Source organism: Rosa chinensis, chromosome 4, assembly GCF_002994745.2.
Source record: "Rosa chinensis cultivar Old Blush chromosome 4, RchiOBHm-V2, whole genome shotgun sequence".
NCBI lineage: Eukaryota > Viridiplantae > Streptophyta > Magnoliopsida > Rosales > Rosaceae > Rosa > Rosa chinensis.
This window is the reverse complement of record NC_037091.1, coordinates 55527365-55598223: the sequence shown is the minus strand read 5'-3', so window position 1 is coordinate 55598223 and position 70859 is coordinate 55527365. Positions and strand designations below refer to the sequence as shown.

The window sequence follows — 70859 nt, the reverse complement described above, 5'->3', positions numbered from 1 at the left end:
CCTGCATCAGCAAAACCCATCAAGACATCATTGTCGTTTTGGTGGAGGGAAGTAGAGGGACGCCAGCCACCATGAGTGGCGGCGGCGGCGGCGGCAACGGCAACATGGAAGGCGGTGTTTTGCCTCTTGGGGTCCGATCCCAAATTTCCGTCATTCCTTTTCTCTCTGTAGGGATAGAATAGGCCCATATCAATCATACCTCTTAGGTATCGAAATATTGTTTTTACACCAATCCAATGGCGGTGTGTTGGCGCAGAGCTATGTCGAGCTAACAAGTTCACTGCAAATGAGATATCCGGTCTTGTGCATTGAGCTAAGTACAATAATGCGCCTATTGCACTTAAATAGGGCACTTCAGCCTCTAATGATTCTTCGTCCTCATCCTTTGGACGAAACGGATCTTTTTCGGGCTCAAGACTACGGCAGATCATGGGAGTACTCACAGGCTTTGCTTTATCTTCATTAAAGCGCCTTAGAAGTTTCTGAGTATATGCATACTGATGGATCAAAATCCCATCACTACTACGGTGCTTGAGTTCTAAACCAAGACAAAACCGTGTTTTCCTAAGATCTTTCATCTCAAATTCAAATTTCAAATAATTAGCAATTTCCTTTAACTCATGTAGAGTTCCAATTAGGTACATGTCATCGACATAAACTGCTACGATTGCAAATCCGGAACTTGTTCTTTTAATGAACAAGCATGGGCATATTTCATTGTTAATATATCCCTTCTCAATCAGGTAGTCACTTAGACGGTTATACCACATCCGTCCGGATTCTTTTAATCTATATAGCGAGCGTTTTAATCTTATTGAAAACACGCTCCGTGGTTTAGAGCCACTTGATTTGGGTAATTGAAGTCCATCTGGGACCTTCATGTATATCTCTGAATCTAGATCCCCATAGAGATATGCTGTAACCACATCCATAAGCTGCATGTCAAGTTTTTCAGAAACTACCAAACTGACAAGGTAGCGGAACGTTATAACGTCCATTACGAGAGAATATGTCTCCTCGTAGTCAATTCCAGGGTGTTATGAGAAACCTTGCGCCACAAGGCAGGCTTTATATCTTACCACCTCATTTTTCTCATTACGTTTTCTAACAAAGACCCATTTATGGCCAACAGGTTTTACATTAGGGGGTGTCTGAGTTATAGGCCCAAATACCTGTCTCTTTGTTAGTGAATCCAATTTAGCCTGGATCGCAACTTTCCATTTAGGCCAATCCGCTCTTCGTTGACATTCTTCGACAGAGCGAGGTTCGATATCATCATATTCTATAATCCCTTTTGCAATATGATATGCAAATGCATCATCAATAGCCATAGAATTTATATCCATCATCTCATGTACACTAGTGTAATTCATGGAGATCTCTCTATTCTCTGGAGTTGGTTCTGACATTAAAGTATCCCCCAATGATATCTCTTGGACATAACCATAATCCGGAATATTCTCATGAGATGGATTATTTACATCGATGATTAATGGATTATTTTGTGCCAAACTCGCTTTCTTTCTTGAGCAAGAATCTATCGAACCTATGGGCCTCCCGCGCTTTCTGGCAGGAGCCATGGGCCTACCCAGAACGTCACCATCACTATGCATGCAATAATGCATAGCCCCAAGCAGAAATAGGGAGATTGGTGCGCATCACCAATACTCGAGCAACCATTTGTAGTCGTTTAATGGCGGCTTCTGCGAGACCATTTTGGGTGTGAACATCAGGAACAGGATGTTTAACATCAATCCCAATGGACATGCAATAATCATCAAAAGTCTTTGATATAAACTCCCCAGCATTGTTTAATCTTATAGACTTAATAGGATGATCAGGGTCGTGAGCCCGTAACTTAATTATTTGTGCTAGAAGTTTAGCAAATGCAGCGTTCCTTGTGGACAATAGCATGACATGTGACCAGCGTGTCGATGCATCAACAAACACCATAAAATATCGAAATGGTCTGCATGATGATTGAACAGGTCCACAAATATCACCTTGGATTCTCTATAACAATGGTATATTTTCTTTAGTGTCCTTTGCATAGGATGTTCTTGATCCTAGTTTTGCTAAAGAGCATGCTTTGCAGAACGAATGATGGGCTTTAGAAACAACCAATGAGGATTTTGGTTGAGCCACGAAGTCACAAAAGACTTGAGAAGTGAAAGTTGGAGACGAAAGAGCATTGGTGGCATCAAAGCCACCCTTGGGCCACAGGGGGACGGCGGCGCCGGCCAAGGATGGCCGGTTTTGGGGTTGAACAGCGCCGTGAGGCGCAGGGGCTCTTTCAGAGTCCAAAATTCGATTCTTACTTCCTTTCGTTCAGAAAAATGGATGTCCATGTGAAGTCTTTAATATACGGATCATCATATCACGACCTGGGTGTCCCAAACGGTCGTGCCAAAGTCTATATGTGTCAGAATCCCACAAATCATCTCTCATAACATGATTGGATTCAATTATTCAAATAGTGGTTGCATACAACCCACTAGATAGACACATAAGTTGCTCTACGACTCGTTTACGTCCGTAGTCATTAGAGGTGATGCAAAGGAACTCTTGTCCATTCTCACTATGTGTTTCCACATGAAAACCATTGGCTCTTATATCTTTGAAGCTCAATAGGGTTCTTCCTGCCCTAGGTGCATAAAGAGCTTCGGTGACATTCAAAGTTGTGCAATTTGGCAACATAAATTGAGCTGGTCCCCGACCATGAATCAATTGAGATGATCCAGCCATCGTAGTCACAGAAGATCGAGTAGGCGCCATCCATAGGAATAGCTGCCTATTTCGAAGGATGGTATGTGTAGTTGCACTATCCACGAGGCATTCTAGCTCTCCGGGAAACATACTAAAAAATAATAAAGTTCAAAATTAAAATATGTCCAAGACATTGAATAAAATAAGTCGATACTTTATTAATAATATCCAATGATTACATCAAAGTTTATTGACCAAAATCTAATCCAACATAAAAATCAAACAGTAGACAAATCGTAGTCACTTAATCCGTTCGGTAATTTGAATTTGATTGTGACCAGGTAAGGTAAGGCGAGATTTTGGTGGAGCGTTGCTCACTTTTAAAACCGTTCTCTCAGTTCAAACCTTTCCTAGACATCACAATTACTCTTCAGTATGCCTAGTGAGAAAAATTTAATACAATAAGTCATTTTATTGATTAAGGCATAATTGCCATTACATAATTCTTGGAAAAATAAATGACTAAACTAATCAAAATCTGCAGCATCCTTGTGCAATTCGTTGTCAGATTTGAAGTCCGCTATGGTGAGATTGACGTTGGCATCATCACCATCTTCTTCTACATCTTCGGCAAGATAGGCTTCATGCTCTCTAAAGTCTCTATATGCCTTGTAACTCGTAGCAAGTTGATTTCTTGCATTGCATTGCTTGAACCAATACTCACTTGATCCACATCGATGACACATGTCATTATGATTTCCTCCCCTTAATTGAGGTGCATTGTTTGCACTTGGGTGGCGTCCCCTAGAGGAGTTGGCGCCATTCCCAAAGCCTTGGGCAGCTCCTCCACGTCCTGGAGCCCCACGGCCTCCTCTCCCACATTGTCATGTGTTGCCACGTGTTCGTCCTTCATTCTGACGATTACCTTCCTTTGTAGTGCTGTTATATAGACTAAAACGTCCGTTGTGTCCCTTATTTTTAGGGTTCCGCTCCTTGCGCCCTCCTTTGGGTGCATTATTATAATTCGTCTCATGAACGCTCTTAGTTCTGATAGGCCTTCAATTATAATTCCTCACAAGGATATTATCATGTTTTTCAGCTACAGACATCACATTAATTAGCTGATGAAACCTCGTGATCCGTCCAGTATCGTATTCAGTTTGATATTACTTTGATAGCAAAATTGCTGAGACGGGGAAGGTGGAGAGAGTTTTCTTAATTAGTTCTTTCTCTGTGACGGGTTGTCCACAGAACCCCAACATGGTTTTGAGGCGTAGAACTTCTGAATTATATTCAGCTACAGACTTAAAGTCGGCGAATCTTAGATTGCCCCATTGAACTTTCAAGTTAGGGAGGAGGGTATCCTTGACATTACCAAATCGCTCTTCTAGAGCAACCCATAATTCTCTAGCATCCTTGATTGCCATGTACTCCAATCGGAGTGATTTATCCATGTGGCGCCTCATCAAGATGAGGGCGGTGGCATTATTTGTAGCCGTACGCTCAAATAGGAGAGCAGGATTAGGTGCCTGAATTACGGGTATGATCCCTTTTGAAGTGAGGTGGTTCTCAACATCCGTGACCCAACTATGATATTCCGAACCAGTTGAGTTAAGTATAGGAAAGTCAAGTTTTGACATCCTAAAATAAAAAGAAGAAATATATTAGTTTCGGAGTTAAAACTACCACGACAACTAAATAATAAGATTTCCGAGCTATGCTACCAAGAAACCGATTTCCAAGAAAGATTGGATTAGACCGAAACAATGATGTTTATATGGTCATAAATCGATGCTTGCGAACGCTCTTAGTCCGAAGTCTTACGAACAGTCTTAGTTCGTTAATAGTGTGAATCCTCACAATTCCGCTTTGAATTAAACCCATGTTCTATGAAAGGTGGGATGAAGAAGAAGGGAGGTTTTCAAGTCCCCGAGAAAAGAAGAAGAAAGTAAATTGCAGAGAGCAAGAACTTTAATCTTAAATACTTACTTGATGATTTGGGGTTTGAATCACGCACATGTTGGTGCAGGCGTGATGGAACAGAGTTTGTAGCGATGTCAGATACGCGGGGCTGCAGGGACTGCAGTGGCAGCGGGTATGCAAGACAGCAGCAATGTGAGGCAGCAGGGTAGTAGGTGCGGGGCAGCAGCAGCGTGCGCGTGAAGCAGGCAGGTCGGTTGCTGGGCAGACGGTGCGGCGGAGAGCATGCTGCAGGGCTGTGAATTGCAGGAGAGTAGACGCTAGTGTGGGCTAGCATGTAGTGTGCAGGGGCTGTGGGGGAAGCAGGCACGCAGGCGGGGAGCAAAGAGCGCAGGTGCGCGTAGTAGCTGCGAGGGCAGCAGGCATGGGGCTATAGAGCTGGGTGGATAGCTCGGCTAGGGCTTGCGGCAGTGAGAATTTTTTCTGGTTTTTGTTTTAGGGTTTTGGCTTTTAGGGCTAGGGTTAGGGCTCGTGCTGATAACGAGTTTAAGTAAATATGATTCAAGAGAGATTGATGAGAGAAGTGTGTTTCATTATTGAGAATAGGAGCCCTATATATAGGGATTACAAAGTACATGTTCTAATGAAATAAGGAATACTATTCTGAATAGGACTAGGAATTCTAGATCATTCTCTTCTATTACTACTCCTAGTTTGATTAGGCACACAAACCTGATTTTCCTTCAACATTCTATAACTTTTGTGAGCTTATCAATGTTATACCCTTAAAATAAACACAAAGATTTGTCCCGCCCTCTCAACTAGATTCACAGCAGAAAATGAATTTCCCTTATCTTTAAGTTCCCAGAAAACTGTTGACTAAGGTGATCTTTATGACAATGCTATTCCTAGAAATGTAGCTTGGAGATCAACCTGTGTTCTTTTGGTTCAATTTCACACTTCTCCAATCCTGGGAAATTTATTAATAACTATATCATGTTGATTTTTTGCAGAAATTAGGAGACAATGCTAGCATCAGGGGTAATTTCGTTGCTGGAGGAAATCATCTCCTATCCCGGTTCTTATGGACATGCGACAGCCCTTTATCTGAATCTCTCCTGCCTTGAAGAAGCCAATATAGAATTTAGGTATATTACATACCAGTATGGAATTTAGTATGTATAGAATTCAGGAAGCAAAGAAACCTGCAGTATTGCGCTAGGCCTCTAGTTCTCTATTTAAAAGCGCCAGCACCTTATGAACAATAACCAGCCGGGTGTTTCTAAATGTACCCAGCAAACTTCTCAGTATACCCAGCAAATTTATTTGTTTTTAAATGTATCTAATTAAACCAATTACTTTCCCAAACTGCCTTATCTTGTACCTAACAAAAAAACACAACACAACAATGAAACTTCAAAGCGGAGGTACTGTGGCTGTGTTTGGTACAAGTACAACAGATTGGATTTGATTACAAATCCAATTCTGATCAAGCCAGACTAGATAGGAGTGCGAGAGGAGGTTTATACTTAATGTGTCATATAACTAACGATATCCATTTTTGAAATTGAGTTCCGTATATGACTAGATTTGGGAGTTAATGTAGTTTGATGGTGTTGAAACTTGAAAGTAAGATAGTGAGAGGGACAAAGAGATGGACAGAGAGATCTCATGATTATAGTCTTGGCTTTGATTAGAAGAAAGAAGGGGTAGAGAACCCTTTATTCCATCTTTCCATACCATTCCATGCTTTGTGTAGTTGTTCTCTTTCAAGATCCAAGAAGTGTTCTTATTACCTCCGAATTGCCGAGAAATGTCTTCCCTTTTTGTTATTCCTTGATGATTATTCACATAACCACAATCCATATGAGGAAGAGTGAAACCCCACATAACACATCCAGTTATCCAGATGATTTTCAGTTTCCCGTGCTTTGGTAAAGCTCATCGCTGCCAGTTCTTTGGAGACAACCGGCCAATTCCAATTGCAGGAATTGTTCCCTTCTTTATAAATTAGCATATATCCCACAAATTCAATATATGCGGACATGAAATGAGAGGTCCAAGAGTCATGATCAAAGGATCACAAGACCTACCTCTGGGAAGTTTTCGTCCCTGTGTTTCTTTTGCTCGGTGCAAGATAAGGTTAGTTTGGGAAATTTGGTGGTTTAGTTAGCAATATTTTTAAACAAATAAATTTGCTGGGTGTACTAAGAACTTTGCTGCGTACATTTAGAAATACCCTAACCAGCCTTATAAACAGCAACTCGTTTATGAACAGTTTCCTTACGGATATATATTTATATATAAGATGATGATACAAAGATGACTTTAAATGAATGGTTCAGGTTATACGAATAACAGTTTCAAATAGAGACGTGGGAATACCAAAACAATGCAAACAATTCATGTCATATTTTTTCTTTATAAGCTACGAAACCCAATTAAAGGCCTGAAACCAATATATATAGATTTACATGTCAAGTCTATATATGTGATGAAACCCAATTAAACGCCTCCACCAACACCAAAAATCAGAGCTTTGCAATTCAGATTTTATGTTTATAAATCATACTGCATCACGAATATCTATGAGCAAAACCAGCTTAGCTTTTTACCAAACTTACATATCACCCATAACTCATCATATCAGACCAACAGTTCTCATGTTAGTCAAAACTCAAAAGAAATTTAAATCAAACTAATCATTCTCTCCAATGCAATGAATCAAAGTTAAGGCAAAGCGATACCTTGCAACCTTTCCAATCAAAATAATCATTCTCTCCACAATAATAAAGCAGCAAGAAACATCAAAACCATACCTTGCAACCTTTCCAATCAATCACCAAGATCCCAAAGCAGAAGATAACCAAACCCAATCCTCACTGTCGCCAAACCCACCAAGACCACGAATTGGGTGATTATCGAAACCAAGTCCTCTTCTTTCAAATCATCTCTTTTACATGATGAACAAAAACATTACCATCTTTATTTTCTTTTTCATTATTCTTGTTCATGTCCCAATGTCAGAGGCTTCGTGTGAAACAGAAGTTAAAGATTATGACGATATTGTTGTCGCTGTAAAGTACAAAATAGGAGCAATGTTTTCAATATTATTCTTCGGAACGATAGGAGTATGTGTCCCGATACTTGGTAGAAATATTGCGGCTTTGCATCCAGAATCCAATTTCTTTAAGCTGCAACATTCAGGATGCAAAAAAAATTGAATTCTGGTTGCAAAGCCGCAATATTTCTACCAAGTATCGGGACACTCCTATCGCTCCGAAGAATAATATTGAAAATATTGCTCCTATTTTGTACTTTACAACAATATCGTCATGATCTTTAACTTCCGTTTCACACAAAGCCTCTGACATTAGGACATGAACAAGAATAATGAAAAAGAAGATAAAGATGGTAATGTTTTTGTTCATCTTGTATAAGAGATGATTTGAGATTGAAAAGCAGAGAGAAAATTAGAGATTGAAGGCAAAGAAAATTAGGTATTGTGAGAGATTGAAACGCAAAGGCACTATGAGATTTCAAAAGGGGTTGCACCACTTATATAGTAGAGGTATTTTAACGTAGTTGTGTCCTACTATGATATGATTTGGAGTTGGAATAAAGTTTGTTGCAGTATATCGTGTTCTACTAGAAGTCTGTAATGAAAGCAATGAACGCAAAACAAATGAAGACCCAAGGAATTAGTATCTATATTAGTGTAGGTTACACAGCACCATCAGCAGTCAAAGAAGTTTCAGCAATGTTTGCGGCGACAATAAATCCGCCTACAAATAGGAGGTGGGGGACTAAATACGAGGCTTCGTGTGAAAAGGACATGAAAAGATCATGATCTTTAACTTTTGTATTATAAATTGTATTTATAAAACTGTTGTGAACATTAAAAGAGTGTGAGTGTGTTTGTTAAATTTTGTGTAAAAGTATTGTGGTTGTTTACAATGACCAAGATGGACATGATGTTTATAGATCCCTCGACCAAGATGGTAATCTGTGATACTGCACAGTGCTCATGGTCCAATATGAGGCGCATAGGAAAAAATTATAAGATCAATGTCTCTGGCATGAAGGGATTCAAAATTATACTACATGTGGAAATACTGCAAGCTATTATTGCATTCTGTAATTGAGCAGAGGTTTTAAGAGAAAATTTGCAGTTCCCATATAAGCAAATACTGAACCCAATTTTCTTCTATAAAAAACTTATCAACTTAAAGAGCTAAACCTTAATCGGAGACAGAGCCTCTCTCTCTCTAAAAACTAGAGAGAGAAACCCGATCTGAAATTTCAAATCCCCCCCCCCCCCCCCCAACTCTCTCACCCAAATCTTGATCCTTCCGGATCTAGATCGATGGTTGAAGAGCTGGGGGAGGCCACAATAGCAAAGACTTCGACTGGTTTTTCCTTCCATCTACATTGTTCATCGTCTTCCTCAAGCTTTTTCAGCTTTCTCTCACCCTTGTGGTGATTTTGTACCCTCTGTGGTGTATTACCTAGCTATGTCTAGCACGGGAGGACCTTGTTCCTCGTTTTTTCTCTTTTTTTCTTATCACTGTCAGACGATCCCTCACGTTTCCAGATCAAAAATCAACCAACCACACAACATATCGCTTCTCTCCATCATTAACCTCCAAAAGGATTCTTATGGCTACAATTACAAAGTGCTAGTCACTTACCTAGCCAAATTATGGGTGCTCACGCATGGGTTTTTCACCCCCCATTCTCCATTGTTACTGCTCTTGTTCTAGTTCTATGCTTTGGATCTCTGATCCTGTTCGGCAGCCATGGCTTCTTCTTCGTCTTGCTGGTAGAGGAAATGATGTTGTTGTGAGGGATTTCATCCCTTTGGTTGTTGTTTATCTTTTGATTTGTGTATTGGGACTTGGATGGCATCGGTTCACCATTACCAAATTTCTGGTTGCTTTGTTTACGGCGTTACTTCGGCGAAGGTTCGTGGCTAGCGGCGGCACGGTTTGGACGGCAGTAGCTAGGGTTTCAGTAGTGGGTTGGGTCTCTTATTGGGCCTATGCTTTAGTTATTATTGTTTTAAGGATTAATTTCCTAATACTGGCTCCTTTGGAGCCCAGGAGGGAATTAATTTTCCTTGTTAGTTTCCTGTCTGTTTGGGCATGTCCAACAGACTGGTTGTGTGTTTCTATTTTCAGCCCATTGGACTAGCTTTAGGGCAGCTTAGTTGATCCTCTTTTCCAAAAAAAGAAAACCTTAATCGGAGAAAACCAATTAATTAAAACCAAAAACTACCCAGGAAATTAACATTAGCATTAGTTTTTTTTTTTTTTTTTTTTTTTTCTTTCTAAAAGTTTTCTTAAGAGAACATCAGATTAGATGAAGTGCGAAAAAGACAAACCTACTAATGTTCTCTAGGCAATCAATTAAAACTATTAATTGAACCCTAAACGGGGATCGGTAAGAGAAACTAGACACTACAAATAGGGAAATTAAGAACTATCTAAAATTAAAAGAGGAATATGACGATGAACAGGAGTGCTGATGAATTGGATGATTTGGATCACATAAAAACTTCATCTATGATGATGATACGAGGAAAATAGAGAAGTAGAACCCAAATAAGCTTGAGAAGGAAGAAGGATTGAATAATCATACAACGGCCAAAGAGCCAAAGAGAAAGGTGAAAAAGAAAGAGGAGTTGGGTGATAGCGAGGTTGATTTCTTTGATGGAGGACAAATGTCATACTTCTGAATAAACAGTGAGGATATTATTGGAATTCAAAAGGTTTTATTAAAGTTTGCACGGCTCCGCATGCGGTGAAAAAAAATGAGTTTTGATAAAGCAGCCTTGTAGCTGCTTCCTAAAATCAAAGATATAAAACCGCAACTTTTTTAAAACACAATTTTTATTTGTTTACCAAACGCGACTTTCATTAAATATTTCGAGGAAACGTGGTTTTAGAATATCCAATGAAATCAAACACATCTGTAGAAACATAAACACATTATAAAAGCTAGTGCTCTAACCAAAAATGTAAAATGCACAAGCTTGGTTCAAAATTGGATATTCTTGAGTAGAAGCTCGTTTTTTAATCAAGCTTGTGCATTTTACATTTCTCAACAAATTGGTACTCTAACCACGGCTGTTTGTTATATACAAATTACAAAAGTGGTTACCACCATGCAAAATAGCCTACATTTTTAGTCTGAATCAATTATTCTGCAAGAGGTCTCTAGATGTGTCATCAGCTGCTTCGTCTACTGTTGACGACTGTTTTGGTCAGTAGTTCGTTTGTCCTTGGATGTGATGGGCTGCCACTGATATATTTGAATCAAGAACGTAAGTGGAGGAAAATGAGGCTAGGTGATGAATCAACAGGTTATAACCTAATTCATGTATTTTTACCAACAGGATATGAATCAAATTAAGGGTTCTCCCCACTGGGTGAGGGAATCGAAGAGGGGCTCATAAACTGGAAGGGCGGGCTTTTGGGCACACAGAAAAGGGGAAGTAGACGGAGGAGGGTGCTTCTCAGGGGTCGCTATAGTGGCTAGGGCGAGTCTTCCTACACGGCTTGACGCCCGGCTCTAGACGAAGCCGCGGGGTTACCACCACATCCTCTCCCGATGTTTATTCTGGTAACCATGACTTATTAAATAATCTTATAAATAGAATGGTACCTTTGTCTCTTTGGCCTTTACGATATGACCCTCTCTACATTGATCATGGCTTCCATAATCTATAGTGCCCTTAGACATTGACATTAAATAGTGAATAGTGAAGAAATAACTCCTGTCATTTTCAATGTTGGTCACTACTTAAAATTTGTATCATTGGCCAATAAAATGCATAGGTATATACTTCTCTAATTAGTATAATATCTTCAACTTGATAAAATTTTCCTTATCTTCAGTTGTGATTTCCCTTTCAACTTATATTGTTTAAGGGTCATAATTTACATTGATAATCAATGTGGAGCCACAGCATTCAGAAGTGAATTATTAGGGATATGACCTCATTAGTTTTCATCCTATACATACATGTTTCATTGTTAGGTATGCAACTTTGGATCTTTAGCATCAAACAATAGCAGTCATGACAAGCATGGAAGTTGAAATAATATCCAGAGAAACCATCAAACCTTCCACTCCAACCCTACCACATCACAGAACATACGAACTTTCTTTCCTTGAACAGATAAATCCTCGTACCTATACACGCAGTTGTTTACTTCTACCCCAAGGAAGAATCTGATTCTGATCATAATCCCAATTTTGGTGATAAATCCAATCAGCTCAAGAAATCTCTATCAGAAACACTAGCCAAATACAACCCATTTTCCGGTAGGATCAGAGATAGAGTCTCCATTGATTGTAATGATGAAGGACTCATATTTGTAGAAGCAAGAATCAAAGTCGAGCTCTCTGAAATTCTCGAGCACCCGAAAGATGTGCTGGACCTGTTATTCACAGACAATTTACGGTGGAACGATGACGTACTCCAATTTAACTGTCATCTTGGCTGTTCAAGTAAGCTTCTTCGACTGTGGTGGAATGGCAATTGCTATCTGTATGTCACACAAAGTAGCTGACACTTCCACCCTGATCAACTTCATCAACGACTGGGCAGCCATAACCCGTGATCACAAAGCTGATCAATATGTGTCTCCTGAGTTTATTGCAGCAACTGTATTCCCCCAAGCTGAGATTCCACTGCTACCGCAATCTGTGATTGAGAAAGGGGATTATGTTTCCAAGAGATTCGTGTTTGCTGCCCCGAAAGTTGCTGCCCTCAAAGCCATGGTGTGTGACAAAGTGCAAAACCCCTCAAAAGTTGAAGTTGTGACTGCTTTTATTCATAAATGTGCCATATCTGCATTGAAATCCAATTCTGGGTCCTTGTTGAATCCTAGTACCCTTTTGATCCAAACGGTGAATTTGCGTGGTAGAATGGTTCCTCCATTGCCGAAAAGCTCAGTAGGTAGCATGGTTTGGTTCTATGCAGTGCCCACAGCGGAGGATGAGAGTGTGATAGAGTTGCATGACCTGGTGACTCAAATGAAGGAGAGGATGGCCCATTTCTGTGTTACATATGCCGAGAAATTTGGAAAAGAATGGCCTTTGATATTTATGGAGTGTATGAAAGATTCAAGGAAACTGTTTCAAAAACAAAACCTGGTTGTGTATAGATGTAGCAGTTGGTGTAGAATCCCAGTTTATGAAGCAGAATTTGGTTGGGGAAAGCCAATTTGGGTCACTATTGCTAGCTGTGTGATGAAAAATAGTATCTTTCTGATTGATACTAGGAATGGAGAAGGGATTGAAGCATATGTGAATTTGGAAAAGCAACACATGGATGTGTTTGAGCGGGATGCAGAGCTTCTTGCATTTGCTTCTCTGAATCCAAGTGCTAATATAGACTACAATACGTGATCTTTAGAACATAATTGAAGTTGGTGCTTGTTTTCAAAGGATCTTTGTAATCCCATGTTTTCAGTACGAGTTTTTCGATCATTTTAAGAATAAGAATGTCTGAATCTTTCGATTGACATTGATCAAGTAAATATACCTGGATAACTAGCCCAGATAGAGCTTGTTGAACTCTGTTTTGGTACAGTAATCTTTCAGATGAACCTTAACAACGTATAACAAGCAATATAACCATGAAGGTCAAATTAAGAGAATAAGTTAATAATCACAGATCGATCAGCTTTGCCGTTATATCAGAACCCAAGCCTCCGCTCTGGTCGAAACTTGTTTTAGTCTCAACTACAATTCGTCCAAACCCTTCTTGTTTAGACCAAAACCTGTTACCCGTTCACCGTTATCCGTTGGCCGTTGGTCATTATCCCTTTTCCGTTGGCCGTTATCCTAAACCCCAAAACTCTAAGCCTTAGCTCCGGTCGAAACTTGTTTTGGTCTCTACTCCAATTGGTCTCCCTTCTTGTTTAGACCAAAGCCCATTACCCGTTACTCGTTACCCATTACCTGTTCGTCAGTATCCGTTGATCGTTACCCATTCGCCATTACCCGTTGGTCGTTACCCGTTCGCCATTATCCGTTACCCGTGCCATTGCCGTTACCAGCAGTTAGCCTTACCCTAAATCCCATCCCACAAACTTTGTATGCATTCCCAAACTCGTCCAACATTTACATCATTCTTAATTTGCATGATGATGAGTAATTCCTCGTTCCATTTGTGAGAAGAACATTTTCAGCAAGTTTCGGTTAAGAGGTGACCAGTGTGGCTGTTGCCGTAATGCAAGTTCCTGTGGGATGAGATGAGAGAATGCCAAGAACTTGCATACGAACTTGAAGCGCGTAAGAGACTTGGCCGGTAGCCTGGGAAGTATTAGAAGTGTATGATTTCCCTTGGGAGCTCTGTATTAATATCAACTTCCATCGACAGTGCTGCTGAAGAAAAAGAATAAAAGAAATTAGGAAAATAGAAAGCTAGTGACACATTATGGAGCATTATCCCTTGCAACAATCGGCAAGAAATTTCACACGATCACAGCCCATTACATTTACAATGCATCTTTATCCCAAGGTAAACGAGAGTCGACTAGGCTCTTCCACCATCGAGAAAGTAGCAAAATGAAGATTCAAAGCAGCCTTAACCACAATGGTTGGCTTTATTAGAATTCATAGGCACAAGGTATCAACATATACAAACAAAATCAACCGAGTAGCCTCTACTTCCACATATGACTCCACTTGTCCTTTAGATAAACCTGAACACAAGATCCTCAACGGTCTTAAAAACGATACAGAATTACAGATGCTTAAAGTTGAACACTATAGATGAACAAAAAACCTTTTTACATGTAAGTTAATGGACGCGGCTAACAGCCATTCCAAATACTGCAAAAAGTAGGTGATAAAGGAAAGAATCAATCAAGAGATTCAATCCCATCAAATCAGACAATAGAATCAATCAGATAGCAGTAAATATGTATTGTAGCTAGAGTTTAGCCAACAATAGAGGATCTAGACTATAGTTAATCTGTATATATCTTGTACAACAGTTCTTTGCAAAATCAAGAAAGTTAATTCTTCTTCTCAAATTTCGTCTATGGTATCAGAGCAATAAGCTCTTGGTGACCTAACATCCTAAACCAAACAACCATGCCAGGCGGTGAAGATTCGAAACCCGGAAAAGGTAGTTCAGAATCGGGTTCAGCAAGAACACCAGAAGCATGGGAAAACCCCAATCATCCTCTATACCTCCATCACTCGGATCAGCCTGGTGCAATACTTGTATCACAATCCTTGGAGGAGAACAATTACATGGCTTGGATCCAGTCCATGAGCATGGCCCTAACCATCAAAAATAAGAAAGGGTTTGTTGATGGATCAATTCCAAGGCCAACCAACAGAGTTGAAGAAGCATTGCAGTGGCAGCGCTGTGACACCTTGGTCAAAACTTGGCTGCTGGGTTCGATGTCTAAAGAGATCTCCGGGAGCGTAATTCATTGCAAGACTGCCAGGAATATGTGGCTGGAGTTGTAGGAGCGATTCTCTTATACAAACACTGTGTAGTTTTTCAATATTGAGAATGCAATTCACGACACTGAACAAGGTAATGGAACGGTGACATCCTACTTCACCAAACTCAAAAGCCTTTGGGACGAGAGGGATGCGATCTGTGAAATTCCAGCTAGTAGTTGTGAGGCGGCCCAGGAGATCAAGGCATATATGGAAAACCAGAAGACTATGAAGTTTCTCATGGGGCTTAATGAGAGCTATGCTGCCATTTGAAGTACCATCGTAGCAATTGATCCATTACCAACAGTGAATAAAGCCTATTCAATGGCTTTATGACATGAAAAACAAGCTGAAGTGTCAAATGGAAAGGCTCCACCTCAACCAGAGGGTGCTGTCTTCGCTGTGAAGAAATGGGGGCGCAGTTTCGATTCAGGTGAAGGTGGATTGAAGAGTGAGAAATGCCACAGGGATAATCACAGCACCGAAAATTGTAGAGCCCGTTTAAAGTACGTGCACTTACTGTGGTTACAAGCGCCACACATATGAGACTTGTAGGAGAAGAAAAGCTGTGGAAGAACAAGGACGATCAAAGGGAAATCATGTTACCACATTGAGTGACAAAGAAGGAGACACAATCAACTTTCCCTTCTCACAACAAGAATGCCGAGAGCTGGTAGAATTGTTGAGCAAGAACAAGGCAGCCAAGACTGCTACGGCCAATCAAGTTGGTAACATTCCCAATTATGAAGAACTTTCAGGTAAAGCCTTTTGTTTTTCACAAAATGGCAAAACAAATGTTTGGATCCTGGATAGTGGTGCTAGTGATCATATAGTATGTAATCCTGCTCTTCTCACCTCCTTAACAATCGCCCATAATCGTTTTGTGAGGTTACCAGATGGTAACACGGTCGTTAGCCATATTGGCACAGTAGTCTTCTCTTCTCAATTTGTTCTTCATAATGTTCTCTGTGTGCCACTTTTCTACCTGAATTTGATATCTGTCAGTAAGTTGGCCTTTGATTCCTTTTATATCACCATATTTCTCAAACAGCTTTGTGTCATACAGGACCTACGATGGGGGAAGATGCTTGGGATGGGAACTGGGAGAGAAGGACTATACTGCCTCAACCAAGCACAGAAAGGAACATGCAATTCTGTTGGTAGCCGTACATCACATCCTTGGCATCAACATCTTGGTCACCCTTCCAGCAAAGTTACTTTATTATTTCCATTTTCTGCAAATAAAGCTTGTAATCCGAGCAACTGCTCCATTTGTCCTTTAGCCAAACAAACCAGAAAGTCTTTTCCATTGAGTACAATAACAAGTGAGTCTCCTTTCAAATTGATTCATGTTGACATATGGGGTGGATACCATGTCCCTTCATTAACTGGTGCACAATATTTTCTTACTATTGTTGATGATCACACTAGGTGCACTTGGATTTCTTGATGAAACATAAGTCGGATACCCGAAAACTCCTAGTTAATTTCATTCATCTAGTTGAGAATCAATTTGATAAGCGGGTTAAGGTTGTGCGTAGTGATAATGGACCCGAATTTAAGCTTGAAAGTTTTTATTCTTCGAAAGGGATAACTCACCAAACCAGTTGCGTCAACACACCCCAACAAAATGGTGTCGTTGAACACAAACATAGGCATTTGCTTAATGTTGCTAGAGCTTTATTTTTCCAAGCCCATTTGCCAAAACATTTTTGGGGGGATGCTATACTCACCGCTGCTTATCTCATCAATAGGACTTCTACACCACTTCTTGAAGGCAAAACACCTTTTGAGAAACTGTTTCATAAAGCCCCAAGTTACGATCACTTGCGAGTTTTTGGTTGCTTGTGTTTCGCATCCACTCACCCTTACAAACCTAACAAGTTTGACCCTTGGGCTACACAGTGCATCTTCTTAGGTTATCCTAATGGTCAAAAGGGTTATAGGGTTTGTGACGTAGAAGAACATACGGTCTTTGTGTCGAGAGATGTGGTGTTCTTTGAGGACACATTTCCTTTCAAGCTCAATTCAGAGCCCAAAACTCAACCCCAAAAGTCCATCTTACAGTCATCCCTAATCTCACACTCCTTTGATACAAACTCAACAGTTTTCACTCCTTCAAACTCTAGAGTTTCACAACCTGCGGATGTCACACTCTCACCAACTCCACCTTCTCCTTCACCAACTCCTCCTCCTTCTCAACTTCTTGAGAATCTAATTGAGATTGCTACACCCACACCAATTACAAATTCATCCCAACCACCTGCTACTATTGAACAACCCACCACGGAGGCTACGCCACATCCACCTCCACGCCAATCGTCACGCCCTACCAAGGCACCAACATTTTGCAGGACTTTCATATTGAGGCAGCCCTACCCTCAAGGCCCGCACCACCGTCTTCACCGAACAGAGGTACTGAACATTCTCTCTCACATGTGTTATCGTATGATCACCTTTCTCCTAAACACAGAGCTTTCACCACTACTCTAACCATCCAGAAAGAACCCACCTCTTTCTCACAGGCTGTCCAGGTTCCAGAATGGCGTGAGGCTATGCGCCGAGAAATCCAAGCCTTAAAAGCCAATCACACTTGGAGTTTAGTGTCGCTGCCTCCCAACAAGCATCCCATTGGGTGCAAATGGGTATACAAGATCAAGCTTAACCCTGATGGGACAGTTGAAAGATACAAAGCACGGCTCGTTGCTAAAAGGTATAGCCAGATTGAAGGTGTTGACTATAGAGAGACCTTTGCACCAGTCGCCAAGCTAACCACAGTTCGTGTTCTTCTTAGCCTTGCAGCCTTACAAGATTGGCATCTACACCAATTGGACGTCAGCAATGCATTCTTGAACGGAGATCTTTATAAAGAAGTCTATATGAAACTTCCTCCTGGGTTCAGACGAAAGGGGGAGAATAGGGTATGTAAGTTGCACAAGTCCCTTTACGGCTTGAAACAAGCCTCCCGGCAGTGGTTCATCAAGTTGTCAACTGCACTGAAGTCAACAGGTTTCCATCAATCCTGGTCTGACTACTCATTGTTCGTCCGAACACATTCAGGAAGGTTTACTGCATTGTTGGTGTATGTGGATGATATTATTTTGGCAGGAAATAGCTTGAAAGACATCACTGACACTAAAGAGTTTCTCTCGAGTCAATTCAAGCTAAGGGATATGGGGCAGCTTAAATACTTTTTGGGTATAGAGGTAGCCAGGTCAATGCAAGGAATTGCACTTTGCCAAAGGAAATACGCTCTAGAGATTCTTGAAGACACATGCTTCCTTGGTGCAAAGCCATCAAGATTCCCAATTGAGCAGAATTTGTCACTCACACAAATGGATGGTGCTTTACTTGAAGATCCATCGCAATACTGGAGGCTCGTGGGTCGATTGATATACTTAAAAATTACCAGGCCGAACCTTGTCTACATTGTCCATATACTGAGTCAATTTATGGATAAGCCTAGGCAACCCCATCTTGAGGCAGCACACAAAGTGTTGCTTTACATAAAGCAAGCGTCTGGTCAAGGAATCCTCTTACCTGCTAATGGAACACTAGAGTTGCGAGCGTTTTGTGATGCAGATTGGGCCCGCTGCAATGACACGAGAAGATCTCTAACTGGATATTGCATTTATCTTGGATATGCACCTATTTCCTGGAAAACGAAGAAACAGAGCACAGTTGCGCGTTCAAGTGAAGAAGCGGAATACCGCTCTATGGCCACAAAGTGTTGCGAGGTGACCTGGTTGCGCAATATATTGAGATACCTGAATGTAAGTCAAACACAACCAGTTAAACTCTTTTTCGATAATCAGGCTGCTATACACATTGCCTCGAACCCAGTTTTCCATGAGAGCACAAAACACATTGAGATTGACTGTTTATGTTGTGCGTGAAAAGATGCATAGAGGAGTGGTTAGACCAGCACATGTTCGAACTAAGGATCAACCTGCAGACTTGTTCACAAAGCCTTTGAGTTCAACACAGTTCGAAACCTTACTTGGCAAGTTGAGTGTTATTAAGATACACTCCAACTTGAGGGGGAGTGATAAATGAAAGAATCAATCAAGAGATTCAATCCCACCAAATCAGACAATAGAATCAATCAGATAGTAGTAAGTATGTATTGTAGCTAGAGTTTAGCCAACGATAGAGGATCTAGACTATAGTTAATCTGTATATATCTTGTACAACAGTTCTTTGCAAAATCAAAAAAGTTAATTCTTCTTCTCAAATTTCGTTTAGTAGGCACCTCATTTCTCTCTTAAAATACATCTCGGTATGTATTTAAGATAAACTTCCAATTGCCTTTGCCATACCTGCATTAGAAAGGGATACATTGATGAGAATTTATAAATTGCTTAAAACTAATCATGATTGCTACTTACTCAGCCAATAGAAGCATGATTGCCAGTAAGTACTAAGGACATAAAATTCTGATAATCTATTCAGAGATGAGAATTATGAAGCAACCAAATATTCCGGCTAATGAGCTTGATAGGATTGAAAATAAATACAAAACCATTACCAATAATCTGCTAAGACCTACACAATGACCGTCTAACCCCAACCTAATAAAACTAAAATAGGAAGGTCCCTTTCACAACAAGAAGCTGGAAAAATAGATGCAGAAAGTATAAAAACAAATACATACTTCTGCACACCAGTCCTTAACGTGGCTTCTTCATGTAAGCTCCATCTCTTAACTTTTCTCCTCTTAGAAAATCTTTTATCTTCATACTTCTTCAGTGGAGAAACAGCATTCCTTTTTGGCCTACGTAGGTGAAGCCTCCCCTCACTATTTGTTCGTTCAGGTGCCATACCTAGCGAGTCATCCCACTGCGAAAACAATACTCATTTAATACAAATCTATAAACAAACAGAACCACGTACCACAAATTTTACAACCAGAGCAACTCATAGATCTTCAACCAAATAAAGAGCAACTCACAAATCCAACATAGAATCTACTGAAATCCTTAGTGTGACTATCCATGAAGGTAGGGTCTAAATTCTTATGCTCTCTCCACTCAAATTAGTACTTCCAATCAACCAATCAAGAACGGAACCATTCATCTTTCTCCTTGGCTATATAGAAACATCTCCTTTAGTGATCAACAAATTGTAGTAGTGAAGTACTTTATAAGGATCAAAGGATTGGCAAACTCTTCGGATTGAAGTGATCTCGGCTTTCAGTACCTTTGATGGGTGAGAGTTTTGCCTTCCATTTCCTCAAGAAGAAAAGAAAAAAGGGAAGAAAACAAATCTCTCTCTCTCTCTCTCTCTCTCTCTCTCTCTCTCTATATATATATATATATATATATATATATATAGATATATACAGGGTTCTTGGATGCGGACGTCCGTACCTAAGAATTAGGTACGGATTTCTCATTTTTCCCCACTTTCCGATCATAGTTTCACATCTTAACCGTTTAGTTTTTAGATCCTAATATATAGATCACTTATGCAAATTTTCAGCCAATTTGGTGATCGTTAAGGCATTAAAAACTGCAATTTACAACAATGAATACGAACGGTTTCAAATCTGTCAAACAGGAACCGTTCGTATTCATTGTTGTAAATTGCAGTTTTGAATGCCTTAACGATAACCAATTTGGCTAAAATTTTGTAGAGATGATCTATACATTAGGACCTAAAAACTGAACGGTTAAGATGTAAATATGTGATCAGAAAGTGAGGAAAAATGGGAAATCCGTACCTAATCCTTAGGTACGGATGTCCGCACCCAAGAAATGTTGTGTGTGTCTATAAATAAATAAATAAATATAAATATATATATATATATATATATATATATATATATATTGTTCAAGGAAAACCTAATTTGTGTTTAGCCCAAACTCTAGGTTACTTGACCTAGTGGTAATAGGATTTAATTAGAAGGATCTAGAATCCTAATCAATGTAGAATTACTTTCCTTGTATGATTGAGATTCTATGCATTGTAATCCTCTATATAAAGAGGCCCCTATTATCAATGAGAACACACAGCAAATTCCTCTCAAATTCAGTTTCTCTAAAACACGTTATCAGCACGAAGCTCTAACCCTGAAATCCTAAATTCGTAGCCTTCAAATCCCAGAAACCACCGCCGCCCACCTTGAAGATCCTAACTCCAGGAGTCCAGAACCGGCTGCCTCACCCCCAGAACCGGCCGGCAAACCACCGAACCGGCCACCGGAAAAAGCAAAGGTTTCCCTGCCCGGTTCAAAGCTTTTCTCACCACCTCCTGCAGCCATACTCGACCACCTGCAGCGTCTCCACCCCAGAAACCCGGAACCGGAAATTTCATCACCGGAACCGGCCAAAATTCCACCGAACCGGCCACCGGAATCCTCCTAACCTGAACCGGCAGAAAAAGAAAAAAAAAAAAAAAGGGACCTGTGCAGCCCACCTGCTGCAGGCCCAAACCCACAGGTTGAGCCCACGTGCAGCAGGCCCCAACCCAAGCTGCCAAGCTGCCAAGCCAAGCCACCTAGCCGCCAAGCCTTCTGCCACGTCAGCACTGAACCTGCCACGTCAGCGCGCGGACCTGCCACGTCAGCACCCAGTCAACGACCGGTCAACCCTCCGTTCAACGACCGGTCAACGCCGGTCAACACTTTCCGGCGACTTTTCCGACCACTTTTCGGAGACTTTTCCAGCCACTTTCCGGCGACTTTTTCCGGTCAGCTACAGTGATTTTTCCGGCAGCTACAGTAACTTTTCCGGCGACATTTTTTCCTGCCATCTTTTTAAGGTAAACTTTTCTAAAAGTTCCCGTTTTTGAAGTTTTTTATATTTATTTCTTCTTCTTTTCTCGGGGACTTCCAACATCCCTTCTTCTACCCCCCTTTCTTCTTCATAGGGGAGACCAATAGCCGAACTGTGGGGGTTCGTGCTCACTCCAAGCTTGGAGCTTGTAGAGTCCTCCAAACTTAGAGTTTGTTGAGAAGAAAACGATCGACCACATACATCGTTGTTTCGATCTAATCCAAAAACCCCTCTTGGAATCGGATTTTCTTAGAAGCGACTACGCTCAGAAAATCTCTAATTTCTTGGAAGCGACTACGCTCAGAAATTTAATAGTTTTTCGTGGTAGCCCTTTCGCTCCGAAACTAACCATAATCTTGTGTTGTTTTTCAGGATGAGTAACCTGAACAAGTTGAACTTCGTTCCACTAGAAACAACTGGCGCAGGATACCATAGGTGGGTCCGAGATGTGCGCCAACATCTTAAGGCTGATGGACTTCTGGGAGCCATCCAAGAGCCTGGTCAGAACGTGCTCTCCATTGAGCAAGCTACTGCTTTTGAAGCAAAACAAGCTAAGGCCATAATTCTCATGACAAGGCACATGAATGACGCGCTCCAAAGTGAATACCTCAATGAGGAAGACCCAAGAAAGCTATGGGTAGAACTAGAGCAGCGATTTGGCAACGTTCGTGACTCCCTGCTTCCTGATTTAGAAGTGCGATGGCATAGCCTCCGCTTTTGTGATTTCAAGTCTGTGCTTGATTATAACTCGGAAGCTCTTCGTATCAAGTCTCTGATGGAGTTTTGTGGCCAAGCCATAACTGATACGATGTTGATCGAGAAGACTCTCTCTACCTTCCCCGTCTCTGCACTGATGATTTCAAAGAATTATCGGATTGATGTAAATGCAGGACGTATCACAAGGTTTCATGAGCTCATTGGCGCCATGAACGTAGCTGAAAAGCACGACAATATCCTTGTGAAGAACTATAATGCTAGACCCGTGGGAACTAAGCCTATTCCGGAGTCTAACTATAGTCGCGCCCCTAATGGAGGACGTAAGGAGCGAAACCCTAAGGATAGGGACAATTCTGGACGTTCAGGTCCATATATTCGCCCTAAAGAGGAAGGAAATCGCCAAGAGAGGCGTGCACGGAACCGTAGAGGTCAACGTGTGAAGAGAGAGAGAGGCAGAGTCTCCAACCATGGTAGTAACGCCACCAAGAGGATAGGTCGTTCAAATTGCGCCCCAATGGCGCCTCGATCAAGGGAGCCTGACCATGATGATGTTTGTTTTCGATGTGGATCAACTGAACATTGGGCCAAATCATGTACCGCACCCCAGAATGTTGCAAACGCATACAAGACATATCGTGAAGCAAGGGAAGCGAATTACATGGCACAAGAAGATCAAGATGGCGATCTAGATCTAAGGGTGGAAGACTACAAGGATCAAGACCCAGAAACTGGCGATTTTGATTAAGTCTTTTTATTTTCCAAGAGTTGTAGGCGATTGCCATATTACTTTTTATTGGATTAGATTTTCTTTGATCATAGAAACAATGATGTATTCCGTTGGCTTATGAATAAAATTTCGAGTTCTTTTCATTATGACTCAATTTTGATTCTGAGCATATGACTTTGTGACTACGATGGCTGGGCCATCAGTATTAATTCAAGGACATGGAATAGCCCAAGTTCCACTTGCCAAATGGCACCTTGATTACAGTTGTCACAGAAACTCTCTACGCTCTTGGGGCAAATAATACCCTATGAATAGCCAACGAATTCCATGCAAAAATGCATGTAGAGAACGGAAATGAGTTCCTTTGCATTACCTCTAATGATTGCGAACAAAGACGCATCTTAGAGAAGTTTATGTGTCGCTCTAGTGGACTTTATGTCACTATTCGAGCTATTAAATCCAATAAAGTTATGAGAGAAGATCTCTTGGACTTAGACACATATTGGCTTTGTGACGACAGGATAGGTCATCCTGGTCATGATATGATGATCCGTCTACAAAAAGACTTCACACGGACATCTTTTACTAAGCCTGTTCCTTAGGGAAATTAGGACTGAGACCGTCCTATGCAAAGGATATGACATTACTCATTCTGTTCTTACAAAGAATCCGTAGGGATTTTGTGGATTGATTCAACCAACTTGCGGACGTTTAAATATCTCATGATGTTGGTTGACACGCAAACACACTGGTCACGTGTTGTGCCATTGTCCACTTGTAATGCTGCTTATGCTACACTCCTAGCACATATCATACAACAACGGGCTCACTCCCCGAATCATCCTATTTAGTCAATTGGATTTGACTATGCTAGAGAGTTTACATCGAAAAACTTTCGATGGATATTGCAATGGGCTTGATGTTGGACATCACATTCCCATGAACACACCCAAATGGTCTGACGGAAATGACTACGATGGTAGTCTGAACATTGGTAATGCGCACCAATCTTCTTACATCCGCTTGGGGTGATGCAATATCGCATGCAGCTATGCTAATTCGTCTACGACCTAATGCCACTCAATGTACCTCTGCGTTACAGCTAGTGACTGGGTACACGTCTTTTGTACTTACGCACATTTGAGTGAGCCATTTTTGTGCCAATTGCGCCGCCACAGCGCTCTAGGATGGGTCTTTACAGATGAATGGGCAACTACGTTGGATTTGAGACTCCCAACAATCGTCCGCCACTTAAATGCCCTTGCTAGGCGATCTCCTTACCACTAGATTTGCGGATGTCACTTTGATGAGACAGTCTTCCCGTCGTTAGGGGGAGATAAGAACACGAATGTTCAACAGGAACGACAGGAATTGTCGTAGTCTGTCCCCACTATGTCTCATCTTGTTCCCTATTAAAGTGACAAGATCACACAAATATGCTGCAAACATGCCTGCAAGGAAGGACGTCCCTACGAGAGGACGTAGCGCCACCCTATACGGAGGTAGGCAAGGCGCCAACGCCAAAGAGAGTGGCACTCTGGCGTTACAGGCCATGGCCCCAGCTAGGATGCGTGGGAGGCACGTGGGTTCGAAGGATACTTTGGCACATTCCAATCCTTTGATCATCAAGACTCAAAATCCGTCTCATGAGTATCTTCCTGGTTATGGTTATCGTTGGGGGACGCCTCAACGTTAGAACCTATTCCTGAGAATATAGAGCTCTATGAAACTTACACTAGTGTACATGAGATGTGGGATAGAAACTCCATCATAATTGGTGATGTAGTTGCGTATTTTGTTGCGCATGAGTTTGTTGAGTCAGATGATATCGAACCACGCTCCGTTGATGAATGAATGCCAACGTAGAGAAATTTGGCCTAAATGGAAAGATGCGATCCAGGTTAAGATGGATTCTCTAACGAAGAGGAAGGTTTTCGAGCTAGAGATGCCAGCACCTCCTAATATAAAAACCTGTTGACTAATGGGTCTTCGTTAGAAAGCGTGATGAGAAAAATAGATGGTAATCTCGCCTTATGGTGCAAGGCTTCTCACAAAACGCCCTGGAATCGACTACGATGAGACATATTCTCTCGTAATGGATGTCATTGCACTCCACTACCCTGTCAGTTTGGTAGTTTCCGAATAACTGAACATGCAGCTTACAAATATGGTCACTACGTATCTCTATAGGGATCTAGATACGGAATATACATGAAGGTTCATGGTGAACTTCATTTACCCAAGTAAAGTGGCTCTAGACCATGGAGCGCGTTTACAAAGAGGTTGAAACGCTCACTAAAGTGACTACTTGATTGGGAAGGGATATGCCCACGCGTTTCTATAACAAGTTTCGGATTCCATCGCGGTTCATGTTGGACATGATCTTCATTAGAAGCCCTTCAAGAGTTAAGGGAAACCGCTAAACACTTGAAATCTGAGTTTGAGATGAAGGATTTTGGGAGAACACGATTATGTCTCGGTTTGGAACTTGAGCATCGTGTCGATGGATGTTTAGGCATTTTGACAAGGTCAAGCCTTCAAGCACCCCCATGATCGTCCATAGTCTTGATCCTGAAAATGATCCTCTTCGTCGAAAGGATGATGACGAAGATGTGCTAGAGGCAAAAGTGCCTTACTTAGTACAATAGGCGCATTATTGTACTTATCTCAATGCACAAGACCGGACATCTCATATGTTGTGAACTTGTTAGCTAGATATAGCTCTGCTCCAACGCGACGCCATTGGATTGGTGTAAAAGATATCTTTCGATACTTGAGATGTACGATTGATATGGGCTTGTTCTATCCCTACAAAGAGATGATGGATTCGGACCCATCACACACCATAAACGCCGCCAACGCTGGCCTGCGTTCTCTATCCCCATCCCAAAACGACATGTGTTTTGGAAGGTTTTGTTGATGTTGGGTATCTCTCTGACCCACACAATGGTCATTCCCAATCCGGTTAAGTGTTCACCATGGGAAAAGACCGTGACATCTTGGAGGTCTACAGAACAGACCGTAGTCGCTATACCTTCGAACAATGCAGAGATCATTGCTCTTCACGAAGTGGTTCGTGAATGTATATGGATTAGATCCATAATTACGCATGTTCGAACAATTGTGGTTTGAAGTCTACCACAGATGAGCCTACGAGCATTTAGGATAATGCTACTTGTTTTGAACAAATGAGGCAAGGCTACATCAATAGCGATAACACCAAGCATAATCAGCAACAACAGACACTCCTCGAGATCAAAGTGAACTAGGTTCGATCTGAGGACAGTGAGGCAGACTTGTTTACTAAGTCATTGCCCAATACCACGTTCGAGAAACATGTGGCAAGAATTGGCTTGCGGAAATTATCTGAACTCCCATGATCGTAGTCATCAGGGGGAGGTGCAGACATCAGAGGGAGATGTCTACACGTTCGTCTCGAATCGTGAAGGGTGTGTTGTGCTCTTTTTCCCCTTCGACCGAGGTTATTTTTGTCCCACTGGGTTTTTGTTACTCGGCAAGGTTTTTAACGAGGCAACGAGAGAAGCACCGCGTTTGGGCAACACAAGGGGGAGTGTTCAAGGAAAACCTAATTTGTGTTTAGCCCAAACTCTAGGTTACTTGACCTAGTGGTAATAAGATTTAATTAGAAGGATCTAGAATCCTAATCAATGTAGAATTACTTTCCTTGTATGATTGAGATTCTATGCATTGTAATCCTCTATATAAAGAGGCCCCTATTATCAATGAGAACACACAGCAAATTCCTCTCAAATTCAGTTTCTCTAAAACATATATATATATATATATATATATATATATATATTTATAAGGGAGAATATTTGTGCAAATTTTTGGTGTCGACATGCATACATGACAACATATTAATTATTTATCGTACAAGAAACTCTAGCTAAAGCAATAACCATAAATCCATAACTATGTAGGCGAAGCATACTGACCTTATTTTGAACAAACTTACCATAACAAATTATGAGAATAAATTGTCTACATGTAATTCTAAATTACATCCTGGCAATTAATTACCATTAAACCCACATCTGGAAAAATCTTTAAGATCTAAAATTTATAGAATAGCTAGGAAAGATATAATAGCCAAATGTGCATGTGGAATGCCGCAATGCATGTGCTTGGTCTTCCCTGCTCTGAGATAAAATTCCTCACCTCGTCTCACCACTAAGCTAGGTATAACCAGTAACACTCTGTCTGTCATGATCCGATCCCCTTCCTTTTTCTTTTCTTTTTTTTGGTCAAGGTTTTTCTTGTCCATGTTACTCCTTTCACTGTTCCACATGTGGTTCAGTTCAGGTTGGGAATTAGGTGCTTGAATATCGTGGCTTCCCTCAATTTTCCAGTATTAAATTGTTTAATATGAGCTGAAAAAAGATAACAATTTGATCAACTTTGAAGTAACTAAGTGGCAAATATATGGAATGGGTCAGATAGCTGAGTCATTAGCATTTCACCAACTCTTTCAGTCACCGAAGTAAATGATGATGAAAGTTTCTTTTTGATAATTAAAGGGTCAGACCATGTGGGAAAACTAGATAAATTTGCTTCATTTGGTGTTTCTGTTGCATGGTTTTTGAAAGTTACGTAACTCTCTTACTCTTACATGGTCCTTGCTGGTAGAGAGTCAGAAGCTAGAAATTGCATGATGCAATCGCCAGTTATAAATTAATTTGTTCACCTCTTCTCAACAACAGAACATCCCCGTTCTTCTTCCCCAGCCAATTCCCGACCCCTGTAGCCGATAAATTCCATCTTAGCTAGGTTTCAGTTCATCTTTCCCGACCCCTGTTTGCAGCGATCAGTTGTTTTCGTAGGGTATCAAAGCCAAGTCTCGCTATTATGACTTAACAAATTTAACAACCTTCTTATCCAATGGACATTGTATAATAGTATGATGTCTTCTGCAAGAATTGACATCCGGGATTTCTAACTTCGGCTTTCTTGCAAGTTTGGAACACGTGTATGCTGTATTTTCATCTTCAAGCGCTTATACTTCAATAAACAAAAACAAAACAAAACAAATTTTAAGAGCCAGCCTTTCTCACTTCATAATTGACAAACATTTGCCTTCTCAATTCTCATAGTCTTAACTGCCAAGGCTGCAATATTAGACGACTTGCAAGTTGTGACCATGCATGTGTGGTCCTAAGAATTGTTGAGAAAGTTATGAGTCAGCTATATGTATCTCAGCATCATAACTGACTTCCTTCAATGATCGTAAGTGGTATTGGACAATCTTCGAACTTATTTTTTCTCAGAAAAATCTTCAATTATCTATATTAATATTAAGAGAACCTATTTTATTAGCTAAAATGGACGTGAAAAGACACAAAGACCTCATACCATATATTATTTTTAAATAATTTCTAATATTTGAAGGGTACTATAGTAAATAATAAAATATACTGGTAAACAGTTAAAGAAAAAAAATGTTCCCACTAACTTCCCACTACCCTATTATGTTCCCACTAACATCCCACTACCCTATTATGTAGATAACTTCCTACTGCTCTCATCTGCAGATAATTCCCCATATTTCTCTAACTTCAATAATTACCAAGACAGAAATATTACAAAAAGAAACTTTAAAACAAAAAATCTTTTTACATATGCATAGCATATGTGGGCAAGACTAGTATTAATAAAGAAGACCTACTAGTAACAAGTGAGCTGTAAATAGAGATTACAGCCGGCCACTTTTCTCCGGCCAAAATATAAGTTTGCAAATCAAGAACCACTTCCCTCAACCCTACGGCACCATTTTAGGGTTTCAGCTTTCAATAGTGTTCTATGTTCATTGATTTGCTTATTCATTGAAGATACAAGCTTAGTTTCTCACTGATTTGCTTGTTCTGTGATCTGATTTGGGGTTTTATCTTTTGTGTTCACTATTTTCAGGATGGAAGGTAATTCGGAGCCTGCTGCAACACCAACTGATGTCACCGGGAGTAGCATTGGAACTACACCAGCAAGCACACCATCTGGAACTGCACCAAGTGCTGCTGCTGCTGCTCAACTTCAAGTTGTTCAATCCACTGCTGCTGATACTTCAAGTCAACTTCCTCCTGCTGATGCTGGAAGCAAAAGAAGAACAAGAGCATTGCTTGGGATCATTTCACCAAGCTTCTGAATGCTGATGGTACGAAGATGGAGAAGCCTCGAGCTAAGTGCAATTACTGTCCGCAGACATACCTTGTGCACTCGAAGTCAAATGGGACTACAAACATGAGGAACCACATGCTCTATCAATGTAAGAAGTGTCCTCTCTACCTCCCTTAAAAAATTAAAAAATTAAAAATTAAAAAATTCCTAGCATTTGATTCTGCTGAACTTGGAGCAAACCTGAAAGCTTTTGGTTTTGATATGGATGTATCTAGGATTGCATGTGCTAGGATAGTTATTAGAGATGAACTTCAGTTTAGTTTCGTGGAGGGACAAGGGTTTATAGACTTCATAAAGGTAACTCAGCCGCAGTTTAGTCCACCTTCCCGTAGGGCTATAGGGAGAGATATATGGGATTTGTATCAATGTGAGAAGACTAGGATTAGGAATATCTTAGCTACCTATTCTCAGAGAGTGAGCCTGACCACTGATACTTGGACTTCGATCCAAAATATCAATTATATGGTCTTAACTGCCCACTTTATCGATGACAGTTGGGCATTGCATAAGCGTATCCTTAACTTTGTTGTCATCCCTAATCATAAGGGCAAGACAATTGAGAAGCTTTTAGAGTCATGCTTGATATGATGGGGAATAGAAAAGGTATTTACCATTGTTGTGGATAATGTTAGCCCGAACCAAGTTGCGCTTGATTATATGCGGGATAAGATAGGAAATTGGAAAGAGATTTTGTTGAATGGTAGCTTTTTGCACATGAGGAGTTGTTTTCATATCCTTAACTTGATAGTTAAGGATGGCATGGAGGAGTTGGACAGTTCCATCGATGCAATTAGGAACTGTGTTAAATACATCAGATCCTCTCCTTCAAGGTTGGATAAATTTCGAAAGGCTACAGCTCAGGAAAAGGTAGAGCATAAGGGTGGCATTGTTCCCTTGGATGTATGCACCAGGTGGAACTCAACTTACTTCATGCTTGATATTGTTGTGAAGTTTAAGAAAGCTTTTATGAGGTTAGAGGATGAGGACACACAGTTTGGGGAATATTTTCAAGAAAGAGTTGGTGGGAAGAAAAGGGATGGGTCTCCTACTTCTGTTGACTGGGAGAAGGCAGCAAGACTTGTGAAGTTTTTGAAGATTTTCTATGATGCGACGATTCAATTTAGTGGCACCAAAGTTGTGACAGCCAATCAGCCCCTTCTTTGGATGTGTACCATTATTGGGGAGTTAGATAAATGCATCCAAAGTTCAGATCCTCTCTTGGTGAACATTGGGACATCAATGAAGAAGAAGTTCGATAAGTATTGGAAAAAGCTAGAGGACATGAACAAGATCTGCCTAATTGCTGTTGTGATGGATCCGAGATACAAGTTGCTATATTTGAGCTACTTCTTCCCCAAGTTGCAGCAAGACAAAACAATGGTGCAGTTGATGGTGGATCATGTCAACGCCACTTTTATAAATCTATACGAGGAATATGCTGAGGCTGATCCAGAAGCTGCCCAAGCTTCAATTGAGGCCACTATGCCTAAAATGGATTCTGCAAATGCACTAAGTGTGGAGGAGGACAGCCATGCTCAGAATATTTCTGGTTTCATGAAGCTGAGACAAGAACAAGATGTTGTCGAGATAAAACAGAGGTTGACAAGTACCTCCTTGAAGCTGCCGAAGACCCTGCAAACTTGAACTTCAACTTATTAGCTTGGTGGAAAGAAAATGCAGCTAGGTTCCCCATTCTATTGCAGATTGCACGAGACGTGTTTGTTGTTCCTGCATCCACAGTTGCATCTGAAAGTGCCTTCTCTCTTGGAAAAAGGATCATCGATCCTTTTAGAGCAAGCTTAACTCCCAAATGGTGGAATGTCTAGTATGCTGCAGTGATTGGCTTAGGGAAAACAGTGTATCTACACTGTACAAAGAGCCAACAAAGACTGAGCTTGATCTCTATGCAGAACTGGAAAAGCTTGAATCAGGTTTGGTAGTTGGAACTTTGCATTTCTGTTAGTTTCTGCATTTATGTTTAACTGTTGGATTGTTGTGAATTTCTGGAATTTTCTTTAACTGTTGCTTTTAATATCTGAGCTTGATTTCTACTTGTTTATATGTTTTTGAAGATGTGTCTGGAGTTACACAAGTCTCTGTTTCTGAGGAATAAAAAGGGAAGAAGTGAAGAATTGAGGATGTTGCCGCAGATATCTCATGAGGGTCTACAACTTTTTAGTTTTTATTATGTTAATTTTCAATTGAACTGCTGGTTTGTAATTTGGTAATTTGAAATTTGAACTACTGTTGGATGTGTGCTGGACTGCTAGTTATGACTGCTGGTTATGTACTTATGTTTATGCGTTAAACTTCAAACTGTGATGGGATGAACTTGTTTACATCTGTGTTTATTTGGTGATGTTGATTATTATGTTGATTGTTGAGAACATAGTTCATTAGTTTGAACATTGCAGGTTGAAAACTTGAAAATTTGAATACTTTGCCACTAGCAGGTGGTTGTAGTCTTGTAGAGTTATGTAACAGTGTGATTTTATGAATGTTGCTCAGTTTGGGCATTTTCAGTTTGCAGGGTGTTGAAAACAGCCATTTAGGGCTAAAACAAAATGTATTTGTAACGAAATTTGGGCTTCAGAAAGAATAAAACTTTGGGCCTGAAAATGAAGTATTTGGGCCCAAAATGGAACCGAAACAGAACCGGCCCTAACCGGAATTCGGCTGCACTAATAAATTCAACCTAACCCGTTACATTTCGGTTGTCGGTTTCAAATTTGGCCCAACCGACAAATGCGGTTCGGATTCAGTTTGGCCCAGAACTGAACCAGCACGACATAAGCGCAGGCCGACCTTTTTTCTTTTCTTTTTTTCCCTTTTTCCCTTTTTTTGTTAGGACACCCCTGTCAACCATCATCTTCTTTAGACCTTCAAAAGATGGAGATGGATGCTGATGGGTCGTGACTCATGAGTAACATGTTACCGTTCGTATTTCTACAGAACTGGTCCATGCATGCACGTGACGGACGACCCAATGGCTCATCAATGGTATGCATGTGAAGCACAATTAGACGTTAACTGGTTCTCTCTATACACTTGATTCTATTCATAATTCTCAGTCTGAACCACATCCACACCTGATGCAATGAGAATCTCAAATACAAACCTATAGGAGGCAATGACCCGCAAAAAGTGGCAGTAAGTTGCTCTAGACCTCTAGACCATAAATGGCATAGTTGGTGACTTAGTGGAACAACAACTTCACATTAGGAAAATTCAAGAAAAAAACCTAGCTTGTGGAACGAAGACTAATTGACCACAGATCAACATTCTGGAATGTCCTATCAGAAAGTATATATAGGAGAATAATTTTATATTTCTTTTCATCTGAGGTTTAAATAGGATTACATCAAGTATATAAAACGTAAACATTTTAACAGCTACATTAACGACTCCTATCATTACAATTAGGCCTCATCAAAAAGCCCGCGGATTAAGTGGGCCGATGGAGGCCCGCCGGCCCTGAGGGCTTTTAGCCCGGCCCGGCCCGTCAAAAAACCCGCAAAAGCCCGCCTTGGTGGGCCGAGGGCCGGCCCGCGAAAAGCCCGCAAGAACCCGGCCCGGCCCGCCAAAGGCCCGCTAGGCCCGGCCCGTAAAACCCCGTAAAATATTTTATATATATATATATATATATATATATGTGTAGATATGTGTGTGTGTGTGTGTTTATAAATATATATATATACACACACTCACACATAGATATATATTTGTGTGTGTGTTTATATATATATATATATATGTGTGTGTGTGTGTGTGTGTGTGTGTGTGTGTGTTATATATATATAGAAAAGATATATATGCATTACCGCATAATAAATATATATATATAGATATATATTATATGTGTGTGTGTTTATATATATATATAATTATATATATATAGATATATATATATATATGTGTGTGTGTGTGTGTGTGTGTGTGTGTTTATATATATATATAGATATATATATATATATGTGTGTGTGTGTGTGTGTGTGTTTATATATATATATATATATAGATATATATATATATATGTGTGTGTGTGTGTGTTTATATATATATATATATATATACAGGCGGGTTCTAAAGCGGACGTCCGCACTTCGCTAAAGTGCGGACGCCGACGCTGCAGCCCAGCTCAGGCGTCGACGGCAGCGCGAATCGGGCCGGAAGGAGGCCGGAAGCATCCCAGACGGCTTCTGGGCACCGTTCGAGTTCGGAGGAGGTCGGGGTTGCCGGTTTCTGGGCAGCCACCTCACCTGCAACTGCAGGTTCTGTGCAGCACCGGAAAACCCGTCGCCGGCGACTCCACTCGACCGCAGACCCCTCCGCACGACCCCTGGCCTCCCTCCGGCAAGCCGCGCCACGCCGTCGTGGCCTGAGTTGGGCTGCAGCGCCGTCGTCCGCACTTTAGCGAAAGTGCGGACGTCCTCTTTGGAACGCGTCCGTATATATATATATATATATATATATATATATATATATATATATAATATATATATATATATAATATATGTGTGTGTGTGTGTGTGTGTGTGTGGAAGTTCTTATATTTCTATTATTCTATATAGAATATGTGCATATATATATATTCTACATATCGGTTGACCAATTCGATCGGATTCGAAAATATGGTGAAATTGGCTAAATTTTGTACCACACTCATAATTTATTGTAATAAACTCATCCAACGGTCGGTTTTTCCATTTTCTTTGAATTGATATGGGTTGCTCTTTGGAGTATATGATATATAAATATAGGTTTATAATAGTAACTAAGTTTGACCTAGTTAATCGAATTCGAAACGATAACCAAATTGGCTGGATTTTCTACAACCACCATAAAACATTACAATCTCTCAATCGAGCGGTTGGTTTCTCTGAATTCATTTTCCACTTCATGATTGCTTTAGAATGAACCTAAACAATTTAAATACAATGAATATGTCATACAACTTTAGGAGGAAAATTGGTATAGACCAATGTGTTTGTAATTTAAATTAATTTTTTTTATCTTATGTCCACGCACATCCATTGATGGAATATATACAAACGTGATGTGAAAAAATAAGCACGTTTCGAGGTTATCACGGCATCGGTCAACCAATAAAACATATAAGTGTCTACGGTTGACTAATCCGATCGGATTCGAAAATATGGTGAAATTGGCTAAATTTTTTACCACACTCATAATTTATTGTAATAAATTCATCCAACGGTTGGTTTTTTCATTTTCTTTGAATTGATAGGGGTTGCTCTTTGGAGTGTATGATATATAAATATAAGTTTATAAGAGTAACTAAGTTTGACCTAGTTGATCGAATTCGAAACGAGAACCAAATTGACTGGATTTTCTAAAACCACCATAAAACATTACAATCTCTTTATCGAGCGGTTGGTTTCTCCGAATTCATTTTCCACTTCATGGTTGCTTTAGAACGAACCTAAACAATTTAAATACAATGAATATGTCATACAACTTTAGGAGGAAAATTGGTATAGACTAATGTGTTTGTAATTAAAATTAATTTTTTTTATCTTATGTCCGCGCACATCCATTGATGGAATATATACAAACGTGATGTGAAAAAATAAGCACGTTTCGAGGTTGTCACGGCATCGGTCAACCAATAAAACATATAAGTGTCTACGGTTGACTAATCCGATCGGATTCGAAAATATGGTGAAATTGGCTAAATTTTTTACCACACTCATAATTTATTGTAATAAACTCATCCAACGGTCGGTTTTTTCATTTTCTTTGAATTGATAGGGGTTGCTCTTTGGAGTGTATGATATATAAATATAAGTTTATAAGAGTAACTAGGTTTGACCTAGTTGATCGAATTCGAAACGAGAACCAAATTGGCTGGATTTTCTAAAACCACCATAAAACATTACAATCTCTTCATCGAGCGGTTGGTTTCTCCGAATTCATTTTCCACTTCATGGTTGCTTTAGAATGAACCTAAACAATTTAAATGCAATGTATAAGTCATATAACTTTAGGAATAAAATTGGTATAGACTAATGTGTTTGTAATTAAAATTAATTTTTTTTTATCTTATGTCCACGCACATCCATCAATGGAATATATACAAACGTGATGTGAAAAAATAAGCACGTTTCGCAGTTGTCACGCCATCGGTCAACCAATAAAACATATAAGAGACTACGGTTGACCAATCCGATCGGATTCGAAAATATGGTGAAATTGGCTAAATTTTTTACCACACTCATAATTTATTGTAATAAACTCATCCAACGGTCGGTTTTTTCATTTTCTTTGAATTGATAGGGGTTGCTCTTTGGAGTGTATGATGTATAAATATAGATTTATAAAAAATTAGTGTCTTTAAAAATTTATTTATCAATAAATTAGTATCTATATATAAATATAGATTTTTTTAGGTACAATATAGTTATATAGATATGTTATCTTTGATTGTATTTGATCATTATCCATTGAATTTCCAAAGCTTGATTAAAAAAAAAATACTTGTGTCTTTAAATATTTATTTATAAATAAAGCCCGCAAGGCCCGGCCCAAAAAAGCCCGCAAGGCCAAGCCCGGCCCGGCCCGAAAAAGCCCGCAAGGCCCGCTTTATATGGACGGGCTTGGATCCTTTGATTTTTAATAAAGCCCGGCCCGGCCCAGCCCGCAATTATTTAAAAATATAGCAAGGCCCGGCCCGGCCCGGCCCAAGCCCGCTATGAATGGGCCGGGCCGAGCCGGGCCCGGCCCGTTGACGACCCCTAATTACAATCAATCACCTACAATTACAAATCAATAAATCTACAATTACAAGTCAATCAATTAATCAACCATTAATCCTAATTGGAACAGCTAACGCAAAAATGTCAAGCTCTATGAATTGAATTCTCAAGATGAGCAGTTGTTCTTTCTTATGGAACATCTCCTCAAGAATTCCGCAACCAACTTCGAAAATGCAGAAGATCGAGCTTTCCTTAATCAGCCGAGCAGTAGAATCATACTCCACAGTCCTACCTGTATGAACCGAAATGTGAACAAAACTCAGTCACTAATGCAAGCCGTATCAAGTTCTAGATGACATATATTCCAACAATCAAGGCTACCCCAAAAATTAAGGCCAAGACCAAATGACCAATACTGGTGCTGCATAGGAAGAGAAGACTTTGTAAGTCAAGGTTTCCCAAGATAAATTATTCTGTGGTTGTGACTTGCTACTCTACATTATTTTTTAAGTACGTAATTAATTCTGACACGGTGTGGAAAAATTAAGGCAGAAATAGAGAGTCCCCCCAACCAAAACAGATAGTTAACTTGAGAATGAAATGAGTAAACTCTATGACACAAACCTCAGCAGGGCCTGACTTTCCATCAACTGGTATATGTGCTACACACTTAATCCAGTCTTGGATAGCATCTGTGATGTGAGGGACAACCTACACGTTAAAAAAGAAAGAGAAAAGTAATCAATATAAGAAAAATAGTGGCCAGATTAATATATCTAAAAAGAGCTCAATCTCAGACAAAATACCTATCTCTCTCTGTTTATAACATCCTGTGACTGAAACAAAGAAAATTCAAACCTTTGTCAGTTGTGGCATCAAAGATAAATAGATAATACATATATTTTTGGAATCATTGATATATGTATAATATATTGATCATATATACATGTGAAATTTAACCAACGTGCCTGGTAAATCATTCCGGTAGAAATATTATTATCATGGGTCAGCTTGATTTCTAGGAATCGCTCATAGTTTCCAAGGTCCAGGTCCAACTGTGAACATTAGAAACAAAAATAGTAAACATAAAATCTGCAAATCGCTGAGTCTCTAGATTTGTGCAGAACCTTCACACTTAAAACTAACCTGAACTAAGTCAAACAATTCTATTACCCTCCAGAAAGCCATTGCTTATTCCATACTATAAGGCTAAACAAGTTTGGATATTGGCATATTACAAACCTAAATCCCCAGACCACGGAATAACTCTCCTAATATGAAGCATATAGCTTAACCTAAAAGTTCCTACCCGGGAAATTTCAATCAAACTGAGGCAAATCAATGTCATCAGAGTCAACCAAATTCAATGAATAGACATACAAAATACAAAACAACATAGTATCATCCTCGATAAAGTTTTGAAATTGAGATTGTCACCTGGGTTGAGAGAAGATAGTCCGCAGCCATTCGCATGTCTCGCCGAGTTCAGACGCGCAAGCAGTCACCTAGAAGAGAAAATACTAGAGAGGAGAGAGATCAGAAATCGAACTAAAGTGAGGGAAGAAAAAACTAGATCTAGTTCAGGTTTGAACTCTGAAGGGGAGAAAGAGAGAGACAGAGGGGAAGACAAACTAGACCTGGTTTTCGGGTTCCGCTTGAGTCTCAATAGAGATCAGAAGGAAAGGGACTTTGTGTCAATTAAGCGTTCGATCAGCAAAGAAACTGATCCGACGGCTATCATAGATCACTATAGCTGATAAAAGGATTAAAAGCATGTGTGTTTTTACAGTTTTGACCCCATTAACAGTGTCATACGTTTGCATCTACTGTGTACTATACACACTGAAGAACAGTGAGAGGGAAAAAAAAAACTCACCAATCTTTTATATATTCATTTTGGGACTGATGACTTTTTAGTGGCTAAAAAAAGGGTGCTAATGGGGAAATTTGTAGTAGCGCCTTTTATTATCAAAACTGATCATCAGACACTAAAGCACCTCTTGGATCAAAGGATCTCAACACCAGCACAACATAAATGGCTAGCAAAGCTCATGGGGTACAATTACATTATCGAATACAGGGCAGGAACGTTGAACAAGGTACCTGACATTTTGTCACGCCAACATGAGCTAATGGCTATTTAGATTGTCACAGCCCCTCTCTTCGATAGCATTCAGCTTATTGACAAGGCTTGCCTCAACTACTCAGAAGCCAACTCCATCATCCAGGCTCTAAACCAAGGATTGAAAACAAAGTCCAACTTTTCCATTCTTCATGCCGGTTAATGTATAAAAACCGAATCTATGTACCTGCTTCTTCTGAATGGCGAGCCAAAATCCTCCACGAGTTCCATGCTTCACCTCAAGCAGGCCACTACGGCTACTTGAGAACTCTAGCTCGTCTATCTCGCAACTTCGCTTGGCTGGGAATGAGGAAAGAAACCAAACTCTTTGTAGCTTCTTGTGATCAATGTCAAAGACAAAAATACAAATCAATCCATCCACCAGGACTCTTACAACCCCTGCCAATACCAGAAGATACTTGGGAAGATATTTCAATGGACTTTGTTGAAGGATTATCGAATTCAAAAGGCTCCAATGCCATAATGGTAGTTGTGGATTGTCTTTCTAAGTATGCCCACTTCATCCTTGTCACTCATCCATTTACAGCATCTCAAATTGCTGAAACTTTGCTGAAACTTTCATGAAAGAGGTGTTTCGACTTCATGGGTTGCCTAAGAGAATTGTCAGTGACAGAGACCCGATTTTTTGAGCCATTTCTGGACAAGCTTCTTCAAACTCCAAGGCACTCAGCTGCCACAGTTCGACTTGCCACCCCCAGTCCGATGGCCAATCAGAGGTAGTCAACCATTTCCTTGAACATTACCTGCGGTCTTTCTTCTTCGATAAGCCTTCTTCATGGAAGGATCTGATACATTGGGCGGAATTTTGGCATAATACATCCTTCCACTCAACAATCAAAATGACACATTTTGAAGCATTATATGGGAAGCCCCCTCAGTCTGTTTTGAAGTACATCCCGGGTACCACAAAGGTGCACTCAGTCGATAAGGCTCTGCAAAATCGAGATAACTTGCTTCTCAGCCTCAAATCACATATGGCACTTGCCCAAAACAGAATGAAACAATTTAAGGATCAAAAAAGGACTGAGAAGGAATTCATAGTAGGTGATTGGGTTTTCCTGAAGATTCACCCCTACAGACAGAAGTCATTGGCTAAACGCAGTTCAAACAAACTCTCACCTCGATATTATGGACCATTTCAGATTGTGGAACGGATCGGAGCTGCGGCTTACCGCCTTCACCTTCCAGCAAATTCCAAAATTCACCCGGTCTTCCACGTCTCTCTACTCAAGAAGCGAATTGGAGATGGCATCCCCATATCTTCCACTCTGCCACAATTCGATCTGGAGGGTGACGTATCCTGGAAGCCATTGAAGGTCCTTGACATGGGGTTCAGAACAAAGAAGGGTCACCGGATCACCACCTGGCTGATTCAATGGCATGGGATGCCAGAAGAAGATGCAACCTGGGAAGATGCACGAGTTATTGCTGCCAAATTTCCAGCTTTTTACGCCTGAGGACAGGCTTTTACTCGGGGGGGGGGGGGGGGGGGGGGGGGGGGGAGAGCACTTGTTGCAGCTCAACCTTATTTTATTCCCATTTAGTCTAGCTAGCCCACTAGTATTTTGTCAAAGTAGTAGACCATGATGACTAGTCCATCAGTTGTGGTCCTTGCAGCCACGTGTTGATCAGCTGAATTGTAGAGGACAACATCACAGCTATATCTACAGCCATTTTGACAGGCATCTCTGAAAATGAATTAAAAACTACTTTCTGCGTTTCCAGTATTTCTCTGCAAATTTTCTTCTTTATCTTCCTTGCATAGTTTGAATCCTAACACATTGCTTGCTAGTACCTCAACTGAAATCCATTTCTTTTATTCTTTTTTCCTTCTAATTTTCAAATATTGACATGTATAATTAAATTGCATGTAGTAGTCTAACCAAAGCAATGTTATCTTATAATGTTAACCAAATCCCTAGAGTTTGAATCACTCTAGCCATTTTGATCTATTACTTTACAACACCAAGAACTTTATCAGGATTTTCATTGGCTTGACCTGAGGCTAAACAAGTTTTATGCCTCTCTCATTATGAACTAGAAGCCATGGTAGCCAATATATGAAAAAACATTCGGGCTGATCATATTACTGTTTATTTATGATATCAACTATGGTTTGAATGTAGGCAAACCAAAATGAAAATCCAGATATAAAAAGATTATTTATGATATCAACTATGGTAACAGTAATCTGGTCAGTGACATACGTACAGAAGCAAGAGGAAGAACAATTCAGTTCTTGAGATGAAATTGTCAGTGTCGAATGTATAGTCAACTGAAATTGAGAAGATCCAAAACAATATTACTTAGTTAGATGACAAGATTTGAACTCAGTAACAACTAACAAATAGGGGAATGTAGTTATGACTTTATGCTTATTTCACCTTCTGTTGTTTAAGAGATTGAATTAATGAAAATGAATGGCCTACTTAAGAGCAACAATAATTTCCAAAATCACCTATCCTTATATACTTCGGAATCCCATGTAATCTTGTCCCGTTGGGGACATCTGATAAAATTGGAAGAGAAGATTAGCAAGGCCCCTACGCAAGGATGACACGCATAATCGAGAAATGGTCCAAATAAGTTCCCAGAAAGCTGTTGACAAAGGTGATCTTTACGACAAAGCTATTCCTAGAAATGTAGCATTCTAAGCTTCTGGAGATCAACCTGTGTTTACAAACAAGTTTAACAAATGTTTGATGAAATGATTCAGGGTGAAGGCAACCGGTAACCATTACATACATGACCAAATAATTATCTATGGTAATTAAACCTGTAATTTAAGTACTATTATGCGACTAGTAGGTGTTGATTACGCCATTGACAGAATGAGCCCCTAAAAAAACGTCATTCGATACTGATGAGACAAGAAAAGTAGCAGGCACTTATCATGAGCAGCCATATATTAGAAAATATGGAACTGAACTTTATTTATCAATGAGGTCAATCATACCCCCAACAATTTGGCAACTTTTAGTGCATTACAATTGTCTCATAACCCTTTCATAAGAACAAATATTGGTCCTACATTGCAAAACAGATTCAAGCCGATATCTAAGTTCAATTGTTCAATCTGCGAAAATCTGTGGACGAATCTCATGGTTTTTTTTAGTTTGGGTCTGAGAAAAATTTGTTGATGGATGGCATGATCTCGGGGTTTCTCTTGCGAACAAACTTCCTAAGTCCATGTTCTTTGTATTTCTCACCCTCTTCAAAGTTGTCTAGAATTCCAGCAGCTCTGTTCTCCTTTAAAACCCTGCAACAAGATATGAGACACTGAGGATTAGTTAAATTGACATCAGATATTGTCTAATGCTCCATTTGATTAAGGCAATTTCAGAAAGAGAGATTTGTATTTGAGAATGAGGCTGAATTCGTTGGGAAAATTGAGAAACATTAGATAAGATGTATTTGATATAACTATACGCACTGGATGATGAAGCAGATTCATTTGTCTTCTTTATTCTAAATTCCAAATCCTGAAATGTAAGAATTGTAGTAATCTAACCAAGGATTGTCATCTTATAAATGTCACTAAATCCCAAGATTTTGAATCACTCTAGCCAAATTGTGATATATTACTCTGCTACACTAAGAAGCTACGTAAATTAGATTTACACGTTGACTTGCAATAGGATTTGGTAGGCTTTTTCAGTATGGTAGCGCCACTTTTCCTTGTGCAGAATAGAGTATAACATATAAATAACAGATATATGTACCTCACTTCAGGGTTGCTCGTGATGTTTCTAACGAGTTGCATTGCACAGATACCAACAGCTACACCAGTTGCTGCAAAGAGTGGGTACACCTACATATATCCAACATGAAGAGCAAATCAAATCACTAAAAGCACAATCAATATTTACAGAACATTATTTCATATAAGAAAAAGGCCCCCCTTGGGGTAGAGAAATCTACGGAAGGATTTCAGATAACATTACATTACTGATTTCAAATCATCCATTACCTCCTCTTTTCTCTATACTAATTAACGTAGCTATATCTAACCACAGCACATCAAAACGAAACCTAAATCTCGCATGGTATTCAAAAATCTAGCAGTTTTGGTCGTCTAGTATGTAGCATATTCATCATTCAAACGAACCCCAAGTTTTCAACTTACCTGATATAAGAACAATTCAAATCAAAGGCCCTAGTTCTTATAAATCACAACTCAATCAACCACTACCTGATTTAACCATTTTAAATTTTTCACTCCAACGTACCCAAGGGTTAGTTTTATGGTTGAACTTGAACTATAACACAAGCCAAAGAAAAAGGCTATAGTCTCACTTCCTCATCCACAAATATAATATATATATATATATATATATATATATATATATATGCAGGGAATAAGTTCCATGCCAAGTTAACAGAATAAGATACATAGCAAAGCCAAAGAATTCTATGCCATCTACCAAACAAATGATTGAAAGAGAGAGAGGTACGTAAAGGGTACCTCGGGCCTGATCCATCTGCTAGACATGTTGAAGCCGCAGAGAGAAGAAGATATCTGATCTCTTCAGAATCCCTTCTTCTTCTTCTCCCGCAAGAACAAAGAAACGAAAAGGAATGCGAGATAGAACAGAACAAGGAAAGGAAGGTATTTTCTCAATGAGACGTCTCTATTTATTGTGAGTTAATATTACGCGTATTTAGACTCCGACGAAATCTCAGACTCCAACCGAGGAAATCGAAGGCGTGTATGGAAAGAAATAGACCACGGGTCAGCTTTTCACGCCTAACTACTTTCTGGGCTATAATTAGTCTTCATGAGTTAGTGGTACATGCACGGTTTTAATTCTTTTGGTTCGAATTTTCCGACTAAAGGTAATGAAATCTCTGTGTAGCATCAAAAAATGGTATAGAATCTCATATTCCATGAGGATCGACTCATCGACTTCCAAGAAAAACATTTGTCATTCGTTGGTTATTAAGGACTCGCTAATTTAAGTCAAAATATCATTTTCAAATTAAGTTCCGAATTAGTGAATGCTGCCAACAAGAGTTGCAATGTCATACATTTGAAATTATTCTATGCACCGACGGTGCAAGTGACTCAACCCTTATAAAATAATCTCAACCTTTAATATTTATTATCAACTTTATTTTTAATAAACAAAAAGTGTATTTAGTGCAATTTAACCATTTATTTGTGTTGGTGCAAGTGCACGGCAGTGCTCTGAATACTCTCTCGTCATACATACGTAAGAAGGAAGAAAGTAGCGTTTTAGGTTGAGAATTGGTTGCCAATTAGATTTTCAATTAAAAAAGAAATAGAACGTCAAGGATGTCGATGAATAGATGTCAATGTTCTAGAGTATTTTGACCGATTGGAAGACAATGTGATCAATGGTATTGACTATTGAGAAGAAATCAAAATAGTGGTTTTGAGACGTGAGGCGGCCCATACTTTTCAATAGTTTAATCTTTAGTAACACTAAATTAGGTTGGCCAGCCGAATTGTTCGGCCTAATTAGAGGAAACTCGGGATGGAGAAGCCTCAGGCTAGCCCAACGCTCCAAACACCGACGCTTGACTGATTTTTTTTTTTTTTACCTTGGTTTTTGGAACAAAGATTACAACAAATGCCCAAACATGGGCAAGCATAAACAAGCACGAAAACAAAAGAAACAGACCGACAAACAAAGCCCAGCCCAACCAGAAACCCAAAGCACGTGTCAACTGATGTAGCAGTTGTCACCGGAAAAAGGCACTGCCAGAGAACACAGGATCGAGACAACTAAGCCACCAAAACACGAATCATAGCAGATTATCAAAAAGTACCTAAAAGGCTAAAACATCTCTCTGATTGTCATTACGCATATGGACCCCAACATATACTGATCAAACTAGTTAATTTTCACATATCCCCACCCTGGTCAGATTTCATATTACTTCAATCTCTGATGAAAGAAATATGAGCATTAAATTGACAATAAGTGGATTCGAAACCCAAATCTTTATGAGCTCATTTGCAATGTCTCAATTTTTCTACTACGGAGTATAACACTTGACACTCTCACACATACACTCACGTATAATTAAATTTTGAGCTAAATACATAAACTTATATTTGGTGACTTAGAGTACGTGTGACCAACCCAATATAATGAAGAAATTTGGACATCCAATCTATGTGGAGAGGCATAAACTCTTATAATCCCTTTTATAAGGTCTCAATTTTATAATGCAGGACAACACTATATATATATATATATATATATATATATATATATATATATATATATTCCCTTAATCCTTAGTTTAGGTTGCGAGCCTCACTGATGATTGCAGCTGACATTAACTTGGGCTTGGCATATGTGAGGTATGATGTCAGTTAGACATAACAAAAAAAAATGAAAAAAAAATATGTGTGTTTCAAACAGATGTCAATTCAAAAACACATAGGTCCCGTTTGGATGGCAGGAAATCATAGTATGGAATGAGAATTAATTTCATTTTCCATGTAGAGGTGTTGTTTGTTTGTAATTAGAGATTGGAAAGGAAATAAAAAATGAGATTTGACTGGAAATTGACTCTCTCATAAAGCCTGAATTGAATTACCTAGTAAGGGTGGTATTCTAATTCCATTCCTACCATCAAAGGCAAAATTACATAAATTATCCCTCTAAAAAATTTAGGGTTTTTGTCCATTTACCCCATTTTTATGAATTTTTTTCCCACTTACTCCATTAAGTATTTTTAATTCCCTTTTACCTAAAACACTCTAAGGAAATCTTCTCCAAAGGCCTGCTCACCTATGGGACTGTGAGGAACAAGTGAATCTGACGGCTAAAAATAAATGCACAGTTTTAAATTATTATAATTTCTGCTTTTATATTTAATACATGTGGTTAAGATGCATTTGTCCCTCACAGTCTCTTAAAACTATCACCAGATTCCAGCCAACTTTTACCGGATTCCCTTCACCAGGCACCGCCTACCGGATTTTTCTTAAAACCTCTATTACCCCCAATAGACGTCTATTGTCCCCCAATAGAGGGGTAATAGATGTATATTAGAGGGCAATAGACGTCTATTACCCCCAATTGTCTATTGCCCCCAATAGAGGGTAACAGATGTCTATTGCCCCCCAATAGATGTCTATTACACCCTAATAGAACTTTCGATCACCAGAATGAGAACTAATCTCCATAAAATTAGACAAATAAAACTTTGATTAAAGAAAAAAAATGAGGAAATTGCATTAATTCAAAACATTTATTGCCCCCCAATACACGTCTATTGGGGAGCAATAGATGTCTACTACTCCCTAATAAAACTTTTTATTTCTTTCTTTCTGGCCTTCTGCCCCATTGAAAAAAAAAATTCTACACTTGTTTTACCCAAAAAAAAAAAAAAGCTCTGGGTACCCATGTTAGAAACTGGACCAAATCACGGGTTTCGAGTCCTCGTCTCCGGTCTTCCAAGAGCTACGTCCTCGTCTCCGGGGCGAAGAATCAACTGGAAGGTGCAGTCCAGAGCTTTATGGAGGAGAGTTTGAGTTTCAGCTGGAAGATCTGATCGCCATGGTTCCCGTCCATGAGCTCCAAAAGCAGCAAATCTGGAATCGTGTTTTCATCCAATCGGGGTCGGGGCAGTGACGGTCCGGCATGGTCTGGATGCAGTGAAGGTCCGACGAGGTCTAGACGCAGTGAAGGTCTGGCAGTGGTGGGCTTCGTTCTCTAATTCCGGAGCAGCCATGGCGCGCACAGAGAGAGAGAGAGAGAGAGAGAGAGATCGGTGTGGTGGCATGATGTAATATATTAATTCAATTGAGGGAAAATTGTCATTTCAATTTAAATTGGGTTAGTGGGAATAAAATTATGTTACTGGAGTAAATGGGATAAATTTGGCCAATTTTGGTGCTTTTAGTCAAGGACCCAAAAATTTATATTCTCTCGCAAACATTCCTTATAAGTTAATGTCATATTTGTACTTTAATTAGTAAAAGAGTGTTATTGAAAATTATAATTTTATATTTCATTCTTATGACTTACCAAACACTACAATAGGAATGGAAAATAAATTTCATAATTTAATTTTCAGTAATGTTCTAAACACTCACATGGAAATACCAAAACCTATTCCATTCTATATCGGTCTGAAAAGGAAAATAAATCATTTTCCTATTTTAACATTCCTGCCAACCAAACGGGGCCATAATTATTGGAGAAATGCAAATATTATAACTCACGCGAGTTCAAACAATTATTGACATTGTTTTAACTTTTCTTAAATAATTTATCAAACACTTTATATTAACATATTTATATATTTTACACTCACAACAGTATAAATTTTTCTTGGACAACATGTTGTGCTAGCATTACTCATGTCTCATTCTTGTCGTTAATTTCGAGTCTAGAGCTATTAACCTTGACTGAATCCAAGATTTGGAAAGTGGGAGAAACCAAACACAGGGCAAAATAAATTTGGTCTTGTAAGTTGCTTCTCTGGCATTTCCGAACAAACCCAAATCAATAATGTGAGCAAAATAGGAACAAACAATCAAACCAGTCCAACCAACTAACAGTGCACACCAATCATTACTTGTTTTTCTCGCTTTTATTTTCCTCTTGTTGCTTATCTGACCTCATGTGTTTGACTTCATATATGTCTCCAGAAGTCCAGATTCCTTCGCATGCAGCTGATAATGTTCATCCATCTGCAGGTGATAATGTTTTCTTGTATATGATAACTCGAATATCAGATCTGAAATTTATTTAATTTCGACAGATCGAACTCCTGAACTAGCCAGATCGGATCATTGCCTGCACGCGTCAAATGTGGATATATCATCTTGCACGCTGGATTTAATATACAGTTTGAGTTTAATTTGGTCCTTAATTTGGAGCATCATTTACATTTAGTGAGTGAGAGTTGACAATTAGATGAAGCATCAGTCCCTCATAATGTCATGGATACCTGTATTCCTGCGTGTATTCGTTCTTTTCTTTTTTATATGATGAACATGCATATATATTTAGTTGACTTTCTACCTACCATTCGATCATCGAACCATGCTTCTTGGTGGTGACTTCATGTTTCCTGCACGCCTATTTATTAGTTTTTTTCTATGTTTAAATTAAAGCCTAAGAGGCATGCACACTGCCCTTATACACCTATTAGGGATAGGTCGCACGCTCATTTTCTTGCATTATGAGACAATTAATGAACACTTCGCATTAATTAGAGAGACAAGTGTTTTGTGGCGGAAAGAATTATAGTGGAAGAGATACAGACAGTTCTGGATGAACTTCATGTCTCTAGGATCATGCACATACGCCGCAGAATAATAATCAAGCTGTTGATGCAATTGCAAAGTTTGTAACTCGAGGGAGTGTGGGCGAGAATTATGGTTAAAGGATGTGCCTTCTTGGCTCATGTACGTCCATCACTTCTAGTAAGAGGCCTTTAACCGAAGTAGATAGGAGGGATTTGAGTAGAGGATGTATTCCTGTGTTGTTGGGAGATACTGAGGCTACAACGGGTCAATCTTGAGATATGTAATCGTCAGTTTGGATGAATAAAAGTATACTTTTCTTAAAAAAAAAAAAAAATGAACACTTTGCATTAGCTTATTATGTATCATCTTTGCTTCTGTTGATACTCTTTGAGTCTTTTCCAACATATTAACAAAAGTCTTTTGAGTCTTTTCCAACATATTAACAAAAGTTTTCGGCACATACACCTTTGAAAAACAAGACTCAGTACATAAGAGGCAACCAGATCACCCTTGGACACCTACGGCATGCCAGAACATTGTTGATCTATATACATTCTTTGACCAATTGAAATAATAAATAAATAAAAACCAACACCCCAAATAGTTTGCTTTACTTACTGATTGTGACTCTTGGCTTAGCTTTTCAAAAACAATTTGTACAACACTTTGTTTTTAATTCTTTCGTATTGTCTTAGCTTGGATTTTTTTTTTTTTTTTTTGAACATTTCAACAAATTTGTTGGCTATACACCTTCGAAAGATAAAACTAAATACACAGAAGTTGTGAACATTTTCATGTCTTCAACAGCAGTTTGTGAATTTTCTTTAACATTCTTCCTAGACTCGTCTATGATGTCGATCATTTGAGAAATTTAAAGGTCAAGATTAACGAACAAAAATAATTATGTGTATTATAGCTAAAAGGTTCATAGTTTGTGGGTTAAACATGTTGACATATCATCATCATCCATAGCAAAAGCATGACATTAACAATCTTTCATATTCTTTCGTGGGGCATAAGAAATTGAATTGTCTTTTAGTGATAGGTGCATAGTGCATTTCAAGCTCAAGTGCGGCAACTTGCTTTGATAGATATTTTGATGTTAGAATCTCTCAATACCATAACTTTCTTCTATTGGTTTGGTTGTAACATCTTTTCATTACTCGTTTCATCTTCAATTCCAACTATCTAAAGACAAAATAAGAATTTTCGAGCAACTTTTCTTTTTTGTTTGGGGTCGGAACCGAATATTTTAATTATTACTCAAAAATATTAACCCTTCAAAGAAATGACAAGAAATATTAACATTGAATAGAAGAAGAACATTGGAAGAGTAGATCATTCCCCAACCTACAGGCTACAACCATTCATCTCATGTGCAGAGTGTAACACACGCTTCTCAAAAATTAGTATTTTCATGGAAAATATATTGTAATTAAAATATGCTGTTTTAGTTTAAAAATCAACCCTTTTTTTCACAAAATCAATCTGAGTTAATTTTTTTATTAGACACACTACAGAGTCCATTAAAAACCTTTTAAACTACCCGATAGAGAAAAAGAAAACACGATGATTATTAACATTCAATAAGTTCATTTATCAACTACCTATCTTAATATAATTAACAAATTAATATAAATAATAGATTTTACATAGAAGAACATATTTTTTTGAAAAATGATTAGTACGGCTGGCTTAGAAGAACATTTTGATACCATAGTTATTGCCAAAACACAATATAGACAATACTCATTACCAGATTTCAGATACGGTAAAAGAAATCTACTTTACCCTCACTCTACCACAAAAAAAAAAAGAAGTTAAAATGCTCAGATTTTTTTCCTTGTGCGAAAAAGTAAAAGTGGTTGCAAAATCTATAGAACTCTCGAGAAGTCCGTGAGGAGGAAGTTGAATTAGACCGATAATCCAGCGTGCTCAATCTCACGTGACCTCATAACTCAAGCCAACCCTCACTTCTTTCCTTTCTTTCTCAATTTCGCCACGTCCTCCTCTTTACCCACCGGATCTCTCTCCGAATATTCCTTCCAGAAATAACAACCCGCGAAGGCCTGGTCCTAAATCAGCGGCCATCACAAACCCGCACGCCAAATCAGCGGCACAGATTCGACTTTCTTTTTCCCCAAGAAAAACCGCCGCACGTGATTTACCCCACCCACCTCAGTCTCACTGTGGGCTAGTTTACCCTTTTGCCCCTCTTTCCTATATAAACCCTCTCAACATCACTCTCTTCTCACAAAACCCTCATCTTCTTCCTCAAAATCAAAAATCTCTCTATTCTCTACTCTCTCCAAATCAATCACCATGGGTAATCATCTAAGCTCTCTTATTATTTTTCAATCTTTTCGTTACAGATCTTGTAATTTTTTTTTTTTGGTACTGATTATGCTCTTGTTTTTGTTATTGTTATTATCGAGCAGCCAAGATCAAGATCGGAATCAACGGTGAGAATCCAGATCCTTGTTTCTTTGAATTGTTGCTTTCGGTTGATCTAGATCTTAGATTTGGCTTGGTTTTTGGTTTTCGGATTTCGATCTGATGAAAATGAAATGGTGCAGGATTCGGAAGAATCGGACGTTTGGTGGCTAGGGTGGCCCTACAGAGGGACGATGTTGAGCTCGTCGCTGTTAACGATCCATTCATCACCACCGACTACATGGTGAGTGTTAATCTTTGATGTTTTCGGAGTTACGAGTTTGGATTTTTGGAATATTTTGATGATCGGTGTGGTTTTTGTTGTTTTTAGACCTACATGTTTAAGTATGACACCGTCCACGGAGCATGGAAGCACCATGAGCTCAAGGTCAAGGATGAGAAGACCCTCCTCTTCGGTGAGAAGCCAGTTGCCGTCTTCGGGCTCAGGTATTGATGGATCTCTGAGTTATTGATTAGTTTGAGTTGGTTTTGTAGTTGCTATGATTGTATATCCATGTGCTAAATCAATTATGTGATTTGTTTGTTGCAGAAACCCAGAGGAGATCCCATGGGGTTCCGTTGGCGCCGATATTGTTGTGGAGTCTACTGGAGTGTTCACTGATAAGGACAAAGCCGCCGCTCACTTGAAGGTCAGCTCTCTTTACAATTTTCTTTAATTTTTGAGTTGATTGCAGTACCGAGTTTGATTGGCTTCTCTGCTTTGGTGTATATATGATTTTGACTCTGTTTTTAGTAGTGGATCTTTCGGAATTGATATTTTTGTGGTTGTAACAACTTTATGGTCGTTTTAGAGTGAATATGAAGTATCTTTACTAGGACTAGTACTGTCAATGAGAGAGTGCATTTAAGACCTGAATTGTATATGTTTGTTAATCATTTGCATGGTTCTCTGTTTATACTTGATTTTAAGTATTACCTCTGGTAGGGTTAGCTGTGGTTTATTACATGCATCTCACTTCTTGATATTGATTTGGGTAGTTCTGCATCTACATTTTGTTACGGATAATTAATATGTGCTGTTTGTGTGATCAGGGTGGTGCCAAGAAGGTTGTCATCTCTGCCCCAAGTAAGGATGCCCCCATGTTTGTTGTGGGAGTCAATGAGCATGAATACAAGTCCGACCTTTGCATTGTTTCCAATGCTAGCTGCACTACCAACTGTCTTGCTCCCCTTGCCAAGGTTCGCGTCTTTCTGCATTCTATTTGTGTTTGAGAACTCAGCCAATTGTTGATGCTTATTTAATTTTGTTGTCTTTAGGTTATCAACGACAGGTTTGGAATTGTTGAGGGTCTTATGACTACTGTGCACTCCATCACTGGTGAGTTTTCACTTGTAACCATGTGAGATATATGAATGTTAAGATACTAGATTTGAAACCTACTAAAGTCGTCTGTGTATTTGCAATTCAGCCACCCAGAAGACTGTTGATGGACCATCAGCAAAGGACTGGAGAGGTGGACGTGCTGCCTCATTCAACATCATTCCCAGCAGCACCGGAGCTGCCAAGGTATTTTCAATATTCTTTGTGCCACTGCTTCAGTATTGTTGATACACTTTTAAGTTACATGTCAGTGATACTTCATCTGTAACAGCTTTATTAATCCTTGATTTTGGAATATCTTTAGGCTGTCGGAAAGGTTCTGCCTGCTCTCAATGGCAAGTTGACCGGAATGGCCTTCCGTGTACCCACTGTTGATGTTTCAGTTGTTGACCTCACTGTCAGACTTGAGAAGAAGGCAACCTATGACCAGATCAAGGCTGCTATTAAGTAAGGCTTGTTGAACTTTGTTGTTAATTAAGTTGTAATCAAGGTGGGGTGTCATCACATTACAATGCATGTCTTGGTTCTAATCGTTTATCTTTAATTCTGTCTCAACAGGGAGGAGTCTGAGGGAAAGTTGAAGGGCATCTTGGGTTACACCGATGAGGATGTTGTGTCAACCGACTTCATTGGTGACAACAGGTAAATGAATATTAGTCATTTAATGGTAGGAGTACTACGGACAGAATAAACCATCTATGCTGTTCGGATTAGTGATCAACTTGTGGTGAATTTATTGGTTTATCTCATTCAATGTCGTGTTCTCTTTCAGGTCAAGCATCTTTGATGCCAAGGCTGGAATTGCATTGAACGATAACTTTGTCAAGGTTGTTTCATGGTACGACAACGAGTGGGGTTACAGTTCCCGTGTGATTGACTTGATTGTGCACATCGCCAAGGCTTAAACTCAGATCTGAAGATGGAAGGCTTTGCTTTTACGTGTTTGGTCTAGAATTTTTAGGTCTCTGGGTTCTGAATAAGAGAAGAGTATCTTTGTGTCCTCCTCTGGGGGTTGATCTCTCGGGGTTGTCTATTTTTGGTTTTGAACTTTTAGTTGCGGATTTCTCCCCTCTTTGCTTGTTCTAAACAAAGAAACATGAAATTGTACTTTAGCTTTGCTAGTTTTTGATATAAAGCAAACTTTGATGGGGTTGTTATTCATCTGATTTCTTTCTGCAAACGTAGCAAACATATGTCCTGTCTAAATCCCAAGGCTTGCCATTGCCATGTCTCTGGTTGAAAGTGAATTCTTTCATCATGATCCCAAGTAAGCCATCGATGTTTGCATACGCTAACCAGTCTCCTCATTCGGGCACTTCTTCTTTTAACCTTACGATGTCTTACCGAACGAGGAGTCTCTGGCCCTCGGGCTTCTTCTCTCGCCCTTACTGTCGATGGATGCTTATGTTTGTCGTCGTTCAATTGATCGAATTTCCACGTCACCTGAGCGTCGGCAAACCATCAGACAAATAAAAGAAAGGGAGTTATCGAAACCAAGAAACGGCGATAAGCTGGAAGTCGCCTTACACAGTGACGAGGCTCCACTACAGTCCTTGCTAGGCAACAACCAACAAATTAGGCCATCCATGTGCGACAGCTTTTCTTTATTGTCCATTTGTGAGCGACAGATGGATAGCCCAAGCCTTGACGAGTGTTTTGTCACCTATTTCCACCGAGATTGTATGTGCAATATGCCAACGCTAATCCATTCCTCTTTGCTCCTTTTAAGAATCCTTGGGAATGTGCATTCATCTTCAATTTTCTTGGCAGTGATTAATTCATCTTGTACAAGGCTTGCAAAGTGGGGAACTTCTGCCGTTTTGTACGTATATATCAATAAACTAGGTTTGATACAAAGGTAATTTAGTTTGATACAGAACTAGAATAGTTCCACATTAGTCTACCAGTATATTAAGTCAATTTATCTCTGTCGGATATATTGGTACAACCCTGCAAAGTGAGGGTTATATGACATGCTTTATCAATTCATGATGAATTTTACATGAATAGAAAAGAGTACCACACATTGCATCAAATGTGTTACAGATTACTTGCATCATCTAATGGTAACTGCGACAACCGAGGACACCCGTCTTTGCCTTCAAATGGGAACTTTGATCACACCAAAGCGATTCGAGCAAGGTGATAAACACCCCATTGCAAACTTTAGGGGTACATCATGAAAACAGACTTGATCAAAAGTGTATCGTGAAGGCATCTTAACATAAACTACACTATCAAAGACATCTTCGCAACTAATTCGGTTTATAGCAAGACTTCAATCTGAAAATGGCAAAAGCTCATTACTTAATGCAGAGTAGCACCATCTGATGGTCATTGACATAGCAGCCTTTGCTTCTCTTTGTAGAAGTCTTCCTTTAGAGTTTAGACTCAAATGTCGTGTTCGCCTATTTAGTTGATTTCAATTAAAAGTTTTTGTTAATAATAGAGAATTGATTTGAGATGTGTAACTAGCTGGTTAACCTTTTAACACTCCCACTCTTTGGGTCCAGTGTCCAGACTACTATGACTGTTGATCGGTGGTTTGGTGGGACTGACAGCTAAAGAGAAATACTGATGAAATTCTTTTAACTTGTTGCTTTTTAAGTTCTTCAATGGCCATGAAAGAATATAAATATCCTTAAAGAACTCAAAACTCAGTCATGAATTGTATCGAATCGTTGAGCAACCTCTCTATGCTGCACTAGAGCTAGAGCCATTAGCAATAACTCGGAGTATTGAAATTTTAGAGTTGGAAACAGTTAGCTGCAGTGTGGCAATACCTTTCATGCTGGTCATCATCGGGATTTCACACAGATACGTAGAACGGGAGGTACATGATTCATAGATCATCAACTAAATCAAGTTTTGCCCATGCCTTTGGATCTGATTTAGATATAATAAAAGAGGCATTAGATTTCCTTCCACATTTATCCACATAATTAGGTCAAACATTAACGGACACCACGGTCGGTGAGGCATTATCCTTCTATAGTTGTATATGCCCTACAAGAATAAATAATCACTTGCCCAAGGCAATAACAAAATGGTACAAATTGACTACTCCCATCCCTAGAAGCATGTGAATCAACCTACTAATTTCTTTAAGGGTTATTATCACAAATGGTACATGAACTTATCCTATATTTTATTGATGATACCTGAACTTCAATTTTGATCACAACCAGTACCCGAACTTTTCGATTTCATTTTAAATGGTACCTAGAGCCACCTCCGATCACTATTCCGACTAAAAATGACATGGGAGGCAATCATAGTGATGATTTTTGATGATTTCGAGGGTTGCGAACATATATAGTGATGATTTTTTGGTAATAGACTTGCCTTGAATTTGTTTTTTTATTTTTTGTCTTTTTAGATTTGGCTTTTTTGGCCGGAATAGTGATCGAAGGTGGCCTTAGGTACCATTTAAAATGAAATCGAAAAGTTCGGGTACTGGTTGTGATCAAAATTGAAGTTCAGGTACTATCGATAAGATTGAGGTATAGTTCAGGTACCATTTGTGATAATAACCCTTTATTTAATGGATCATTCTTGATATAACCTTGGCCACCTTCCTTGCAACTAGTGCAAAATTCATTGATAGAAAGTAAAAAGATCAGCATCATTATCCTTATATATTGTTACTAAAAATTTGATGCACACCAAAATGGTAGGTTGAGTTATAATGTCTAGCATGATTAGGTATTATAACTTTTTTTTTTTTTTCTTCTCTGAAGAACACATTTCAAAACAAAAAAAAATATGTGAAGAACACTTTTTGTTATCAAAGACAACAATATTGATAAGGAATCGTTACAAGTAGAAAATGGCCAAAGCAATCAGTTAATGGTGGCCTACTTCTATTTAGATATCGGGTCATCGAGTCTGATCTTATTTTCCTAAATCTAAATCTGATGATAGATAATCAAAGGTTACTGATCGAGTTATTATTAAAGAAAAAACAAGTTTAAATTAAAAAGTGATAATCTGATATACTTTATTAATTAATTTTTATTTAATCATTTGTGATTACAGTGGTATTTACCTAGTCAGACCAAGAAAACATATAATGGTGGAAAATAAAACAACTAAACTTAAAATATAATTATTTTCTCAACTAGGCTGGGTTCCAAACTTAGACAAAAAAAAAGGCTGGGTTCCAAACCCTATTAAAAAATATATAATTATTTCCACAGTTAGACTTGGTCACTATAATTTTCTTGATCAGTTAGTGACCAACATGAAACATTATTGTTGTGAATTTGTGATTAAACGAATGATCATGAAATGGTTCTTTGACTTCATTCATGAATCAATCCCTTAAAAATCAACGTACGGTAGTAACCAACTCAACCGTCACTGCCGGTCCCTTTCACCTTGTTCCTCTTTCATATCCGATTTACTAAACTAACAGAAAAACCTTTAAACATTAAAAACCATAGACTACCTAGTTTGGTCCGTCACCAGTCATCTACATACATGACTATAACCTCCTCAGTCTTTCTAGACTGAGCTTTCACAGTTTCACGGGCTCATCGAGGAATCTATATATCATTCTATATATATGCTTTTGTCTCTTAACTCTCTCACCATATAAAATCACCCTCCAAAAATCAGCACAATTAATCAAGTGGCCATCTTCCTTTTGTTTATCCCTCTAAATATATCTTGCTCACTTTCCCCTCTACGTTCACTCATTCTCTGATCTCCTCTAAACCTCTGTTTCTCTGTGCAGCAATAGCTCTTCTTGCTTAAGCTTCAAGTACTCAAATCCTAACTTCTCAGCTTAAACTCTAATGGGTTTCATCTAAGAAAGGTTCTTTGCTCTTTCTTCACTACCCTGGTTCTTATACCTTGATTCCAAAAAGCTTGAAGCTTTAGCTTTCTCTAACTTTTTTTTCCATTCAAGAAAAGCAAGTTCCTTTCCTTTCCCTTTTAGGCCTTTTGTCAGACTCACTTGATCAATCATTGTCTTCTATGTGCTGGATGAACTGATAATCGATCATAGTTCAATTTTCCGGGGTTACAATGCCGCCGTCATACTTCCCTCTCCGGTGGGAAAGCACGGGAGACCAGTGGTGGTACGCGTCACCTATTGATTGGGCAGCAGCCAATGGCCTTTACGACCTTGTCAGCGAGCTTCTTCACCTCGACACCAACCTCCTCATCAAGCTGACATCACTCCGCCGCATCCGCCGCCTCGAAACCGTGTGGGACGACGAGGCTCACTTCAATGACGTGGCGAAATGCCGCTCTCAAGTTGCCAAGAGGCTTCTCAATGAGTGCCAGACACAGAGTGGCCACAACTCTCTGATCCGGGCCGGCTACGGCGGCTGGCTCCTCTACACAGCCGCCTCAGCCGGTGACGTGGCCTTTGTTAAGGAGTTGTTAGCAAGAGACCCTCTTTTGGTGTTTGGGGAAGGAGAGTATGGGGTGACTGATATCTTCTATGCTGCTGCTAGGAGTAAGAATGCTGAGGTTTTCAGGCTGCTGCTAGATTTTTCGGTGTCGCCGAGGTTTGGTGAGGATAATGGGGAGCTGGAGGAGAGGATGGTGGATAGTAGGTCGGATTTTAAGTGGGAGATGATGAACCGGGCGGTTCATGCGGCTGCGAGAGGTGGGAATCTGGAGGTTTTGAAGGAGTTGGTGGTTGGGGATTGTGGTGATGTTTTGGTTTATAGGGATGCTCAGGGCTCTACTGTCTTGCATACTGCCTCTGGTAGAGGGCAGATTGAGGTGAGGGTCTTGTTAGATTGCTTCAATTTGATTACTTGCTTATGTGATTCTTACAATTTTAGGTAATGGAAGGTCTGATACTCTTGGTCAATACTACTGGATTGTTAATAAATTTTTAGAAGATGGAAGTATTCTTGGTGATGAATTATTGGTGCTATTGTTCTTGGTCTGAACATTTAAAGAAATGTTTATAGAAGATGGAAGTATTCTTGGTGATGAATTATTTGTTTATTACTTGAACTTAATTATATGAGGAGGCTTTGTTTTGAGATTAAATTGTTGGAGTAATTTGGTAACTCTTTTCTATTTGAGGCTTAAACCAAGAGAGTGAACGCTGAATTGAAGTTTAAGTTAAACGGCCAAATGCTTGGGTGTTAGATTGGCTCTAATATACATGCATAAATTGTTGGCTTCAAGATGTTCATGCTTGCTCAGCAAATGTGGCCTCACAGGCACCTTGTAACTTGTCTGAAAAAGACTCCTCTGAATTTTGTTTTTTATGTTATTGTTTTCTGCTTGTTTGAACGTAGGATATATTATTCATGATGCACATGCAGAACCCAGATTTCACATTGTTACTGATGACTGCAGTTTTCGAAGTCTTCTTTGAGCATTAGATTGTTACTTACAATGTTATTTTTTTTTAATTGGCTTTCTTTTATGCAGGTGGTTAAATATCTAATAGCATCCTTTGATATCAGCACATTTGTAGATAGTCAAGGGAATACAGCTTTACATGTTGCCGCTTACAGGGGTCACTTAGCTGTGGTGGAAGTGCTAATTGGTGCATCTCCCTCATTAGTCTCTTTATCGAACTACTATGGAGATTCATTTCTACACATGGCAGTGGCTGGTTTCCGAGCTCCTGGTTTCCGGAGAGTGGACAAACAGATTGAGCTCATCAAGCAATTAGTATGTGGTGATATTGTGAACATGCAGGACATCGTTAATGATAGGAACAACAATGGAAGAACAGCTCTTCACATAGCTGTTAGTGAGAACATACAGTCTAGTGTGGTGGAACTCCTCATGACTGTTCCGTCAATCGATCTGAACATTCGTGATGGTGATGGCATGACCGCATTGGATATTCTTAAGCAAAGGCCAAAGTCACCATCTTCTGAACTTTTGATCAAGCAGTTGATTTCAGCTGGAGGAATCTCCAAGTGTCAAGATCATAAAGCGAGAAATGCCCTTGTTTCTCATTTGAGAATGCATGGTATTGGGAGCAGTCCTGGAACCTCTTTCCGAATCCCTGATGCAGAGATATTCTTATACACGGGCAATGATAATGCTTCCGATGCCAGTGGTGATCAGTCATGTCTACAATTCAGTAGGTGCTCGGGTGAAATAAGTCAGGTTGATTCACCCAACTCAGTGAGCAATAAGAAGACTGGTTCTGTAAATTATGCTGCAAGGAGCCTTAAGTTTCTTCTTCAATGGCCGAGGAGGAAAGTGAAAAAGGAATCTAGCAGAGACATGGGAGATGCTGATTCCTTGGGCTCGTATAGTCCATCTACAGATTTGGAAGACAGTCCAATCCCACTTCGGCAGATGTATTTGAAATCTTCATCCCTTCCCAACAGCAAAAGGATACTTTCTGCCAGGACTTATCTTCCAAGCCCCTACACTAAAATGAGATATACTGCTGGTCTAACACATGGTGTGATTCAAGCAGTGCCTCAGTTTGCTTTTCCAGCTCAATCGCATGCAATTCCTCTGTCACGATCATCCATGTCTTCACCTTCCTTCGTGGAGAAGGAGAAGGGTGTTGACAATGTAGGATCATCTCGCTCAAATGGGAAAGTATCAGTAGGGAATTCCAGACAAAGTTCCTTCAATAGGAAGTTAATAAACCAATATTTGTGTGTTGGCGCACAAGGCGTGGAGGCTGAAGAATCAGTTAGCTCTACATGGCCAACTCGGAGCTACAAACATTCCAGTTCTTTAGTTGCTTGATCGGACTGTACACACGAGTCAGCGTTCTTGGTTAGACCTATAGATAGAGAAGAACTTTGGTGAGTTCTCTCAAATAGTTCTTTTCTTTATATCTATTGTTTCTTTGTTTTTCTCCCAATATGTTCTGTAATACCGGTCTAGTATATGCATAGTTGCTGTGATCGAGCTTGTCCACGGCTATTGTATCGTTATCAACATGATCAATACAAGTTGTGTGTTATCGAAGTATATATATAGTTGTTCATCATGTCTATTAGATCTAACCCTCTTTGTGATGTGTACATGCATTTGGCCCTTGTATATTATCTCTCTGTACTATGACAGAGTCGGCTATCCCCCTTCGTTGCACATTTTGACTTCTGGATATGATACATCTTTAGTTTTGTTGATATATACTTGAGATTCTATGAGCTAGGAACTTCTGAACCAAATATGTTGCGGAAAATATGCGTTGTATCATGATCTGAATCAACATTCAGGTTCTTGAAATTGAATAATTCATTATATCTCAATTAATTGCGAGGCAATTACAGATTCATGTTAGACTGAATGAGCAAAACCAAAACCATGATCAATTCACAGTAGCATAAACACACTGAATATTAATCAAGACCACATGAACCAAAATACAAGTTTATATACTAACCTTCTTTAGTATTAGGAGCCATTGCAGTAGCACTAATGAACTTGACAACGAACGCGGATTGATCTTCTCCTCAGCTCTGGATTTAAGCTCCTTTCTATGGGGCAGGACTTAATGCTTTGTAACAGAGAGAGCAGGGACCAACACTCCTATATATATTGGCTATGTTCCTAAGAATCCTCCCATAAAAATGTTTCTTAGAAACCAAGTCACCAACAATTAGAAAACCTAATGCAACACTAAATCGGATTACTATGTAAACCAACTAATGGATTCCTAACCAATGAGTTGATATAATTATCTCAATAGGTTTCTAGGTATTGTACTTGGCTTACAACTCCTATTAATGAATCAAGTTATAATCCAATTTGCATTCTGCATAATAGATGATGATAGGTCCATTTAGTTCTAACATTCTCCCACTTGGACCATCATTGTCTATTCACAAACTGAATTAAAACAATTTCCAGAAATAGCTGAAGTGTGCACTGAGATGTAAGTGTACTTTAAATCCATTCAACTCTGTCAAAACGCAGAACCATTGCAGAATCAAGAAATAGATATGTTCAAATGAGCATACTCGTTCCAGACCGCAAAACAACAATTTCTGTACTTCACATGAGTTCAAACTTAATGTGATGCAATCAAATAACATCATATATCAAACTGCAGTTGTTATTTGATAACAGTCTGACCTAAGTATTTTGAATATCAAAATCACAACGCAAACACAGTTTCTATACACACAGTGGATCAATGTTTGCTTCTAACTGAATATATGCATATATTACAATCCACCTGATGAACTGATAAGATAAAATTACAACAGCCATAAATTTATCAAAATGAATAAAGCTGTCAAAACATAAGCCAAAAATACCCCATTCCATTAAATCAAAACATGAAGCACAAGGTTTCTGTTACATAACTCAAAACAGAAAATCAAGAACTAAACCAAAACTAAACTAAACTGAAGAAACAATTTTCTCAAAACATTTTGCTCCCACTGAACTTAAGCATCTTCAAAACTCGACAGAATTCCCATGTTCCTGGAATGCTCCTTAAAGGCTGCTACTGACAATGCTTTAGTAAATGGATCTGCCAGTTGATCACTTGTCTTGACTCCAGAAATCTCTCTTGGTTTTAAAAACCCACTTGCAGCCAATAGGCTTGTGATTTTCTTTTGGCTTCACAAGCTCCCATACTCCATTTTTATACATTGAATCAAGCTCTGCAATCATAGCTTGAGTCCAAGCATCAGAATCATTACTTCCAGTTGCTTGTTTAAAACTAGTGGGATCATTGTCATCAAATAATGCAGATTCTACTTCACTTAAATAAACTTCATAAATATCATCCTCCCCACCAAACCTTGGTTTCCTTACTCTCTGTGACCTTCTTGGTACCACAACTTGGTTTTGCTATGGCTCAGTTTGAGGTTGAGGTTCAGGTTCAAGTTGTAGTTCATTTTGAGGTTCAGTTTGAGTCACTTGCTCTTGCTCCTGTCCTAAGTCAAACTCAGCCATTTCAGAATTAAGATCATTGGCCTCTAAATTTTCATCTACAGCATTTTGACCTTCGACTAGATTTTGACTTTGAGCCAATCCTGAGTTAAACAAATTATTTTGAATGCTTGGCATTACTGCTATATTATCCACATTTTCTACAATTTCTTCAAAATCTGAGGACAAGTCTTCAAAGTTTCTATTGCAGACACTTTCACCTAAAAATTTAACTTGATGAGTTTCAAAAACTCTGGGTGAATGATGAGGCGAATAAAGCTTATAGCCTTTAGACTTTCCACAGTAACCAATAAAATGACAAGTTACAGACTTTGGATCAAGCTTTCCTAAATTTGGATTATAAATCCTTGCTTCAGCTTTACATCCCCAGACATGACAATGGTGTAAACTTGGTTGCCTACCACACCATAATTCAAATGGTGTTTTATCTACAGCTTTGCTTGGGGATCTGTTGCAAAGGTAATTTGCAGTTCTTAAGGCTTCTCCCCAAAACATCTTTGGAAATCCTGAAGTACACATCATACTTCTTACCATGTTTAATAGAGTTCTATTTTCCTCTCAGCTACCCCATTTTGTTGGGGATTATATGGTGTTGTATACTGAGCCTTTATGCCTACACTTTGCAGATATAATGCAAAAGGACCCTTTTGTTGTCCTTGCTCAGTATATTTACCATAAAACTCTCCCCCCTATCAGACCTCACAACCTTAATTTTCAAATCCAGTTGATGTTCAACCTCAGTTTTGAAAATTTTAAAAGCCTCAAGTGATTGTGATTTTTCTGACAGTAAGTAAATGTAGCTATACCTGGAAAAATCGTCTATAAAAGTAATAAAATAGATATTTCCACATATTGTCTTATGTCTAAATGGTCCACATATATCTGTATGGATTAATTCCAATAGTTTCTTACTTCTGTTGGCATTTTTCTTTCTTAAGTTTGTCATTTTTCCTTTATAGCATTCAATACAATTTTCAAGATCATCAAAGTTTAATTCTGGAAGTGTTTTATTTTTCACGAGTACTTTCAATCTATCTTTGGATATGTGGCCAAGTCTCCTGTGCCACAAGTAAGCAGATTTCTCATTATGCAGAATTCTTTTTGCACCAGTAATGGTATTTATACTTGATGTGTTATTGTTATTTTCAACAAGTAAAGTTTCTTGTTGACCTAATGAACAATTCAATCTTAAATAATCATTCACAATATCACCAGAACCAAAAATAGAATAATCTTTAGGCAAGAAATCAAGAGAATCCTTGAAAATTTTTATTCCATTAGAACCAATGTAAAAATTACATCCACTTTTAACCAAAAGACTAACTGAAAGCAAATTCCTCTTAATTGAGGGAATGTAATAAACACTATCTAAAACCAGAAAATTTCCTAATCCCAAATCTAGTCTTAAAGATCCTACTGCCTTGACTGCAACCCTCATTCCATTTCCAACGCAGATGTTAGCTTCATCACTTCTTGGCTTCCTCATCCCTATGAATCCCTGCAAAGAGTTCGTAATGTGTAAGGGACTGCCACTATCTAACCAATAAGAATGAGGTTCTATGTTAACAAAATTAACTTCTAATGAAAAAGTTTCTAAATGATCAAATAAATCAATCTTACCCTTTTTCACAAGCCATGCCTTAAATCCTGTACAGTCCTTCTTCATGTGTCCTACTTTCTTACAAAAATAGCACTTGAACTTAAATGGCTTGTTGACTTTAGCTACTGCAGTATTTCCTGATGGCTTGGCTATAGTTTTCTTAGGCTTGAATTTGTTCTGTTTCTTTGGCTTTTCAACTAAATTGACAGAGGTAGAGGGCTGCTTCTCTTTCTTCATTCTACTCTCCTCATCCACGCAAATAGCTATCAGCTTATTCAAGGTCTAGCTCTCCTTCTGTGCATTGTAGCTAGTTCTTAAGGTATTGAAGCTAGGTGGTAGAGAATCTAAGGTATTGTGGACAAGTTGGTCATCCTTGACTCCCAGATCTAAATCCCTGAGCCTAGTGTTTAGCTCAGTGAGCTTCAAGATATGCTGCCTAACACCCCCACTACCAGTATACTTCAACTCATTCATCTCCTTGGAAAGTCTAGCTGCCTCAGCCTTATTGCTTTCCTTGAATTTTTCAGCTATTGCTTCCATATAGTCAACTGCCAAAACAGGCTCTTCAATACTACCCCTCACAGTATCAGACATGGTAGTTCTCATTACATTCTTAGCCCTATAATTGGATCTATGCCAGTCTCGATAATATTTCTTGTCATCGGATGAGCTAGTTGCATCTACTCCATAAGGCTCTATATCAGTAAAACACAAATCCATGTTGTCATGCATCATTAGGTAGAACTCTACACCACTCTTCCAGGCCTTAAAGTTTGATCCAGTAAGCATCTGGATATTGTTCAAATTCATGTAGGTGATTCCTAGAGAGCAAAACAAAGAAAAGTGTAAGTTTTTAGTTTTATCAGTTCTCAAAACAAGTTTTGTCAAAAAGGTTCTGCATTCATGTGTTGATTCTAAAGCAGTTCAAGTAAACACACAAGCAGAAAACAAAACATTTAACAAAACAAAACAATACCAAAAGCAAATAATGCAATTATTAGCCCCAATTCTGCAGTCAATGTCAAGCATCACTTTTATAGCAGAAAACATGATATTCTGGAGGTTCCTCAATCATTATGCCACAAGCAGTGAATTCATATTATTCTAAAGACAATCAACATCTTTATGACAGAAGAAAAGTCCCTAGAATCCAAAATTGAACTCAAAATTATGCATAATGCTGTTCCACTTTTAAATCATATAGCTCAAACTTCTTTGGAAGACAATATACATACATAGTTTAAAAGTAAAACACAAGTTTCTGATCTTTTCTTCATCTTAATGAATTTTTGAATAACAAACAGATAATCACTTTGTGCAACATATCCACTTAACCATTTAAATTCGCAGACCATGAAAAATTTCCTTTCAATCTGCAACCTTTAGCATAACAAGCATGTACAGGGAGATCGACTTAATCACACGTCACATTATACCATTGCAGATCATCAATTATAGAAATTTCACAACATATAAACAATCATATCACAAACATCAGGATATTCAATTTCATGCTCATCCCAGAAACCATCACATCACAAAAACAAATTCTGAAAATTAAGTTTCATCCGGTCACCATCTACTCTAGCCTAGGTGCACGCCGGGAATGCCTCTATTGTTCTTGCACATTACGATGATCAAAATATTCTAATTTTAAAAACCCAAAATTTCCAGAAAACTCTAACCTTGTTCTTCTTAATTTGCTGCAAAATTTTATCGCGGAAGCATGAACTTTTACCCAAAAACAGCAGTTGATCAATTCGGCCCCTTAATCCGCAGTGATTGGAGTCTTGAATTCCATAGAGGATATAAACATCCTCTGCGCTTTCAATCCCAGACGAAGAACCCTAATCCCCAAACGTATATGACCGTTAGAGTATAACGGCCATCTGTAGCAGGGTTTTAAATGGGATTGAGTCCGGGTCAGCGCCTGTGGGTTTTGGGCCGAAAAGATTTTTCTAAAAACTGGCCCACTCGTGGCCCTTTTCTTTAGCAAGGTTTAGAACAATTTTTCTATAAATTTTTGCTGAAAATAAAATTTTGGTTCTTCCAAAAATTGATTAATCAAAATTGATTTATGTTTGTGAAAACCTGATGCTCTGATACCATTTGTTAGACTGAATGAGCAAAACCAAAACCATGATCAATTCACAGTAGCATAAACACACTGAATATTAATCAAGACCACATGAACCAAAATACAAGTTTATATACTAACCTTCTTCAGTATTAGGAGCCATTGCAGTAGCACTAATGAACTTGACAACGAACGTGGATTGATCTTCTCCTCAGCTCTGGATTTAAGCTCCTTTCTATGGGGCAGGACTTAATGCTTTGTAACAAAGAGAGCAGGGACCAACACTCCTATATATATTGGCTATGTTCCTAAGAATCCTCCCATAAAGATGTTTCTTAGAAACCAAGTCACCAACAATTAGAAAACCTAATGCAACACTAAATCGGATTACTATGTAAACCAACTAATGGATTCCTAACCAATGAGTGGATACAATTATCTCAATAGGTTTCTAGGTATTGTACTTAGCTTACAACTCCTATTAATGAATCAAGTTATAATCCAATTTGCATTCTGCATAATAGATGATGATAGGTCCATTTAGTTCTAACAATTCATCCTAGTGATCTGTTACAGATTCAACATAATTAATGGGGGAATATGTACGTTCATCCTTAATAACGATAAAATCGCCGATAGATTCATACTAACATAATCTGAGCTGCCCATTCTATACTTCAAAACTTAGACTTGAACATAATGGAATGAATTTAATCATCACGACTGGATTCAAATGCTTGCAATTTTTACCATATCAGTTTGTGGCCAAATTTACGCATTCACTTATTTCATTTCCTGTTCTGCTCAGACATGATTTGGTACTTGACATGCTAGCCATATTGCACCCATACCTTCTTTACTTGATTGCTCATTTCAAGTCCTAATCCTTACCACCAACCGCAATAGGGAAAAGTTTGACAAAAGGGCAACAAGCAATACATATGGGTCATGATATGGCATCCGAGATTCTGTGAATTAATTTGTGACATGACTTGTATCCATTACAATCTTATGGCTTAAACGCTCACATAGTCCCAATTTATGTCCTAACTGTCAATGGATCTGTGAAGCAACAAGTGCTTATCGGATACGATAGGTTCAGGGGTAATGCTGGTAATAAGGTATTGAAGTATTGAGTGGACATGGGAAGCTTTGATCTGGTTTGAGAAAATGGCGGAAAGACTTCGTGAGGATAAATGGATAATGAATAATGAATCCCCCTTTGAATCGTACAACTAGGTGTTGACGTTTGGTGAAAGAAAGGACCTTGGTTGTGAAAGAATCCCGCCATGTTCGGATTTACCAAGCATGAATCTTTTCCTTCCTTCCAAAACTTTCCCACTCGGTCAGACTTGTTTTTTTATTTTTTTTATTTTTTTGTTTTTTCATGCCTGGAAAATTACCCCAGAAGCCTCCAGTTGGTTAAGAGAAAATCGAGTTATGGGAGTAACAGAGAAGGGGCTTTGTGGTATTTGAGACTCTAGTACAGCTCACCTCTAAAAATGGGCACAATTCCTTTACTAGGGCAAGAAAAAAACTGAAACTTAATGCAAAACATGTGCCAAACTATTGCTATTTTTGGCCTTCTTCCTTCCCATGAAAGTTATATAACACACCTCTGTGCTCTTTGCCTACAACCACTTCCCCATTCTTGAATTTTGTTTTGGTCTGATTTTGAGATCAAAATGGCCGAGGCTACTCTGTCAGATGCTGAGCTTGCGAGACAGAAGCAGATCAACGATTGGCTTCCCATCACTTCTGCTAGGAATGCCAAATGGTGGTACTCGGCTTTCCACAATGTCACTGCTATGGTTGGGGCTGGTGTCCTTAGTCTTCCTTTTGCCCTTGCAGAGCTTGGCTGGTATATATCATTCATTGCTTTATGTTCATTGTTTGCTCGAGTTTAGGGGTGTCTGTGAAGTCAACTGGATAGGTTATGGGATTGTTTTTTTCTTCATTACCATATATATAGACTATGTTCACAGCTTGATAGATTAATGGTTTCTTTATAGGATTTTTATCTGCCAGTTTAAAATTGATTCTACTTGGGTTCATTAATTACCATATAGACCGTTCAAACCTTGATAAATAATGGTATTTTGTATGAAATTTTTATCAGCTAATTCAGAGCAGAATTTTTATTCATCATTTATCATATTGGTTCCATTACCATATAGACTATGCTCCCAACATGACATATGAGTTACTGTATAGGATTTCTATATTCCAATTCAAAACAGAATTTTCATTCCTGAGTTATTCCCATAGGTTTCACTGCTACCGTATAGACTATATGTTTACGACTTGGATAAATCTGTCAATTCAAAACAGAACTCAGATTCCTGATTATTATAATTGGTCATATGAAATCCGGGTTCATAATATGCAATTTACAATACTCAATCACTACTATTACGAAAATGATATATCTGTTCAATCGTTTAACATAATCAAATGACTCCTTCGTTTTTGGAAACATTACAGGGGTCCTGGTGTGGTTATCCTTATTTTGTCATGGGTCATCACCCTATATACACTATGGCAAATGGTTGAGATGCATGAAATGGTGCCTGGCAAGCGGTTCGATAGGTATCACGAGCTGGGTCAACATGCCTTTGGGCCGAAGCTAGGGCTCTGGGTTGTGGTGCCCCAACAGGTAGTTGTTGAGGTTGGTGTTTGCATAGTCTATATGGTGACAGGAGGAAAATCATTGAAGAAAGTCCATGATGTGCTTTGTCCTAGCTGCAAAGATATCAGGACCACGTTCTGGATTATGATTTTTGCTTCTTGTCACTTTGTGCTTTCCCATCTCCCCAACTTCAACTCCATGACTGGTATCTCACTCGCCGCAGCAGTCATGTCTTTGAGGTAATCAAATCAAATATCAATTGCTTATATGGAAGCTTTATTATTGAACTAACTACTATGTTGAGAATTAATGAATGATAACCATAAATTCTTACCAAGTAATGCAGACATGCAATCTGGTATCATTGATTTCTACCCTGTGTTCTTGGACTCTTGTTTGTAGTTACTCAACTATTGCATGGGCAGCTTCAATACACAAGGGGGTCGTACCAGATGTGGACTACAGCTACAGAGCCTCAACTACTCCTGGAACTGTGCTTAACTTCTTTGGTGGGTTGGGTGAGGTAGCATTTGCCTATGCTGGTCACAATGTGGTCCTGGAGATCCAAGCAACCATTCCTTCAACGCCGGAAAAGCCTTCCAAAGGTCCTATGTGGAAAGGAGTGGTTGTGGCATACATAGTTGTGGCTATATGCTACTTCCCTGTTGCTATTGTTGGGTTTTATGTCTTCGGAAATAGGGTTAATGATAACATACTCATCTCGCTGGAGAAACCAGCTTGGCTAATTGCAACTGCTAACATGTTTGTCGTAGTTCATGTGATTGGAAGCTATCAGATATATGCAATGGCGGTGTTTGACATGATTGAAACCTTTTTGGTTAAAAAAATGAACTTCTCACCCAGTTTCGTTCTCCGCTTTTTTACTCGAACTACGTATGTTGGTACGTCCACTTACGCGACACCTCTCCGTTTTTTTTTCGATGTATTCTGATCCAACTTTTATTTGAATGCTAATTATTTACTCTTACATTGGCAGCATTTACCATGATCGTTGCCATAGCAATCCCATTCTTCGGTGGCCTTCTCGGATTCTTTGGGGGATTTGCTTTCGCCCCAACAACATATTACGTAAGCAAACTAAAGAATTCTTTGCTCTGATTGATCTTTGAGTTCTTTGTGTATGCATTTAAAAGATCGAAATAGCTAAATCTTTCCTTAATCTTGCTCTGTGAAGCTTCCCTGCATCATGTGGCTTGCCCTCTACAAACCGAAACCATTCAGTCTATCTTGGTGTGCAAACTGGGTAAGTTCTGTTGATCATGCCTCGGTAAGTTGTTTTCCTTGTTCTTTATGCTTCATACGACTACTCACTTTTTTTCTCATTCATTTCAGTTTTGTATCATTTGTGGCGTCACTCTGATGATTCTAGCTCCCATTGGTGCACTAAGGAACATCATCATCAAAGCGAAAACCTACGAGTTCTTCTCTTAAACTACTAAAGCGTGCAACAAGCAATACTGACACCTGCGATATTGAGCTAAAAAAATTGATGTTCAAACAACCTTGTCAATATCTCTCTGTTCATAGCTTGGCTGAGATTTCAAAATTGATTTCTTTTGGAACCTTCACGGCTTGACGGGGCAATCTCCTATCATGTTTTGAAGAGTAATCATGGCTCGATCGAGTCATCGATCGTACTACTATTATATGTTATATTAGGATGAGAATAAGAAATTTAGTGCTGTTTGTACATGGATTCCAGATGTTAGGTTGGTTCATTAAGCGTTGGATTTCATTAATTGTAAAACATCTTCATTATATGTTGCTGAATTTATATTTCTAATTGAATCAGAAACCATCATTTTTCATATGGGTTGTTTTATTTTTTTCCCCTTCTTTTTAATTACAACTGTAAGGATTCCAAATCATGTCGATTCCAATTTCATGGTTAGACCACTAATAAGGATGATGACATTGGCACCAAGATTTCACCACAAATTATATGACAATTTAAATTCGGAAAATGCATTGGATCCCAAAATTCTATACAAAAAAAACCATCCCAAATGACATGGCATTGACCACATCAGCCCTAATGAACCTCAAAATATTCAAGCTGTCATTTTTTTTTTTAAATATTTAGAATATGTATTTAAATTAGTTTATTGTTTATCTCTAAGATATTAAAAAACGGAAGAAGAAAAATGCGGTGAAGTTAACCAATCCAACAAGCACGCAAACTGATGTCTTGATAAACCCTAAAAAATGCAAAACTCATCCTCCATATATCGCAACCATGCTATCCACAACTAGTAAATTCTTTGTTTCTATTGTTAAAAAAAAAAAAAACAAGAAGAAGAAGAAGTAAATTTGTTGCTCTCTCTTTTAATTTCTTGAACCAATCCAGTGGATTCAAAACAAGTTGGCTAAATTAACTTTTGTATTGATTTGTATCTTTCTTAACCTTTTATTAAGAGCTAACTCACAGTTTTTCATCATAATCCCTTGTGATTATGATTTACAAATGAGTTTTTCTATTGGAACCTCCAAATTTACTCACTTGACCTCCTTGCTTTTCACACCTCCTATCAAATTTTCAAATATTAAATTTACTCATTAAACCTCACTTAAGTTCCTGAAATAACCTCACTCATATAATTTGCAAACAAACTATTAATTACATATTCATTCCTCAATCAGATTACATAAATCTCTTATCCAATAAAAAAGAAACTCAAACACAAGGTATTGGGCTTTAAAAATTAATTTCTACTAAAAAAGATTTTTTTTTTTTTTAAAAAAAAAAAACCATTTTCTCTTGTAGATGTGCAAAAAAAAAATGAAGAGTAGTTTTTCTTAATGTTTAATTATTTTCTCTATTTTCTGTACTTCATGATTAATTATTTAATAGTTTTTAGGTTTTTATTTTTATTGCTAGCTCTTTTTTTTTTTTTTCCTTTTTTTTGCAAATATAATGGATAGACTGGGATTTAGGTCATAATATGATTTCTTTTGTTATCCCGAACCAATATGCGTTCAACATATATGATGATAGGAATTTTTATGTCACATGATCTTGATTATAGTTTTAATTCTTATTAAATATATATAAAAGCTTTAATGAGTATGTAGTGAAATTGGAAAATGAAAATAGATAAGGAAAATAATAAGAATGAGATATAATATTATTGAATTAGAAAGTCTAGAGAAATTAAATATAATTTTTTTGGGGTATAATTATTGTCCTTAATAGTCATTTTATAAGAGGTTATATATGTCATTTAATAATTCATAATAGAGTGAGGTCAATTGAGCAGATATGGAGGTCTCAATAGAAACACTCTT

General features: G+C 38.8%; 7 protein-coding genes, 2 long non-coding RNA genes and 1 pseudogene across 9 annotated transcripts; 6 read left to right on the top strand and 4 right to left on the bottom strand.

Annotated features, from left to right (window-relative positions):
* The first annotated feature begins 12102 nt into the window (after positions 1-12102).
* Positions 12103-13044, top strand: LOC112199595 (acyltransferase Pun1). The gene has a single exon (XM_024340586.1). It carries the CDS (start codon positions 12103-12105, stop codon positions 13042-13044), a length of 942 nt encoding a protein of 313 aa, XP_024196354.1.
* Positions 13045-14739: 1695 nt separating this feature from the next.
* Positions 14740-15372, top strand: LOC112199594. Its single transcript, XM_024340585.1, has 2 exons — positions 14740-15078; positions 15154-15372. Exons 1-2 carry the CDS (start codon positions 14740-14742, stop codon positions 15370-15372), a joined length of 558 nt encoding a protein of 185 aa, XP_024196353.1.
* A 4000-nt stretch (positions 15373-19372) lies between these two features.
* Positions 19373-20253, bottom strand: LOC121052674. Its single transcript, XR_005809779.1, has 3 exons — positions 20142-20253; positions 19754-19938; positions 19373-19418 (listed from the first exon to the last, which is right to left on the bottom strand). It is a non-coding gene; the product is annotated as an uncharacterized LOC121052674 (long non-coding RNA).
* A 16225-nt stretch (positions 20254-36478) lies between these two features.
* Positions 36479-37060, bottom strand: LOC112195886. The gene is made up of 3 exons (XR_002934837.2): positions 37034-37060; positions 36852-36938; positions 36479-36648 (listed from the first exon to the last, which is right to left on the bottom strand). It is a non-coding gene; the product is annotated as an uncharacterized LOC112195886 (long non-coding RNA).
* Positions 37061-40863: 3803 nt separating this feature from the next.
* LOC112201272 lies at positions 40864-40958 on the top strand (annotated as a pseudogene).
* Positions 40959-41264: 306 nt separating this feature from the next.
* Positions 41265-43010, bottom strand: LOC112198071. Its single transcript, XM_024339089.2, has 3 exons — positions 42836-43010; positions 42093-42181; positions 41265-41629 (listed from the first exon to the last, which is right to left on the bottom strand). The coding sequence occupies exons 1-3, from the start codon at positions 42860-42862 to the stop codon at positions 41482-41484; spliced, it is 264 nt and encodes an 87-aa protein (XP_024194857.1). The 5' UTR covers positions 42863-43010; the 3' UTR covers positions 41265-41481.
* A 6789-nt stretch (positions 43011-49799) lies between these two features.
* On the top strand, positions 49800-52544 carry LOC112197548 (glyceraldehyde-3-phosphate dehydrogenase, cytosolic). Its single transcript, XM_024338275.2, has 11 exons — positions 49800-49934; positions 50047-50070; positions 50185-50285; positions 50373-50488; positions 50592-50691; positions 51095-51241; positions 51320-51380; positions 51472-51569; positions 51688-51830; positions 51942-52025; positions 52156-52544. The coding sequence occupies exons 1-11, from the start codon at positions 49931-49933 to the stop codon at positions 52286-52288; spliced, it is 1011 nt and encodes a 336-aa protein (XP_024194043.1). The 5' UTR covers positions 49800-49930; the 3' UTR covers positions 52289-52544.
* Positions 52545-55968: 3424 nt separating this feature from the next.
* LOC112200789 (ankyrin repeat and sterile alpha motif domain-containing protein 1B) lies at positions 55969-59334 on the top strand. The gene is made up of 2 exons (XM_024341801.2): positions 55969-57122; positions 57789-59334. The coding sequence occupies exons 1-2, from the start codon at positions 56415-56417 to the stop codon at positions 59079-59081; spliced, it is 2001 nt and encodes a 666-aa protein (XP_024197569.1). The 5' UTR covers positions 55969-56414; the 3' UTR covers positions 59082-59334.
* Positions 59335-63129: 3795 nt separating this feature from the next.
* LOC112199593 lies at positions 63130-65094 on the bottom strand. The gene is made up of 2 exons (XM_024340584.2): positions 65066-65094; positions 63130-63668 (listed from the first exon to the last, which is right to left on the bottom strand). Exons 1-2 carry the CDS (start codon positions 65085-65087, stop codon positions 63130-63132), a joined length of 561 nt encoding a protein of 186 aa, XP_024196352.1. The 5' UTR covers positions 65088-65094.
* Positions 65095-66542: 1448 nt separating this feature from the next.
* On the top strand, positions 66543-69384 carry LOC112200015 (lysine histidine transporter 2). The gene is made up of 6 exons (XM_024341012.2): positions 66543-66785; positions 67409-67792; positions 67956-68455; positions 68551-68642; positions 68749-68817; positions 68907-69384. The coding sequence occupies exons 1-6, from the start codon at positions 66610-66612 to the stop codon at positions 69003-69005; spliced, it is 1320 nt and encodes a 439-aa protein (XP_024196780.1). The 5' UTR covers positions 66543-66609; the 3' UTR covers positions 69006-69384.
* Positions 69385-70859: the final 1475 nt, after the last annotated feature.

What these genes read in the sequence shown, in the direction of transcription:
- LOC112199595 (XM_024340586.1), top strand. Translation starts at nt 12,103, where the DNA reads ATGACGTACTCCAATTTAACTGTCATCTTGGCTGTTCAAGTAAGCTTC.
- LOC112199594 (XM_024340585.1), top strand. Translation starts at nt 14,740, where the DNA reads ATGCCAGGCGGTGAAGATTCGAAACCCGGAAAAGGTAGTTCAGAATCG. An exon ending in CTAAAGAGATCTCCGGGAGC is followed by an intron (nt 15,079 to 15,153) that starts GTAATTCATTGC and finishes AACACTGTGTAG; the next exon opens with TTTTTCAATATTGAGAATGC.
- LOC112198071 (XM_024339089.2), bottom strand. Translation starts at nt 42,862, where the DNA reads ATGTCTAGCAGATGGATCAGGCCCGAG. An exon ending in GCAGATGGATCAGGCCCGAG is followed by an intron (nt 42,182 to 42,835) that starts GTACCCTTTACG and finishes GGATATATGTAG; the next exon opens with GTGTACCCACTCTTTGCAGC. An exon ending in ACGAGCAACCCTGAAGTGAG is followed by an intron (nt 41,630 to 42,092) that starts GTACATATATCT and finishes ATCTTGTTGCAG; the next exon opens with GGTTTTAAAGGAGAACAGAG.
- LOC112197548 (XM_024338275.2), top strand. An exon ending in GATCAAGATCGGAATCAACG is followed by an intron (nt 50,071 to 50,184) that starts GTGAGAATCCAG and finishes GAAATGGTGCAG; the next exon opens with GATTCGGAAGAATCGGACGT. An exon ending in GTTGCCGTCTTCGGGCTCAG is followed by an intron (nt 50,489 to 50,591) that starts GTATTGATGGAT and finishes TGTTTGTTGCAG; the next exon opens with AAACCCAGAGGAGATCCCAT.
- LOC112200789 (XM_024341801.2), top strand. Translation starts at nt 56,415, where the DNA reads ATGCCGCCGTCATACTTCCCTCTCCGGTGGGAAAGCACGGGAGACCAG. An exon ending in CTGGTAGAGGGCAGATTGAG is followed by an intron (nt 57,123 to 57,788) that starts GTGAGGGTCTTG and finishes TCTTTTATGCAG; the next exon opens with GTGGTTAAATATCTAATAGC.
- LOC112199593 (XM_024340584.2), bottom strand. Translation starts at nt 65,087, where the DNA reads ATGGCTCCTAATACTGAAGAAG. An exon ending in GGCTCCTAATACTGAAGAAG is followed by an intron (nt 63,669 to 65,065) that starts GTTAGTATATAA and finishes TTTGCTCTCTAG; the next exon opens with GAATCACCTACATGAATTTG.
- LOC112200015 (XM_024341012.2), top strand. Translation starts at nt 66,610, where the DNA reads ATGGCCGAGGCTACTCTGTCAGATGCTGAGCTTGCGAGACAGAAGCAG. An exon ending in GCCCTTGCAGAGCTTGGCTG is followed by an intron (nt 66,786 to 67,408) that starts GTATATATCATT and finishes GAAACATTACAG; the next exon opens with GGGTCCTGGTGTGGTTATCC. An exon ending in TCGCCCCAACAACATATTAC is followed by an intron (nt 68,643 to 68,748) that starts GTAAGCAAACTA and finishes TGCTCTGTGAAG; the next exon opens with CTTCCCTGCATCATGTGGCT.